We start from the raw sequence: 52,322 nt of genomic DNA on the forward strand, positions 1-52,322 counted from the left end.
AACAACAAATTTTCAAAGGGCTCTGGAAATAATATGCAGAGTGCCAAGCATTAGGACCAAAAGAAGCTTCTATTTCAAATTAAAACATTATAAAATACCATTCCACTGTCATAGACGTTATAATAACGAATTTCTGTATAAAACTTACTGTTGATTATACACCAATCAGCCACAACCCTTGTGCCACCAAAACAGCGCCAACCCACATCTAAGAATAACATTCTGAGATTATATTCTTCTCACCTCAATTATACAGAGTGGTTTTCGGAGTTACTGTAGACTTTGTCAGTTTGTACCAGTCTGGCCATTTTCTGTTGACCTCCTTCATCTACAAGGCATTTCCATTCACAGAACTGCCGCTCACTGAATGTTTTTTGTTTTTGGCACCATTCTGAGTAAATTCTAGAGACTGAGTGTGAAAATCCCAGGAGATCAGTAATTACAGAAATACTCAAACCAGCCTGTCTGATACCAACAATAATGCCAAGGTCAAAATATCATTCTGATGGTTGATGTGAACATCAACTGAACCTCCTGACCCGTATCTGGATGATTTTATACACTGCAGCCACACGATTGGCTGATTAGATAATCAGATGGTGCCAGATGGGCTGGTTTCAGTATTTCTGTAACTGCTGATCTCCTGGGATTTTCACACAACAGTCTCTAGAATTTACTCAGAATGGTGCCAAAAACAAAAAACATCCAGTGAGCAGCAGTTCTGTGATTGGAAATGCCTTGTAGATGAGAGAGATTCTAGAGTTTACTCTGAATTGTGCCAAAAACAAAAAACATCCAGTGAGTGTCAGTTCTGCAGACAGAAACACCTTGTTGATGAGAGAGGTCAACAGAGAATGGCCAGACTGAAAAAGTCTACGGTAACTGAGATAACCGCTCTGTAAAGTTGTTGTGGTGAGAAGAATATCATGTCAGAATGCTATTCTGAGATGTGGATTGGTGGCACAAGGGGGGGTCTACACAATATTAGACAGGTGGCTTTAATATTGTGGTTGATCAGTGTATTAGAGCAAGCTTATCAATACTAATCTCTTAAAATAAATAATGACATTTTGAAATTATTTGGAGGGTGATTCATATTACAGTTTATCATTAGGTAGATAAAAGGTATTTGTACGCATTTTGGGCTACGTATTTATTTAAAAATGGGAAAAAACAAAACAGAATTACATTAGTTGAAACCAGTCACCTTGCCCTCTTAACAATTATATGAAGATCTGGTTTGTTTTCAAGTAAATGTTTAATGTCACTTAAGTAATTTCAGTTCAAAAGTTAAAGATGTTTTAAGTGCTCACTTGATTTCTTGGGAAAATGTCTAAAGTGCTGGGAGGTGACACAAGTGTGCTAGGTAAAAGCTGCTTCTGTAGATTGACTGTCTAATGGTATTTTATAAAGACATGTGACGGCTTAAAAAAAAAAGAACACCAAATCAATGTGCCATTACACTGAAAAACCCAGGTGCAAATAAATCCCAACCATTAAGGGAGGACTTAACTTTAAAATCCCTCCTTTCAGAACAGTAGCATGGAAGAAAAACTTCTCTGTGGTCACATCTTTTGTATTCATGTTAAACCGTTTCTCCACGTCAGTCTCCGTTTAAATCACCACCTTCACAGAGCAATAAAGTAATTTTACAATAAGACAAAACATAACACAAAAGCAGCAGCACCACCTCAACCTGACTTTGGACTACCATATTGGATAAATCAAATGGGTTATCCACTTCCCTACACTGTCCCATAATAATCACTCCATGCTGCATTCGATTCTTACCTCACATGAAGCCCTAAAGACTAAGGCTGTTACAATCACACACATACCAATCCATTGTAATACAAAAAAAAAAAAAAAAAAAAAGTATATAATGACCAGACCCAATGGTCATTTGTAGTTCAGACCTCTATAAAAGCAGGAAATGACAGACATAGCCATAAAGAAAGACCACTATACAAGAGAAAGCAGTAGGGTGTTCCATGTGGCTTTTCTCTGGGAGAAAAACATTTGTAACAGATTGAGTCAAATTTCAAGTGAGCTGAGTGAAAAATGTTTCACACGTTAAAGGAATATTCTGGGTTCAATACAAGTTAAGCTCAATCGATAGCATTTGTGGCATAATGTTGATTACCACAAAAATGTATTTTGACTCATTCTTCCTTTTCTTTGAAATATAAAAGCAAAAATCTGAGTTACAGTGAAGCACGTACAATGGAAGTGAATGGGGGCAATTTTTTGGAGCGTTTAAAGTCAGAAATGTGAAGCTTATAATTTTATAACATATACTAACAAATAATGTTAATGCTCATGTATATTTGACCTGTAAAGTTGTTTAAAATGTCATTTTAGGGTTTACAGCATTACGTCATCGTGGAGTTGTAAAATTGGATAGAAAGCTACTTTTTTACATTAAAATAACATTAACGCATATTGTTTACATCTTGTTGCTACAATTCTGAAACAGTGAGTATTTTAATGTTTACGGATTGGTCCCCATTCACTTCCATTGTAACCCAGTTTTTTTAAAGGAGGGATGAGTCGAAATACATTTTTGTGGTAATTAACATAATGCCACAAAGCTGTCGATTGACCTTAACTTGTATTGAACCCGAAATATTCCTTTAAGCATCCTACACATCTTATGAGGGTGGTGAGAGGATAATTATGGGATTTCCACCTTAAACCACCCAAAAACTACCCCAGTGTCTCCATAACAAATATTTATTGCCTGATAGCTATTTTGTTAGCATTGTGTTTTTAGGGTGGGCCTATTATCCATCTTGAAAGGGCTTAACCTATGGAGCCTGTATTCTTCGTTTCCCCATATGAGTTTCACCCATCCATGCACTGAACATTAAATTTTGTCTTACCACAAAGTTGCATAGGTTGTACAAATAACACAGGGCATTGGTTTTAAAAAATATATCTGTAAGTGATTTAATAAGCTTTCTGTACTCTTATCACTCTCTCTCTCTATATAAAGATAATCAAATGATCTCTCAAAGTTCTCTCTCTTTCTCTCTAAAAAAAAAAAAAAGTTCTTGAGCATCTTTTGGAGAACATTTCCAAACGTCTCTAAACATACAGTGCTAATACAATACTCTGAATTGTCAACATCATATGACCATTAACTTGCCATATTAAACAGCTCTGCCCTTTAGCTCAAGTAATTACACCTAACGAAATACAAAAATCGTCCTACATAGCGCTGTGTGTACAATATGCACACAACATCGGTGTGGACCTCAGCCCGGGGGTTTGGAATGATCAACTATGGAACTAATGATGGCGTATATGGTGTGTGTGTGTGTGAAAAGGCGGTTTATTTCTCATGTGTTACACGTGTTTCTATTTAACAGTCCTTGATCACACTGCTTTTGTATGCATATGTTTAGCTTCATGGGTCCGTTATGATGGGGCTGAGAGAGACTGTTGGTCTAGGCTGTGGTCTGGGATCTCACGCGTGGACTACAGCAGTGGATGAAGGGCCAGGGACAGTCAGTAAATTTGGCTATGCACACATTCATTGTCGGTCCATGGCTTCCCAACGGTAGCGTCATTTCCTTAGGTCTAATACACAAACCTGGAGTGGGGAAGAGCAGAAGATATCATGACAAAAAATTGCACACATCACCTTTAAGTATAAATTCAGCTACTTCAGTCAATGCATTTAGTCAAAATATTCCCATGAATCTGCGCTTAAAGAAATATTCCGGGTTCATTAAAAGTTAAGCTCAATTGACGCCACTTGTGGCATATCTGATTACCATGAAAATTCATTTCAACTTTAAAAATTAAAACTCATTACATTGAGGCACTTACAATGGAAGTGAAAGAGGCCAATATTTGGAAAGTCTAAACAGAAATGTTTATAGAAACCGAAAAGCTTATAATTTGATAAAAGCACTTACACAAGTTTTAACAGAGAATGCATGTATTATCTGAGCTGTAAAGTTGTGTAAATCATTGTTTTTACAGTCATTTTAGGGTTATAGTGTTTACTGTTTTATGTTGTCCTTAGGGCTGCAACTAACGATTATTTTGTTAGAAAGATTATTCGACGATAAATCATTAGCTCTTAATCGATTATTCCACTAGGGCCCTGACTTAAAAGGTTGTATTAAACGTGCTAACTAACAACAAAGAGGTCAAAATCATCTTTTAGAAATAACTCTAAATGACACATTCACTGAATTAGAGGGAAAAATAGAAGTTTAATTCGGTAAAGAAAATCACTGCAAAAAATCCTGTTGTTATCAAGTGTTTTTGTCTTGTTTTCCATTTAGAAATGTCTAAAAATCCTTTAAAAAAAAAAAAAAAGATACATTTACTTGAGAAGTAACATATAAGATATTTAGACTTGCTTTAAGAGAATGTATTTTAAATATACAGTAAGTGTATTTTGTATATAAGTGTATTTTTTTTACTTGGTTATAGTTCTGCGAGTGCAGTAAAGACAAAATATACTTATTCAAGGTCTATTCTCTAAAAGCAGTTCAGACTGCCACTATTAATCAGATTTCTTGCATATCCAGATTGTATCCAGATGAGTTTTGATAGTCGAAACAGCAAAAAAAACACATGAAATCAGATTTTTCAGAATCTGATTCAAACCACATCGGGAGGTGGTTTCAAATGCAATTTTTTCAGATGTGTCTCAGTCCGGATGCTCTGGCCGCTCAATTCGGATTTCAAATAGTCTTTTGCGTCACTCTTAATGCGACACAATAATGACAACAAAAATCGGTGACTGTAGAACAGAACATCACAATATTTCTCCTCCGCGGCGGAGTTTTTCTTGTGCGACAGAGGAGTTCTGCACCGCGACTTGACAGGGCGCTTATTTGGAGAACGAGATGATGCACCTCCATTTTACCCACATCAGTTTTGAAAGCATCGTCACGTGGGTACCATGCATATAGGTTGGTTATGTCGTAATGTGCTAATCTGATTTGATCACTTGCAATTAATAGTGCCCACAGTCTGCTTGAAAAGATCTGATTTGAGAAAAAAAATCAGATTTGCCTGCAGTCTGAACATAGCCGTATATGCTGCTTCTCAGGTGAATGCATCTTTTTTAAAGGATTTTTATATATTTTAAAATATTTGTATTTTTAATATTATATTCAACATTCTCAGATAAAAAAAAATATATTTTTTTCTGCAGTATAGTTCCTAAAGTATATGTACATTGTTTTAAATGAGATTTAGATATTTTTATTGGAAAACAAGCCACATCAAAAACAAACCAAATAGATATTTTGTTGCAGTGTATAATGGGCCGAAGGCTACCCTCTCTCAAATTTGTTCACTTCAATCCATCTTTAACTCTCTCATATTAATAAAGCTGTGTATTGCCAATTTTCTTCACGCTAAGAAATGCACAGTGACATATATTATTATTCAATAAGTCGCGAGCCAATACATTACAATCTAGTGCTCGAGGGATGAGCATCCCCGTGTCAGAGTTCATCAGCCTGATGCAGTTTCAATCTCTCCCCCTTAGATCGGGACATTCAGGCAACCCATAGAAGAGGTGCGGACCACACAGATTGTTTTTTTTTAGTTAATTACATGATCTGCTTTGTGTTATTTGAACTTTAATAAAGCTTTAACACATTAAATATAACTGCATTATGATGTAACACCGGGGTATTTCCTTTAAAGAGCTCCGACTCCACTTATTCCACAACGAGAGTGCTTCTGTATTTACTTATTTGGTATTTTTGGAAAGTTTAGAGTGCATCTGGACTGTGATCTGTGGTGCTCTCACGCGTCATCATTAGAGTTTAATGTGATCTCATGTTACGATAAATGATCAAACGACTATTCAACAACGAACATATTTGCTGACAATTTTTTATTGTTTATTGATAACGTCAACTAATCATTTCAGCTCAGTCGTCATGGCAACGAAGTTGTAAAATTGGATTTAACTTCACACAGAAAAGATTAGCAAGTGATACTTTTGAAAGTATTTTAACATTTACAGATTGGCCCCTGTTCACTTCCATTGTAAGTGCCTCACTGTAACCCAGATTTGTACTTTTTCTAAAGAAAATGAGGGACGAATCGAATTTGTTTTTGTGGTAATTAACACGGTTTCACAAATGCAGTCGATTGAGCTTAACTGTTATTGAACCCAGAATATTCCTTTAAGACAAATATATGTCCTGAGTGGGCTCTAGCCAGTCACTACATTCAAACAGTCTAAGCACGGGAACACCTTCATTGTTTTTCTTTTCCACATCTTTAAAACTCACCGATCCATCTGATGCACTTGCGCCCACTTTGTCCCCAGTAGAGTTCCAGCATACTTCAAAAATGCCGCCTGTCCCTCGGTAGCTGTTGACTAAAGCACCACTCTGTAGGGAAGAAATGGAGACTTATGAAGAACATCAATTATTCTATGCAGCATTTACAGTAATAGAGAGTTATTTCAGTCAGGCTGGTTAATTGAACAAGTTTATTTTGGAATTATTGGCCTATGTCAATAACTGTACCTGCTCGGCCAATTAATTTAAGTCTGGACTTTCAACATTTGCTATTACATTAAAATACCTAATTTCGAATACTATTGAGGGAACTTTGAGTTCATTTTAACAATAAATAATGACAATATGATGGATATTTTATTATTTATTTTTCTTCTATTTATATTTATTTTGTATTATCATCTCTGTTTTATTGCTGTTTTGTATTGTTGTGCACTGGAAGCTCCTGTCACCAAGACAAATTCCTTGTATGTGTAAGCATACCTGGCAATAAAGCTGATTCTGATATTTATAATGATATTTGATATCAAACATGGCATCGGATGATCGAGTTTGATGCATTGACTGCGTATATGAGCTGTAAACTTTTTATCCTGGTACTTTGGAGACCATTTGGATGTATCAGTATAAAATAAACTTACAGTGCATCCAGAAAGTATTCACAGCGCTTCCATTTTTCCACATTTTGTTAAGCTACAGCCTTATTCCAAAATTGATTAAATTCCTTATTTTCCTCAAAATTCTACAAACAATACCCCATAATGACAATGTGAAAGATGTTTGTTAAGGATTCACAGCCTTTGCTCAATACTTTGTTGAAGCACCTTTGGCAGCAATTACAGCCTCAAGTCTTTCTGAGTATGATGCTACAAGCTTGGCACACCTATTTTTGGTAGTTTCTCCCGTTCTTCTTCGCAGGACCTCTCAAGCTCCATCAGCACAGCCATTTTCAGATCTCTCCAGAGATGTTCAATCGGGTTCAAGTCTGAGCTCTGGCTGGGCCACTCAAGGACATTCACAGAGTTGTACCATAGCAACTCCTTTGTTATCTTGGCTGTGTGCTTAGGGTCATTGTCCTGTTGGAAGATGAACCTTTGCCCCAGTCTGAGGTCCAGAGTTCTCTGGAGCAGGTTTTCATCAAGGATGTCTCTGTACATTGCTGCATTCATCTTTCCCTCGATCCTGACTAGTCTCCCAGTTCCTGCCACTGAAAAACATCCCCACAGCATGATGCTGCCACCACCATGCTTCACTGTAGGGATGGTACAAAACCAGGTCCAGGTGATGAGCGGTGCCTGGTTTCCTCCAGACATGATGCTTGCCATTCAGGCCAAAGAGTTCAATCTTTGTTTCATCAGAACAGAGAATTTTGTTTCTCATGGTCTGAGAGTCCTTCAGGTGCCTTTTGGCAATCTCCAGGCAGCATGTCATGTGCCTTTTTCTGAGGAGTGCTTCCGTCTGGCCACTCTACCATACAGGCCTGATTGGTGGAGTGCTGCAGAGATGGTTGTTCTTCTGGAAGGTTCTCCTCTCTCCGCAGAGAAACGCTGGACCTCGGGTTCTTGGTCACCTCCCTAACTAAGGCCCTTCTCCCCCGATCGCTCAGTTTGGCCAGGTGGCCAGCTCTAGGAAGAGTCCTGGTGGTTCCAAACTTCTTCCATTTACGGATGATGGAGGCCACTGTGCTCATTGGGACCTTAAATGCTGCAGAAATGTTTCTGTACCCTTCCCCAGATCTGTGCCTCAATACAATCCTGTCTCGGAGCTCTACAGGCAATTCCTTGGACTTCATGGCTTTGTTTGTGCACTGACATGCACTGTTAACTGTGGGACCTTATATAGACAGGTGTGTGCCTTTCCAAATCATGTCCAATCAACTGAATTTACCACAGGTGGACTCCAATCAAGTTGTAGAAACATCTCAAGGATGATCAGTGGAAACAGGACGCACCTGAGCTCAATTTTGAGTGTCATGGTACTTCTGTACATGTGATTTTTTTTATTTTTTCATTTTAATAAATTTGCAAAGATTTCAAACAAACTCCTTTCACGTTGTCATTATGGGGTATTATTTGTAGAATTTTGAGGAAAATAATGAATTTAATCCATTTTGGAATAAGGCTGTAACATAACAAAATGTGGAGAAAGTGAAGCGCTGTGAATACTTTCCGGATGCAACGTATGTGCTTGAAAAGACTGTAAGATTCAATATTTATGCGAATATGAATGATTTCCATAGGCACTTGTTCAGAGCAGCTGTGTCGCGTGAGGGATGATTTGAATCTGGCAGCATGTAACGTAACTGGCTGTTGCAGAAACACATACAGTATGTGTGACGCTCCTCTGTGGGGCCCAGTTATTGCGGTATGTATGAAAGGGTTAAATTAAAACTTAGTAAATTAGTTAGAGTCTGTGGTACCTGAGTGTTCCATATATGGACACACTTGTCGAAGGAACCGCTGGCCAGGTAGTTTCCATCTGGGCTGAATGCCACACTGTAGACAGGCTCCTGATGTTTGGTCAGTGTGTGGATGCAGGCCCCATGCTCTGCATCCCACAGACGCACCGTTGAATCAAATGATGCACTGTAGGCAGAAAATAGTTAAAAAATAAAACAAATGTTAGCCTTAAAATTAAGTCTTCTTGTCTGTGGTCAGAAAGCAACAAGCGGTTATTCTGTACACAATCTTTAGGAGCTGCTTTGCGTGTGGTCCGCTGTAGGGTTCAGTGAGACAGGAGTGCTCACATGATACAAGAACACCAGAAAATTTGACAAAAATGCCCGTTTATGACATCTCTATATTCACTTAATATTCCCTTATTTGGATAGTAATATGTGATTGGAATTTGAAGTGTAAAATTGCAGTTAGATCAAATAATCATAATCAGATGATTATTTAATCAATCGTGTAAGATGTAGGGTTGGGTAAAAATACTGATTTTTCGATGCATCTTTATTTGAACGAATTCGATAATGAATGATAAAATCCCAATATCAATCTTTAACTCTATGCAGCAACCCTCCACAATAGGAGTAAATCACTCTCAAATGTGACCATATTTAGTGCTATGTAACTAAAAATGTCTGTGATAAGCCACAGGCTGGTAAATGTTCAGATTTCACTCACTAGTGATTGAGTAGGATAGTCAAGAAGTTCAGCACAGAGATCCTTTAACTGCATTTTGAAAGTAAAAGTTTGGTTTGACTCGTTCCTTGTAATGTGTATACAGTGATGAGATCCATGTGATCCATTTGTCATGAAATAATAACTCTAAATATTCTTTCTGTTCATTACAGTCGATTGTGCATCAAAAAGTAAAAGAAACATTAATCAGAAACATTCCAATCAGACATAGCATGGATGAGATAAGAAACCATGCAACTCCTCTTTCATTAACGTGCTCTCAACAAAAACACTTCTGTGAGATGCTCTTTGCAGGACTGCCAGTATTCTTAAAGAGACAGTACAGTTTTTGCACATCTTTTACAAACCAATGTAAATAGTATATAATACTAATTACACATGTAAACAATAAAAATGAAGAATAAATAAATAAATTACACATATACATACATATATATATATATATATATATCTGCTGTAAATACTCTGTATAAATACAATATACTCTGGCTGGACAAATAAATAAATAAATAAGCAGATCCTTAAGAGTCTATGATTGGATCAGTATTGCAGTGATGAATACATTACAGCTGGCAACAATTCTTTTAACCCTAACTGATGCAGTGTGTAGCTTCTCATTTCTTAAACAATCATGTCGGAAAACATATCCCATTGTTGTGGAAAAGTTTATGGCCTGCATCAAGCAAAGAAAACAACTAAGGACATATAAGGCGAAAACAACATCCTTGAGATGCCACAACAAATGTGCACCATAATCAAAGCTAAATGCGGTCCAAAGAAAAATTACAGTATGCAACTTGTTTTTTTAGCCAGATATGCAACTTTTAAGACATTACATTTATTGATGGAATGCATGGATTTGTAAATTATTAAAAAGCTAAAATGTTACCAAAATATTTCAAACTAATGATAAAACAACATTTGTAAAAGTAATATTTTTGTATGTGCTGCATCTAGTTAGGTGTTCTGCATAATTAACAGCATTAGCTGAGAGAGTTGAATTTATTAAGTAAGCAAAATTAACATAATAACTAAAATATACCAATATGAATTGTAATCAGAATCGAATTCAGAACTGAAATTGAAAACAAATTGGGAAATCTGTATCAATACCCAGCCCTAGTAAGACGTTAAAGAATTTTCTGTAGTTTCAGCAATATTGATGTAAATGGTCATAACAAATAAACATCAACACGAATCACTCCGGTCAATTTTTCTAATTTAACTTAAATCAACATGTTATTCAAGAACAAGACAATAAGGAAACATGTAAACATTTTGGACTAACAAGGACTAATCAAGCTTCTGTACTTTTAAATACACCTGTTGGTGAATGGTGAAAGGTGGATGGTTCTGTACCTGGCCAGCATGAGATTGGCATTGGGGTTGTTGGTTCCAGGTCCAGTAGGGCTCCATTTGATGGTGTATATCTCCTTACTGTGGGCTTGCAGGTCATGAACACAAGTGTCCTGTTTCATGCTCCAAAGCTTACATTCAATACAGAACACAAAATTATTTGAATAACAGTTCTACCTGAAGTTGCAAACACATCAGTAAAGAGCTAGAAATTTAGCAATGATGTTTATTTTGTAGGTTTAATGCAGTGTTTGATGTTTGTTTGTAGAGCACCTTTAGCGTCATGTCATCAGAGCAGGATGCCAAGAGATTCCCCGTTGGATCCCATTTGATGGCATTGACTTCATTCTGTTGGTAAAGTGTTTAATTCATAAGTGCTAATCAGCTAATTATGCTTAAAATAGATAGGGATGTCATGACACCAACATTTCAGTGGTCAATACCAAAAACATTAAACAAAAACTAGATCAGAATAGTCATACTTTACGTCAGGGAAAGTTGAGATATCTGATATAAACGGCTTACTGTGTGGCCCTGGAATGTCTTGACTGGCCGGTCCTGGCCCAGTTTACACACGTGAATGCACATGTCCGTGCTGCATGAGGCAAATGTGTTGTTGCTTTGCCAGTCCACGTCAAGAGCAGGAGCTGCAGGTGTCAAATGGAAAGCACTTCATTCTTAAACATTCTTTTGAAACACACATAATTGCTTGTGTATTATAAGAACATTTGAATTCAATGTTATTTCTATTTAAAACAGATACCAAAATGTTCCCATGTTGCTAAGATATATCTTATGTCACAAGTACCCTTAAAAACTCTTCTCAGTGGGGGTTTAAGAAAGTCTTTTTGCTAAAATACCCGTTCTGAAGCTCCTGCTGTTCACATTGTAAAAGATATTGCTGTCAAAATCTGTCATGTGTACCTTTATTAATGTGCCTTAATTTATGTATTCCATAAAATGTTTGAACAATTCCAGCTCTTGCCTCAAAATAAAACTTTTTTGAGTTTTTTGACAGAAGTTTTTAGGGATCCCACACCTTTTGACATACCAATCTTTCGGACCCACTTTATATTAGGTGTCTTTAACTACTATGTACTTAAACATTTGAAAGAATGTACTTATTATGTACATATCTGTTGTTGCATTGTACTTACATGTTCTCCAGTTACACTGTTAACCTTAAAGGGTTAGTTCACCCAAAAATTAAAATTCTCTCATCATTTACTCACTCTCATTCCATCCTAAATGTGTATGACTTCCTTTCTTCTGCAGAACACATTTGTAGAAAAATAGCTCAATAGGTCCTTAAAATGCAATTGGATGGTAATACAACCTTTGAAGCTCCAAAAAGAACAGGCATTAAATTATTAAAAGAGTCATATGGATGATGTTTATGCTGACTGTCTGTTGTTTTTGGAGCTTCAAAAGTTGAAGCTTTGCCATCCACTGGCATTTTAAGGACCTGCTGAGTAAGATATTTTTCTATTTTTCTTTAAATGTGTTCTGATGAATAAAGAAAGGAATTCACATTTGGTATATCATGAGGGTGAGTACGTAAATGATGAGAGAATTTTCATTTTTGGGTGAACTAAACCTTTAACCCCTAAACCTAACTCTACCTCAAACTCAGTAGCAGCTAAATGTATATTTTGGGAGAATTAACACAATTAATACATAATATTACATGATTTTTAATGTTACATAGTAGTTAAAGACACCTAATATAAAGTGGGACCAATATTTCCAGTTGTTTGTGATTACTAGTTGGATTTGCATTCACAAAGAGCAGTTTCTAGTTAATTAATAACTAGAAAAAATATATATATTTATTATAGGAATTTCCGTGAATTTTCTGGACTTTAAGTATTTCCGGGCCTGAAATCCCCTTTTTTATATTCCCTGAAATTTAGGTTTTCCATGACCATTTGGAAAACCTTGATCAAGCCAAGAATGAAAATCCTGCTTGTGGTGATTTTGTTACTCACCTGAATGGAATGGAAATTGCTGTTTGGCCTCTCCTGTGTGAGCGTCCCAAATTATGGTGGTCTGAAAGATATACATTCCCATCAGCATAAAGTACAACATTATCTGAAAGAACAGGACAATGTGAAGATGTTAAAGCTTTTACTCTACCTTATCAACACCGGCACTGAGGATAAAGTTTCCTTTCTTGTTCCACTTTAAAGCAAATATGGGACCCTTGTGCTGCCCCAGAGTACTGGCAAGATTACCTAAGAGTTAAAAGACACTGATTAGATAAACATACATAAAGTCATTTTGTAGCATGACTGATGTTAGTGACACAGTTAATTAAGCTCACCATCTTTAGTCCATATTCTGGCAAAGCCATCGTAGGATCCTGTGGCTAGAAGTGTACCTTCACTCTATCAAAACAAAAGCAGAGAAATCTGTTTTTGATCCAGAAATGAATGCATATTTTATATGTATGTATGATATATATATATATATATATATATATATATATATATATATATATATATATATATATACACATACATACACATACATACACACACAAACTGAACATTTGCCATCACTCAATTACAATCATATATATCTTCAACATCTCTGAAATCATCAGATTACTGTTCTTTGATTACACTCATTTTACATTCAAGAGCCTGCAATCCCAAACATGGTCTTGTGACCAATCCTAGATTGATATAAGAGTCACATAACTAACAACTAGGGATGGGACTATATGGTTGTCTCATGATTCGGATCGATATACGATATTAGGTTTAGGATTCGATATAATCTCGATTTGATATAACAACAACACATAAATAGCAAAATATTACAGGAATATTTTTTCTGAAATTTTTTTTGAGCAAAATACACAATTTCTCATCAAAATAAAGTTATATAATACACAATATAAATGCTAAAAGTTTAAATAATAAGAGTTGCTCATATACCTTTCTTTATAAGAAAAGATCACAAATAAGCTTTAAAAAAAATATTTTTTTTTTTTTTAAAGTGGGCTACATTCAGGATGATCTGGTGCAGAACAAGCAATAGAACTGAACAAAACCGGTCCTGAAAAAAGTATGTGAAAGTGTATATTTATATTTTAATAATTTGTTTGTCATCATTATCACATTTTAACTTTGCAAAAATAAATCAATATTACATTCTATAATTAATATTGTATCATAAAATGGTATATATAATAACAATAGGAGCTATCAATGTTTGAAATAATGTGTACAATTTACAAGTAATAACATTGAGTTTACATTAATTTGTATAAGAAATGCTTAAAAGGTTACTGTCACTTTAAGGGTTCAACAAGCGGCTCAAAGTCAACGAGAATCTTCCGGTTTCTTTAGCGCATCCATGCTGCGTGAGATCAAAATTTATATTTCTTTTTACTTTTTTTATATGACTGTAAAGGACAGAAAGGATATTAAGACAGATTATTCAATGAAAGTGTCAAAATGTCGCCACATCTTTGATGGACACACATTACACGGAGGAAACAATCCATTTTAATCTCAAGCACTTTTCATAAAAACAAGGCTGTTCCATATATTCCAATAGTTAAATGTCTAAAAACTAAATTCAAGCACTTAAAGGACCTTGTGTGAACCCTGTAAACAGTGTAGAAACAAAGTGCAGTAGTGGTCAAATCAAGCGATAGAGAGATTATGATTTCTGATGGGTCATTTCATTTCTGATCACATGGACAGAAAACAATGTTGCAAATTTGGAAATATTGAGGTAAACCACGATATGGTTTTCCATTTTTTTGGTTTGTGATATCTCAAAATACGCATATATCGTCCCATCCCTACTAACAACACGCTGACTGTTGGCCAACATTTGGCCATTTTGAGATTACCGACATTGGCCTATTAAAAGAAGTTGTATAGGTTCAAAATTACACCAACAGCCTTTGTGTAATTAAATTCTTTCTTTCCATTTAAAACAATTTTTTATTAGAGAATTTTTAGTAAATATTGTGTAAATTATGTGTTGATTTCATTTCAGCAATTTTAAAGCAATTTTTAGATGAGTACATCTCATTTGCTGTCCTTAAATTGAGTCATGTAGAGGTAGACAGATATATCGGTTTTGCCGATAGATCTGGGCCAGTAGTAGCTTTTTGAAAATAGCCGACAGTTTCTTTTAAACACCTGAAGGGGATTTTCTGCATCTAAATCGCTCATCATTGACAATATTCATCCATATTTCTATCTTCACTTCAATGCATATTTTTATTAGATAATCAAGTGTCCTAAATTGAAATGAGGGCATGCAAAGAAATATGCGACTATGTGGAAATGTTCCCATTAGCATATTGTCTCCTCAACTTTATAACTTGTGAATAATAATAAAAAAACCTGATTTGGTGAAATATATACATACAAAACCTTTCAACTGGTGAGCATATAGGCTATAAAAAGTTTAATTTGGCAAATACTTACATACAGAGCACTGTAACGGAGCCAACTCTCCGTCAACGTCACTCTTTATGCACTAATGCACGATTATAAATACAAAAAACACATATGAAGTATAGACATTGAACGCTTATTTATATAACCTTTATTGATTTTTGTGTTCATGATGATTTTGACCGACAGTGTCCCTAGAGAAAAGGAAAAAGTCTGTTTTTATATAATACTGGACATTTATGACAAGTGATCTCTGATGATCTACTGTTGATGAATTACTACTCAAAGAGTATTAGCCTATATGACAATGTTTACTTTATGGTGTTTCTATTGTAATACATTGTAGATGTATGTATAACTGCATGTTTTGTTTCGCTTGTGTAAGCTGGAAGAAGAGACATGTCAATAAGAGTCCCTGGTGTAGTTGAAAATCCCACGTTATGCACCAAATCTTTATTTTTGTTCGGGTAATTATTGGGATTTTGGTTGCACAATAAACAGCATCTGGGATTTTATTCATTTTGGACTTTTGTAGCCTCTATATCTGTGCCCATCACAGTAAGGAAAGGCTTAGAACAATTTTAAACATTTTATAAACAGATTTGAATCCTCCGATTAATCGTTATTGACAAAAATACACTATCGGTTGACCTCTAATGTATATATTGACATCAAATCATTCATTCTTCTTTCTCGATATCGGTATTACGCATTGGAAAACCTATATCAATCATCCACTACAAATCGCCAAGGGTTGCTATGGTAAATAACTACTGGTCCTAGCACTCACATTCCAATCCAATGAGGTGACGTCTTTGTTACTGGGAACATCCTGCCCCCCCTCCCGTATGCAGTGACGCAGCACCAGCTGAGTGGACCCTCCAGCACTGCTCTCACTCAAGTTCCAAATCCGTGCAGTCGAGTCTCCCGAACTGAAGTCAACAAAAAAGCATACAGAAGAAACCCATTAGAAACTAACAGAAAAGTTATGATGACCAGCCAGTAATGCAAAGTGACAATTGTTTAAATTCACAGGTTGCACTAAGTAAAATGAAGCATAGTAAGAGATGCTTTGGCTTGACACTGACCCAGACGCCAACAAATCACTGACGGGGTTCCAAGCACAGATGAAGACTTCAGACTCGTGGCCCCGAAGCACCATGGCTTTACTGGCTGGGATCTCCACAGCCCTGTCCACCTCCATCATGTCTGAATGGTGGTCTGTGGGAACAAGGGGTAGTTATTTCAATCCTATTCAATGGCCTTATATGTCCTGAGGCCAACTAATGAAAATTTCACTGTAGAGGTTTTGCCGTGGACAAGGATTTGCATGACCAGTTCAGTTCCTTTGATTAGCATGAAACCCGAAAACTCACTAGCTAACGAGTGCGCGCCATTCTCCTCTCCATTAGCAGTGTTCTCTCCATTCTTGGCAGCACTGGCCACTGAGGCACTGGTGGTAGCGGTAGCTTGCTGCTGAGCCAGCTTATCCTTATACACCTGCTGCCTCGTCTGCACCACGTCTGGCATCACCGCATCAATCAGGGACAGCGACTCAATTGGTCGCCCATCAAACAGGGTACCATCCTGTTGAACACATTTCAACAGGTTCAAAACATTATGAGAGATTGTGACGTCACTAGATGCATATAACTGGCTGATTGAGAGATAAAGTAATCAAGAAACTGACCTCATTGATGCTGACTTCAGCCTCCACATACTGCAGGCCTTTTTGGATGAGGGATGTGAGGGCAGCAGGGGGCACCAAAGCTCCGTTGATGTTGGACTGACTGATGTGGCTCTCTATGCCAAAGGTGAAGGCTGAGTGGGAGAAGCCTGCAGTGGAAAAAGAAGACAATTCTTGTTACTATTTAGTAACAAGTATTTTCTTATGCCTTTCTGCCCCAAATCTATTTTGTGCCACTGAAACAAAGGGAATAGCCATTCAATCAATTAGTCTCCTTAAGATGAATCGCTTTTGTTGTATTATTCATCTTATGTAGTCGCTTTGGATAAACGTGTATACCAAATGAATAAATGTAAAACTGCCCATTAACATGACCATTAATGTGAACTTTTATATAAGGCTTACCCAACCTTCCCTTCAATCTTTTAACAGTACAGTTTATAATCATTTGCTCTTCAGTTTTATAATGTCACAGGGCAAAAAAAATAAAATAAAATAAAATAAAATAAAAAAATAAAAAAAAATCAGCCACTGCATGCATTAGTTATGTTCCAAAACCTAGTGAGCTGCCTTGAGGTCTACTGTCCTACACAGGCAGCATTCTATTTGAAATGCAACCTCATAGGTGGCTGGTACTCAAGACACTTCTATTATTATTAGAACAGTTGAGATATTTAATGATGTTTGAACGTTGCAATTCAGTGTCTTTTTTCAGTTGCTGAAGTATTGAGTCCACTTCATTTCTTGCAAGTCACTGTACACAAATCAAGTCAAATTTTGGTTTTAAAAATGGCAAAAAAGAAACATTTCTCAAGAAACTAAACTGTTTTTATTTTCTTTCTTTTAGAGATGAGGGCTCTTCCATACACTACTTGAAAGAATAAAACAAACTGAATCAAACCAGGACTAAGAGAGAAGCAGTCGATCCAAATGGACAACAACAAGAAAACAAGTACATCAGAGTTTCTAGTTTGAGAAACAGACCCCTCACAGTTCTTGACCTGGCAGTTCCAATTAAAAGTTCATACCAAACACTTGCTTCAACTGCAAAAGTGAAGAGGAGACTCTGGGATGTTGGCCTTTTAGTTAGTCTTTCAAAGAAAATGCCACATTTGACAGTGGCAAATAGGAAGAAATGGGTAAAATAGGCAAAGAAACTAAGACTGGATGGTAAATTGTTAGAAATGAGAATCAAGGAGTCCAAGTTTGAAGTGCTGAGCTGTTGTTAGAAAAGAATGAATGTTGGGGCCATGAAAAGTGTCCTACAGGTCAATGACATCTTTCGAAAGTGCTGGAGAAAGCATGGCATGAAACTTTACTTGAAGATCAAGAATAAACTGACTACTAGAATGCCTGATGTATCATTGCTGAAAGTGGAGGATTCTTGGATGAACAAAAGGAAAACGAAAAAAATATAGCATTAATTTAAACAATTGAAACTGTAAATCATTTTAAAGCATGCTTGGTAAAAAAATAAATTAAAAAAGGCTAATTATTTTTCAAAAACATACAAATTTCATAGTTATTCCAAACCTTTGAACAATAGTGTATAATCAACATTTCTCTCAAAGACTCCCTATTGTAATTAATTATTTAAATGAATTCTGAAATGACCATAACCATTTAGGATCCATTTAATGCTGAATTCAAATTTGGTCAAAAGAAGGTATCTGCCTTATGGAAATGTGTTCATGTTGGGAATGGACCTGTGATGTGTTAAAATACTGTCTAAGTTGGCAGATCCCTAGGTTTTGAAACAGAGCAAATACAAAACAGGATACACAGTATATGTGGCGCTTGCTTATAAAAAATGTTATTGCAGGATGGCAGTCCACAGATGACATTCAAATTGATGGACGATACTCACCTGACTCCTGCAGGTATCTGTACACAAGGAAATTGACTTCATCACTGCTTATGCTCATTTTGGATCCTGGTTGAACCAAGAGGTCAAGGCGAGAGGGAAGCCTGGAAAACAAAGGCACATATGTATTAGGGATATGCAAAAATGTATTTCTACATCTGACTATTCAACTAGTTGGTGATTTGGCTGACTAGTAAACTATCATGATCAATCCTAGTTTTCATTACCATTATTCATAAAAAGGCATCACTGGTCAGTGTATATATAACCTTTATAAACTAGCTACAGTGGATTAAAATTGTTTACAACAGTTCAATCTGTGGTGCCATGGAGAAAACATGCTCTTAAAAATGTGATATTTTGATGGGAAGAATTACATGTGTGTAAAACAACAAGAGGAAACACTTCAGATGTACATGCAAGGCTGTTTACTTGGCCTTTAGCTACTTCACATAAGTCTTCATAAAAAAGTAACGCATCATACGACAATACTCCCTGATGTTTACAATGCGTCAACAGCTCAGAAAGTGCTACGCTTTCCCCATTCATGATCAAATAAACATTGGCTGTAGTTTGATTGAAAAGACTCTTAAGCAGTTTAAGAGCATCTATTAATTCTTATATCCAACACTCATACTTATTGCATTACATAAGAGTGAGTTGCACATCCAAAAGCACAATACTTGAAGCACATTAATGGCAGCTTCTCTTTACATTTACAGACATAAATAGCTCATAAATAAAATATATAGTGTAATATAAAGAGTCACTCACCATAAGACCAAGTGTTGATTAGATGCTCACACACTTGCTGTCCATGGAAGCACAGTTAAATCAGCCTTCAATAAAAAAAATGACAATTGTTATAGTCACATATGAGAACTGTAAGTTAGTCAGTCTTTTTCCTGTAGCCATCTAAATCGAACCAATAGGATAAAGTAATAGTTTCCTCAAAACGTGCAGATTCTGTCATCATTTACTGACCCTTGTGTCGTTCCAATCTAAATGTGAATTACTATTTTTCTGTCAAATACAGAACAAGATTTTGCAAAATGTCCAAGCAGCTCTTTTCCAAAAAAACAAAAAGGTGGGCACAAAGGTCTCTCAAGCTCCAAAAATGACAAAATGTTACTTATTCATATTTAACTTAAAGTGGACATATGCAAAATCCACTTTTTAAACAGTGTGTGTAGACAACCACAAAATATGGTAAAAGACCATCCCTTCATTTCTTTCTTTCCCCCATCAATAAAAAAAACAGTGTCTCAGAACTAGCTGTTCAGGTTTGCAGCCACTTATGACATCAAAAGGGGAAAGGAACCGCCCACGGTTGGAGAAGAGATAAGAGTAGCTTAGATCCGCCCTCATTAGAACCTGAGCGAGCAGCAAACAGTCCGCCATATTCATCTCCTCGCAAGAGCAGCTTGTGCTAATACCATAACAATGAAGCTGTTGCTCTGTTTCGGTTATGATATACACTGATTGGTGTCCTCCACAGTCCCGCTTGAGTGGTCATGAAATGAAGATTTTCCGTGTAATAATACGGTCATTATATTAAAAACGATTATGAAATGATAGTGGTATTTTAGAGCTATAGCTGTTTTTCATGGCACCAGCAGGAAAAGCACAGCCCACTTCCAGAAAGGGGTGTGGGGAGCATCAGCTCCTCTGCATTTAAAGCTACAGATACTAAAACAGCCGTTTGGAACAGGGCTACAAAACAGGGGTATAAAGGCATAGTAGAATAAACAATCTGTGAAGTATTTTGAGCTGAATCTTGACAGACTGTACTTTAGTCTTGGACAATTTTACATTTACACTGTTGTTTTGGAACCCATAATATAATAGTACTCACATTTTATAATTATATATATATATATATATATATATATATATATATATATATATATATATATATATATATATAATTATAATTATAATTAAAATATTTCTGTCCTAAATTCGGCACTTTCACACGTTATTTTAAGGCTCTCTGATTAAACCCATGAGCTCTTAATTCTCATGAAGCCTTGAGATTCTGTTTGTATTTGAAAATGTTTCATCATTCTATCATCTCCACAGGAATAGTAAGCGGGCATGTCCTCCTCTGTCACGGTGTTATTAACACTGCGCACGTGAACCCGCAAGGACCAAGAACATTTGCCATTAAGCAAAAGCACTTGGTGTTCACAATCAAAATCCTTGCTTATATTTTCGTGGCAGTTTGGCACAAACCTCCACAAATGGTGCTGCAGAGTTAGACGTGCCACTGCTAAAATTTCACATGGTTTATTTATATTCTTGACACAACGTAACACTTCCTCATCTACAAATATACAAAGAAAGTTGTAATATCATCAGTAACTTTTACTCATAATTCATCCAGCCGCTTGACTTTCTCACCTTATTGAATGAGATTTCCGAAGTAAACAAATTATATACCTCCTCTCTTTCAGTCATTCAACAAATCCTGATCCTGGCTTGTTTAGTGAAGGGGCGTATTCGTTCAGTGGGTCAAACCAATTATATGTACCATCACAGCCAGCACTCAAATGTTATTGGCTCATGCAGTAGTCAGTCTTTACAGGCATGAAAAGCCACCAAAGCAGTCTCAAGTTTAAAACTAGAGCTCATTGGCTTCAAAACAGAGAGACATTAATAAACAAGAAATGTGAGTCAGTGTATGGAGGTGAAAGATTATGATTCGTTCACTTAAAAGATTTGTTAAAAAAGACAGATTTGTTCGCAAATGAAACGTCACTAAAGCACTCATCGTAGAAAGCGCGTAGCTAACTGGAGCTAGTAAAAGTTATGTGAAGCCAAAACTATTAATGAACCATGTGAAATTCGAGCAGTGGTGAAAGAATAAAGGGGAAACACTGTCTCAGCACCACTGTGGCTTGCTTAACTAATCGGCCGATGCCAATAGATTAAGAATTCCAAATATCGTCTGATTGATCGAACATGGTAATGTATCGGTCGACCATAAATCTCAAATAATCGCAGTCAGACGATTATTTAATAATCGCAACAGGTCTACCCATCCACTTTAGAATATATGGAAAAGATCCACTTGGACATTCTGCTAAATTTATTTTATGTTCCACAGAGGACAAAAATACAGGTTTGGAATGACTGCTCACACCCCACTCATGGAAGATATGTGAATCCGGCATAATAAAATGAAAAAAGCTTGAGATATTAAAAGGCAGATGTGCATTTATGGATCACAATTAGTCACTAGTAATACCCATTTTGTCTCACACCTGTTAAGCCCAAGTACAAACACAATGACTCATTGAACATCTATGCTACAAGCAGATTAGCGAAAGCATTACAGCCCAACCTTTCCGTAAAATTATTCATTATCAATTCTTTTGGCCACAGTCTTTTGGTGAAGAAAACACAACGTCAAATAGACAATCTGTATGGCTCTGTAACCGGTTTCTCAAATGGGTAAACTTTTAAACGGAGTAGATGTTCATTAAATGTTAGTCAATTTAATCAGTTTATGACATCACAGTTCTAAATGCGTTGGTGTGTATTTGAAAATGGCCCCTTGAACACATTGAATATGACTGCCTTTAACGATGACATCATAATGGTTTAATCGTGTGCAGCATCAGGGGCGAAAATTTCATCAAAATGTTGGGGGGGGACAATAAACAACAATTCTCAAGAGGAATTTTTGAAGGGGACACCAAGGCTTTTTTTTTGTTGTTGCCCAGTTTGCATTTGTATTATTTTATTTCTTAAACAATTATTTTAAGAATATATCATTATATTATTTACAATACACATATTTTAATGATATTTTAGGGGGGGACAACCCTCAGATGGGGGGATCCTGACCCCCCCCGCGATTTCTGCCTATGTGCAGCATGTAGAGAAGCGCAAGTGAGCCTGAAACCGCAGTCTCTCTTCCGTTTATTTGGACAGAAATGAAACAGTAACTAAACTGAAGCACTAGGGGTGTTCATATCTATGGAATGATATTACAGACAGTATTCAAAAGGAATTGCAAATTGTATTTGCAATTGCGTTTTCAATTTGTGGACACATAAAATGTGACATAATCCAAACGCAATTGCAAATCGCGCATTACCGTTTGCATTTTCGTTTAAGCGAACGCACAGTGACTGCCAAATTTCAAATGGAAACGCAAAGTCCGTTTGCAACTGTGTTTCCCATATCTTACCAGTTTTGGCCCTGTCATATTTAAATAGCAATTTCAATTACCACGTCTGCTTTTTCACTTTCTCAGCATCGCGTATGTAGCCAGCCAAAACTCAATGGAATACTAATTCCCTTAGTATTTCCATTGATGCCTTACACGGAAACCTGTCAATCAGGGTCAAAGGTGGGATTATGCTATGGGGCGTGTTTGTCTTGGGAAGTGACGTCACGCACAGTTGACGGTCAAGAGGTGATGCCCTGAACAGACGCTGGTTTATCAAATCAAATCACTTTATTGTCACACTACCATGTACACCAGTAGGTGAAATTCTTGTGTGCAGTTCCGAGCAACATAGCAGTCATGACAGTGACGAGACATATACCAATTACAGTAAACAACATACACAAAACAATTTACAAATCAAATGTACACATACTTACACATCACAATAATTATATACAATGTACAGTAAACAATACACACAATAAACAATACAATCAGTAGGAGTATATGAAATATATATATATATATATATATGAAGTAGTATATTGAGGAGAATATGTTGACAGTCCAGTGTGAGATTACAGATGAATAAAGTGCAGTGCTAATTATTGATCGTGATAGACTGTGAGTGACATCACTTCCCAAGACAAACACGCCCCATAGCATAATCCCACCCTTGACCCTGATTGACAGGTTTCCGTGTAAGGCATCAATGGAAATACTAAGGGAATTAGTATTCCATTTGAGTTTTGGCTGGCTACATACGCAACGCTGAGAAAGTGAAAAAGCAGACGTGGTAATTGAAATTGCTATTTAAATATGACAGGGCCAAAACTGGTAAGATATGGGAAACACAGTTGCAAACGGACTTTGCTTTTCCATTTGAAATTTGGCAGTCACTGTGCCTTCGCTTAAACGAAAATGCAAACGGTAATGCGCGATTTGCAATTGCGTTTGGATTATGTCACATTTTAATGCGTCCACAAATTGAAAACGCAAATACAATTTGCAATTCCTTTTGAATAATGTCCGGAATATCATTCCATACATATCATATACTGGATGTTGAGTTGAGATTGAAATGCAATTTACGTCAATGCATTTAGCATGATAAAGCAGGTATGTTGATTTAGTATGATATTGTAATTAGAGAAAATGATTTAGTAATTAGAGAAAATGTTTTTTTTTATTATTTTATTATAGTAATATTGTAGTAACCATGTGTTTATTGGCAGAAACTATGGTTTTACTACAATACTGTAGTAACCATGACTGTATGAACAATGGTTAATTTTGTGGTTATGGCTTTTGGTTTAAAAACATACCATGGTTAAACTATGGTTACTGAAGTAAATCCATTGTGAATTTTTTGGGAAGGTCAAACCTTTTAAAGTGTTTGTTCCCAAAAAGGAGTATTCTTACTTTGGATTTGGCAGTAGTATTTTTTTTATCTGAACTTAGCAAATACCAAACAGTACCGAAAAAGTGACCCTAAAACCGTTACACAAACCGAACCGTATACATTTATACCGTTACACCCCAAATTAACACATTATAAAAGGCACGCAGTCTTGAAAAAGGGAAAGGCTTCATTTTTAGTTATGAATGAGCAGCAGTTGGCAGCTCGCCATAATCATAACATTCACAGATATGGTCATTACATCCCATAACTTCTGCTCATTCATATACCGATTATTGTAATTAACCCTTTCCCTTTGTCAAGTAAACACAAAGAATGTTCATGAACAAAGCAAAGGGAGACAAAGGCGTCGTCTCCGAAAAATATCAGGAATAAAGATAGTGCTTAACAACCTGCAGTTCAGCATTAACTCGTAACTCTTGAGCCGATAGCTCTGATGACAGACAGTTCTCTCAAATACAACTGTCTAGATGACTACACTATCCCCCTTCTTTACATGTACTTTGCAGAAAAGTGCTTTAACGGTAGAACACAACCATACAATCCCCGGTGTAACTCAAAAACACCAAATAAACCGTAATAAATTAATTTGATTTTTTTTTTTTACTGCATACATAACTCGTTTGATCACTAATAATTAAAAGTATAATACCGGAAGTTCCCCCACATTTCTCACAGCTTTTAGCACGCGGCAAATAAAAATGTCAACAAACGTCACCGGAAACAGCAGACTCGTTAAACAATAAGTGCAACAAAAATATTCTAGTTGCAGCGCGTGTCTGCTTCCATAGCAACGCAGCTAGTTAAATGCTAAGTTGAGTTAATAAAGCTAGTTGTTGTCAAAGTCGATCACGCGTGCAAACCGCGCGCCCATCCCCCAACAACACCGCGAGGCCACACGCACTGCTAGCATAACACAACTGTACTCTGCTAAACTAACTGCTTGTAATGCGTAATAGCCAACATCACTCATCTAAATCGACTAAGCAGATTATAATGACTATAACTGGGTCATATGATGTGTCAGGTGGCGAATGAGAGGCTCGTCTTACTCAGGCCGCCGGAGCGCCGCTGCCTCCACTCGGATCAACCTGCTAGCTTCTGCAGCTAATGTCCTGAACAAACGTGCCAAAGTGCCGATACAAGTCCAAAAGAAGTGTATTCCTCGACTTTCCCACTGCACAATGATCTCTGTATCATTGAATAATTACTATTTTTCAGTTATAAACATGAATGAAATAGTGGGAAATAAAAGAAACATTTAGCAGCTTATGGACACCTAAGCGCTTCACAGGAAGCCAACGGCCTCAGACGAGCAGGAGGGCGGAGACTTTCCAGGCGAAAGTGAGATGTCTGTCTGTCTATCTATCTATGGCCATACATCTGATTATAAAATATAGTTGTAACATATAAATTAAGTAGGTTTTAATTCACTGGACTCAATAAGAGAGGGAATCTGAAACCGCAATGTTGCGATTGTTTGCCAAGTATGTCTTACTGTTTTAATGCTTTTGAATATAACATGCAATTACACGATTTATAATATTTAAATACGTAGTATAAGTTACAATTTTCTCAAAAATGATCAAGAAACAGTGTTAACGTTAATTAAAACTGGATTAACGAGGAACAATAACACATTTGAGTGCCCAACCCTCATCACTAGAAGATAACTAGTTTTTGCCTGGCTGGGCACTGCCTTCAATACAGTAAATCCGCCCAAACTACAATCTCCTCAGTCATTCAGACAGACTCATCATTGGTGTGTGTTTTACGCTGCTATTTTCAACCTACCATATGTACTGTAAAAGCATCGCAATTGTGTTTTGACCACCAGCCTCTTCAGCACAACCATTGTGTTCTGTTCGTTTCGGGTGCATTCTCATACTGTTTGGGGTCAAATGTGACCCCAGACAATAATGTGTATTTTTGTACAATACTCATGTAATTTTTTTTATTGAAACAAATGCAATATCACTCACTTTATTAATTTATTAAATATGATGTTGTGCAGTTTTTTTTTTTTTTTTTTTTTTTACCGTATTTGCCTCAAAATGACTAAACTACACCACAAATTTCCATATAAAATAAGATTTTTTTATGTTACATTAAATTCAGTGAAGATCTACATTACTCAATTTCATTCATGGGAAAACAAAATATTGTCATGCTTTAGGGGCAGATTACTGCCATCTGCTGGAAAACATGAAACTACATAAGTTTAGTCTTTTTGAATTATTATTTTTTTTTTTTACATGTTTTGAAGTGTACATTTTTTCATTGATGCCACATTACGATTACTGATCATGGAGTTACAAAGAAAAAGACTTAAGAGAGTAAGATTTTTGGTACCTATCATTATTTCAAACATCCCAATTCAACGCAATAACTCAGTAAATTACAACAACAAAAAAAAAAGTAAAGAAAACCAACAGCAATAAACAGAAATGAACAGGACTGAACAGGGATAATTCCTTTTGTGTACAAAAAATACATTATGCAGTGGCAAACTTGGCATTTTTTCAAGCATGACAGTTCTGCCAATTCTGTGAACTGAACAGCAATAATGAGCAGCAGCAAATAAAAAACAACCAATAAAGGGTAAAGAACAGTGTACAATAGTGAAGAATCATAAACTAGTCTTGTTTATGAGTCCACGCACACATAACAGAAAATGTTTGTGTTCTCCATTGTGGATGTGTTGTGGAATCACCACTTCATTTCTGTGTGTGTTCTGCATTGTGGCTGATTTTATTGGACAATTCCTATAAAAAAATGCTCTGTAATAGGGTCACCTATTCATTCCTGTGTGTGTGTGTGTGAGAGAGAGAGAGAGAGAGAGAGAGAGGAGAGAGAGGGAGAGAGCATGTGTGTTTCGCACTGTGGATGTGTTATAGTATCACCCCTTCATTAACGTGTGTGTGTGTGTGTTCTGGTTGATTTGTTGATTTTATTTGACAATAAAAATTTGTTTTATCGTCTCCCCATTAATTTCCTATGTGGGGTCAAATATCCTATGTGATTTTGTCACACCACCAGATTCCAGCTCAGTTTGTGTGTGTATGTGTGTGTGTGTGTGTGTGTGTGTGTAGATGGCAAATTTCATGCCACTGAGCTGAAGGAAACCATGTTTTGAAAAACAGCACAGTTCAAAAGGGGTCAAAATTGACCCCAACATTATATAAAGGTTAAAAATCTGAAACACCAGTAAATGAAGAACTGTTTCATGGGTTTATATCTCCTCATATATGTTATATCTTCCATAGCCTTAAAACAGATAAGGCACATTTCATCTGACCTAATTTAACTGCAGCTAATGACTGAACGCTTTTGTCTTCTGATGATGACACAACTACAGTATGTAACATATTAAACAGTCATTGCTAGCTCTCTTGTAAATGTAAAAATGTTACAGGATAGGACAGTGCTCTGAGTTCACATATCAAAATAAACACACACACACATTAGTCTACCTATCATTATGAGGACTTTCCATAGACGTAATGATTTTTATACTGTATAAACTACAGATTCTATCCCCTAAACCTAACACAACCCCTAAACCTAACCTCACAAAAAACTTTCTGCATTTTTACATTTTCAATAAAACATATTTTTTTTTTGGTCACACACACACACACATCTCTATCAGCGACTCTATTTCTCCACTTTCTCCGCCATTTTCAACTACACACAATTCGTGCGGAACAGTGATGTCATCAAGTTGACCCAGGTGAAACACAGGTGAAGCGTGTCCATCGACAGATCCATTCAGGTGCATTAGCAGAGGTTGTAAATGTGTCTGTTTGACACTTTGTTTTCTTGACCAAAACTAAAGTTCCAGATGCGTCATTAAACTTGAGGTGAACTGACCACAGTGCCAATTCTTCCTGGACATTGGGTGGCCAACATTACGGTTAAATTTTTTTTTTTTTAACAAGAACCGTTACACTCCTAGTTTACACACTAATGTTTGATTCATAAAAGCATGACAAGCAATATAAGTTTCAGAAACCCTACTAGAAAACATATCCAAGCAGTATAGCAGGTAAACAACTTCACCAAATGGATAAACATCCATCTAGACTGCAACGATGCTGTCCTGAACTGTGTGAGTGTTACTGAACTGAGCATAGTTAGTTTCTCCAGCCAGAACATGAGACAGCCGGCACTTCTTCCCTGTGTGTGCGGACATGACTTAATGACGCAAGGATGAATGTCACAAACCACTGATGTCACGCCAAATCGAACCTAACAGCTTAAAATACAAATCATTTTTATATGTTTACCATAGTGAATTGGGGCTAGTTAAAGACATTGTTTTGAACACTGATTGTTTGTGTACTCAATCAATAATGGACATTTGTAACTCAGGCTGAATTAAACTTACAATGTGATAAGGTCAAGATATAACAAAAATGTGGAAATAATGCCAATGAATAATGCCTATAGTAAGCAGTATACAGTGTATATACAGTATTCAGTAAGCAGTAAGTTAACAGTCCATTCCGAACATAACCCAACAAAAGGATGGTACGGTAGTTTAAAATGTATTTAATTCACAACACAACAAAACTAAATTAAATTAAAAAGATAAAAATAACAAAACAGAAACAATATTCTGATCCATTTAAAACAGATAAGAAGCTAAATCATCTGAAAGTGTGTTAAAATCCATGCGCTACATCAGGACCATTATGGTTTAATGTGGCCCATAAACCATATAATCAATGCACCACTGTAAGGGTTGAAACTGGCCAGCTCATCAAAATGTGAGTTCAGTTTTGACCATGGAAAGGTCATCAGCATTAGGAGTAAAGTGTGAGCCTGGTCTCACAATAACAGATGTACGGTTTCCAGACCGGTGTGTTCCAGAGTAGTGTTGTGAAACTTTGCATATGCTCTATTAACCTGAAATATGAGTAATGGACGGTATGAGGAGATGACAAACATAAATAGCAGAACATTTATAACTTCCAGCACAAAATAAATGTACTATATCTATAACTGGAAGGTCATTAGTGTTAAGACAACAACAACAACAACAACAACAACAGCAAATGGCATCAAACAATAACCAGATTATTTTAAATCCTTATATGTTGCCAGAAGATCTCCATCCATCCATACCTGGTTGGCTCCATGCCACACGATATGTGTGTGTTTGTTTCTTGATAGTATCTAGTTAACAATTGCACGTAGCAGTTTTTCTGTTAGACTACATTCATTGTAAGGACAGACAAAGACACAGTATACTGTATGTGTCATCCGCCTACTTAGATTTAAATCAACATTTCTCAAAAACGCTGTGCATTTGCATAAATATTAAAATCATGATTTTAGATATAAAGAGCCTTATTAGCATGAATGGGCAAAACCTTCACCCATATTGAACCACACAGTGGTAATGGAGATTTTTTGCTGAGTGAGTTTGTTTCACAGGTTTGTAGAAAAACAAAACAAAACTCCAACTCCAACAGAGACACCCTGTGGTGCAAACTGGCACTAAGTGTCTTACCCTGTGTCATAAGTTAATAAATACATTCTTCCTTAGACCAATTACTATATTCAAGATGATAAAAGATGAATAATAATGAATAATAAAATTAATATTATATTGAATGTGCAAAACATTTTAAACTTTAAATCTGATGCAGTTTGAAATGGCTGAACTCTCACATGACGTTCGTTCTTCTGTTGTAAATAAGTGCCGCTTCCGAATTCTAGCGTGAACTCGCCGACAAGCTTATGTCATGTTTCACGTCAGCTGCTCGCAGGAAGTGCTTTAAAGTTTATAACGTTTTAATTATCTATTTATTTTTTTCATTATTTATTAATGATCCATTTATCTTTTATTAATGATCTGATTTATGTCATTAAAAGTTTTGTTGACTGCTCAGCAGGTTCCTGGCTCATGCCGCAAATGCGACTGTAATACAGTACAACGTTATATTAGCCTTCATTGATAAGCATAATTGTAATGGCAACAGAAAGACAATATGTTCTCATTGAACTTATTATTTAAGAAGATATGTGTTACCACACAGTTTAAAAATTAAATAAATATGACTTAATTAAAATATGGTTAACAGAGGAGATTAGAGCGAGAGTGTGCAATGAAAGGTTCCCTCTCTCTTCCTCCTCCTCCTCCTCCTCTTTCTTCCTCCAATGGATGTTTCAAATCGTCTAGCCTTTAGTCTTTTTCAAGGCAGTAACAAATTGCATGGTGCATAATGGCAGTAAGGCTACTATAAAGATGCCTTTCTGTCTTTGTGTGATTCCTGGATGCGGTCGTCATCTCTCCGCTTCCGACGGCCACGGGCGCTGCCTCACGTGTCTGGGCAGCGATCACACCGAGGCAGCATTTGTGGGTGGTTCATGTTCTCATTGCGAGAATATGACCATGGCAACGTTGCGGTCGCGGCTTTCATTCTTCCGTGGGAAAGCCACTCTAGCCACCCCGCGCACTGCACCGTCTACCCACGGGTATGAGGCTGGCACGGCTGGCACTGGAGGAGATTTGGGGAGTTCAATGGGCGCGGTCTCGCTGGGTAATTCCTGAGTTCTTTCAGGTACGAACAGGTAGAGTTCGGAATACGGAACAGCTGGCCATGTGTAATGCTTGCGTACAGCGCATTTCCCCTCCCCTGAGGGGAAAATGTGCGCTTTTACCCCCTGTCGAGTTCACAAAGTCATGGACCCTGGATGTCCTTCCTCCCTAGCCCTGTGTTTCACGAACTGGGTGGAGGAGTTAGCAGCCAGCCCCTCTACGGGCTCTAATATGCCCTGTACTGGGATAGATGCTCCACAGGTGCCGATTACTCTGGTAACCCCTGTGATGTATATTCCGCGGTACGGTCTCCCTGTTGGCGGACCCGCATCTCCCTTGGGCAGAGCTCTCTCTGCCCCCGGTCGCTGTGTTTGTAGAGTTCCCCCCTCTTTCGTGGAGGGACCTACTACCGCGCCTCTTCCATATGCGGTTGCTGAGCCCATGTGTCGCATTGCCACATGTTAACCTCCCCTTTTGGGCAGGATGTGGTCTCCACGCTCCACTCACCAATTCTCATTGGCCTTTTCTCAAAGAATGGGAGATGTTCGGGGCTCTCAAGAGTGACCCCTAGTGCCACTACACTGACACAACGTCTTGTTCCCTCCATCAGGTAACAGAGGTTACGACAGTAACCATGATTAGCCCCCAAAAAACTTTAGGCTACGTGAGAGTCACATATGATTCACATAGTGTACATTCACGTTACATGTATTTATTGCACCACTTTCATTAATCTCTATGATTGAGTATCAATACAACAAATTATGTAATAGGTAATACATTTTGGTGCCTCGACAAGGTTACAAACAACTTCCATGTTTGTCAGTATTTCCACATTATTTTCATGTTGAGAACACCTGGACATACTGGCCAAAATGATCAGCTCTTTTGGACCGGCTCCTGTAACAAAGCACTTAAGCCATTGTAATGAGCGATCTACCTGCTGGCTTGAGAAACAATCATTTCTCCATTGTAAAATAACGAGCGATGTAAGTTAATATGATCGTAAAATCTTAAGATGCAACGTTATCAGGAAACCAAGCCCTGGTCTGGAAAAACAAGCCCAAAATCAGCCACTTGCCACACCAAAATAAGCCATTTTGGGTTGTGTGTGTGTGTGTGTGTGTGTGTGGTAGATTTATCAGCAGAGAAATCATAGGCATACAGTTAATTAACAGTAAAGGATTGTTTTAATACATATATGCTTCTCGGTCAAAACCTGGCAACATCAAATCTGTATTTATGCATCATATCTAACAATAATTCAGTGAATACTTTTTTACCTCTAATAATGCTTTCCTTGTATCTGGATTAGCCATGCATGGATATGTAGTAATTATCCATAATTGTTAAAAAAAAATTCTTCATTCACAGAATGTGACATCCACAACAGGTGATTAGACATAGAAATGTGTTTAGCAGTTTCATTCAGGAACAAAGTACATGTTTCAAAATTGTACTGTGATAAACCCTTTGGCCTTCAGTTTCGATATATAATGAGGTCCAGTAATAATGAAAGTTTGAGAACCACAGCAAGAGATATACAAATCTAACAATAGATATACTGTTTAAAATGTGTATCTGGACACTTTCTGGTACATTTCTTAAATTGAAGTGTGCCTATACCTTTTCGGGACACTGTACATGTACACAACAAATTGACTTGTCTATGTTTAGAAATGTGCACTATGTTATGATGATGAGACAGGTCTTTTTAAAGACCTTTCAAACATTTGGAACACGTGGCCATGCTGCTATAATAATCCAAACCATGGCAGAAAATACCACCAGGAACATTCTTGGAAAAGGCCAAGCAAATTTCTCAGAGGGCTGAATGGGCACATGAACAGAAGAAGCTCTTAAACACACGATTGCCAGCAACGTAAATGCACTCCACACACTGTTAAAACATACAAGTGTCAGTCTGGTTTGATTGAAATATTAGAGATTTTTATGTTTGATGTTATAATGTAATCTAGAAAATAATGTGGATGTAGCACTTTTCCCCCCAAAATAACTTTTTTAGTACATTTGTGTAGTCAGCCTCAGCGCAGTATAGAAATGGAGAAGTCAAAGTCGAAGATAGGATCATTTTGAGAAATTGGCTCTTTGCTGGGGGAAAAAGAGAAAAATGAAAAGATTTCACTCCATTCCTTTTATGACAAAATGGTAAAAGTGTTAAATTGATTCAGAGATAGTCAGAATTGAAAAGAGACCTTCAAAAAGTCCAATTATCATCTGTGCATTCAGACTGTGGCTTCTTGCACTTACAGCAGTTCTTGCTTCCTCTCATCAGTTTGCCATTGTGACAGAGTTATATATCTGTCATCTCACTGATATGTGGGGAATTTTCACCAGCAAAGAAACCTCTGCTGTTCTCCTGTGCTTCCAGGAGCTAAAATAAAGCCATGAATGATCTTGAGATGTTTGCTGTGAGCTACTGTCATTTCCACCAAATATTCTCTTTATCTTCAATTTAATGTATGTCTGATGCTTTCAGAAGCTGTACACAAAAGCACTCAACTGGTTTTGTTGTAGGGCCCAGATTTTACATTGGACATCAATTGGTGAACTACATAGGCCCTACATACTGCATATGTAAAGTTATCAACATGAAAAAGGCTGAATCAGAAAACTGACTATGTTATAATAGCTTCTGCTTCTGCAGAAATGTTATTAGTCTGGGTTGTATTTTCTTTTAACCTGCATAGTTTTGCAGATAGTCATGGTTTTCGAAGATGAGTGCATGTCACGCAACCTGTCCATGTTGGCTTGGCATTTCCCTAATTTGGTTAGTTTTGAGTCATTTGAGTCATAGAGTCATAGAGACTGATTTAATGCACAGACTATGATGTCAACAACAAAAGATGTGGGAAGTATTTTTATTTAGTTATCCTCACTATGCACAATTATATGGTTAGTTGTACTGTAATAATTTACAAAAAAGTTTCCATTGTTAAGGATTTATAAAGGGGTTCATTAATGACCAATTAATCATTTATAAATGCATTATAAATCATTAATATGCAGTAACAACATAAAAAAGACTCTATACTCTCGCATCACTTAGAATTTTAACGTACATGTCATAAATGCATAATAAATAAAAGCATTCATATTTATTTGAATCAAAAACATAAAATGCCGTTATGATTTGTCACTATGCAGCAAAAATAGACGAGTTATAGTGAGATTAAAAGGAGTTATGATGTCATTTAGCAGCAGTTCACTTTGTGTTTTTTTTATTGTTGTTTTGTCTCACTTGCATTGTCAGAATGATCTTGAGATGTTTGCTGTGAGCTACTGTCATTTCCACCAAATATTCTCTTTATCTTCAATTTAATGTATGTCTTTGTAATGTTGATGTCAAAAGAATGGTGCTACTCCCATGAGTGGTGTCCAAAATGACCTATTCCTAGTTACCTAAAGTCTGCTGCAAAAACACTTTTAAGGTCTTCATGCTTATTCATGTTAAAAATGATATTATTCATTTGCTCATGAAACTTAATAGAACCATAAAGTGTTACCACATAGTTTTTTCCCTGCTCTCCTTGACACTGTATCAGAACAGGTGCACCCACTAGTTGAGAACCACTGCAGAAGAGTAGCCACAAATCAAGTATGCAGGCTCAATGACAGAGGTTTGAAGAAAAATGGAGTGTAGTTATTTTTGTTCATCAGTTCTTCACCTCCATACGGGACAGTGGCAAGGTCAGGGTGTCCGGCCAGCTATGAGAGACTCATTCCACACAACATTTGGCAGAAAACTGCTGCCCTCCACAGTTCCACAAACTGGCACACTGCCCACCAAGCCACAAATCTGCCAGCGGCATTATCGAGTATTTTAACAACCCTTACAGGTCTCAGGAGGAGCGATAGAAGGTTGATGGTTATTGACCCAACATGCTTGCTTGAAATTTCATTGCTCTACTTTGACTCAGATCTGTCAATACAGGTAAGTAGAGAACCTTGGCCTTGCAACGGATATAAATGGTAAGCTTTAGATTAAATGTATTGATTAGACCATGCATGCTGTGTTTAAATGCTTTTCCTGTCTTCTGGAAAGTACTCAGACTGAGGATAGCAGAGCACATTAGGTGGAGGGAAAATGCTCTAGTAGTACATTTTCACTCATGTAGCTTTTTCATCAAAGATTTGTTTGATTGAAAATGGACTGCTCTACAAATCCATGTCAAGTTAGACTTTATAATATAATATAATCACTTTAGAAAATTGAATCTTTTAAAGAAACACTGTTCATGTGCACAATTTCTGCCATGATGCTATTAGTAGTAGCAAGGCAATCTTAAAAGTTAGGCTCCATCAACCCTCAACTCTATTTCTGACCTAATGGACAATTTTTCATGGGTAGTTTTATAGGATCTGAGAAAGATTTATAAAAAATGGTAGATTTTAATGGAAAAAGGCCTACTCAAACATCTCAACTGATATTATACAGGCATTTCTAAGTTTACCCATCAGATCCATAAGCTTTCTTACTGCTATCTTTGATTGAAGGCTTATTTAAGAACTGCAAGAATAACTCTTAAAGAGTTAAACCATTTTCTATGTTGATTTATGCATCACGGTAAGTGAGCGAATATTTAATGTAATTTTTACATAGTAAAACAAATGTAATAAGCAATCAATACTTGATTCTGCACCAATACTGTATTAAAAGTATGGCCAGACCAAATGTCATCAGTTAATGGAACATTTATAAGCTCAAATCAATGGGAGAAGACTGCAGCTTTTGTACATTTGCAAATTGAGCATTTCCAGGAGAAGTTTTATGAGGTTTGTAATATTATAGGCTTGGAATATAAATACTAGATTTTTACAGTTTCTTAAGAAAATGTGCATTGCTATGTGGTTGCTAGAGTGTTAGGGGTAGTTAGCGTGCTTATCAAGGAAGCTGCTACTTTGTCAGCAAAATAACAAACACCTGAATGTAACCTTCCTCTTAATACAGTCATAATCCACGCTGCCATGCTTTACCACTCATCTTCATTACACTGAGTGATACAGGGCAGTTGGCAGAGTTCAGGATATAAAGTTGTTGTTGTGTGACATCAGCCAACCATTTTTCTGTTATTAGGTCTTTCTAGAACTCTGTTCAGACTCTTGTCTTCTTCTAGATTTCACTAGCAGGCATCAGAAAATATGTTCTTTGTGAAGGGGGCTAAAACAACAAGAGTCACCCAGGAAAAAAGGTGTGTATACCTGTTCTACTCGTGAGATGGTATAGGTATAACACCAATTGGAGTGCCTGCAACTATATTCACAATTTAGCAGACAGACTTGAGTGCCTTATTGCTTTTATAAATCAACAACTTCATACAAGAAAATGTATGAAGTGCCATCCACCCACATACGTTGGCCCCTATGGCTTCTGCACAGTCATGTACACAGTGAGTGACTTTGCAGAAGCCATAGGGGCCGACATATGTGGGTGGATGGCACTTCATACATTTTCTTAATAAAATTATGTTTCAAAGAACATTTGTGTCCATAATGTGGGTGGATGGCAATGTCGGCCCCTATGGCTTCTGCACAGTCATGTACACAGTGAGTGAACTTGCTTTTTGTGTATTGACCAATCAGAATCCAAGACCTGATTCATCTGTTTTATAAATGTCATTAGCAGTGGCTCAAATCAGAGTTTCTTGAAAGTGCAATAAAGAGCAAAATATATGTACAGTATGTACAGTTCATGTTTTGGGATTCTTTGTTTCCTTTTGGACTTCTTGTCCTAGGATAATTCATAAGAGTCTTTGGGGAAATGAGCTGAAGGACAAGAGAAGAACAGAAACTGCTCTGAAGGCTGGGGAGGACAGGGCTATACTGCTGGGGCTGGGGATGGTGCTCAGCTCTGTTATGATGTACTTTGTCATCTGCATCACCATGGTGCGTGCTTACGCAGACAGGTAGTGTTATAATATGTCTAATTCAATATTAACTGCTTGTATTAATCATCAGTCTCTAAGTGAGACAGTATCTTCCCCACTGGAGATCAATTTGTTATCAGAGTTTTACACAATTTCAAATGTTTTTTGTTTTTCAGTTTATTAATTTCAATCACCTATTAGATATCATTTGTTTGAACTATGATGAGTGATTTTGTTTGATGGGGCGGCTGTGGCTCAGATGGTAGAGCAGGTCGGCCACCAATTGCAGGGTTGGTGGTTCAAATCCCAGCCCACATGGCTCCACATGCTGAAGTGTCCTTGGGCAAGACACTGAACCCCAAGTTGCTCTCAATGGCAGGCTAGCGCGTTGCATGGCAGCTCTGCTGCCATTGGTGTGTGAATGTGAGTGTGGATGGGTGACTGGGACACAGTGTAAAGTGCTTTGGTAACCTCTAAGGTTAATAAAAAAGTGCTATATAAGTGCAGACCATTTACCATGATGAGGTCACATACCCACAGTTCCATTTTATTTAGAAAATTTGCTAGTTTTCAGTTTCAGAGCATCATTGTTTACAAAGTGTGCGGTAATGGAGAGCGTTTTTGAAATGTTTTGTTTTTGGTGAGGGAAAATACCATTCTTGTGTGCCGTTCAAATTAAAATGTATTAGTGTGGATGTGGCCTTACACTCGTTTCCACCTGGTATTATGATGCGTCTAGGGTTATCCGATCACATGTGGTCAGGTGAGTCACCGCTGTTTACAGCTGATCACTAAATGTGTCTCCTGTGACCATTTGTGTTTGGATTTGGGGGGACTCTGTTTCATGATGACATACATAAATCACTATGTCAGTGTGTTACTGCATGATATTAAAGTGCAACAAAGTCAAAGAAAGTGCGAAAAAACAGTGCACTGTTTCCCCATATGCGGTTAAAATTTAATCGAAGCACAAAAGCAACATGTCAAGCAGAATTATCGGTTATTTTAGTGGATTACCTGTATTAAAGGAGCTTTGAGTGTTTGTGCTTATCATCTGTGTTGATATCAGACACACTATAGAAGATCCGTGAAGCTCTCGTGAGTCTGTATGTATCCACTTTTTCAAATTTCCTCTTAAAGCTCGTAACCAGCAAAGTTTTAACACTTGTTTTAGTGCAACGGTTTATTGACAGGTGAGGGGTGGATCTTCACTGCTGCCGGGATGCATAAAGGATGGATTAGCATTTACATATTAAATGCGATGTTGACCACATTCATATGTTGTTTTTGTGATCCAATAACAAAACGTTTTAGACCTTGTTTAGACTGTATTTAGGGCTGACCATGTGATTGGATCACCCAAAATGCATCTTAATGCCAGGTGGAAACAGGGTCTATGACTTAAAACTTTGTCTCTCCACCTAAAAGTGTATACCGGTATACTTAATTTGCTTCTCTTTCTTTTTCTTAAAGCGTATTGACAGATGAGACCACCTGCACTTTTCTAAACTCCACACTCACAAAGGATATCAATTGTTCATACAGCTGCGGCTCAGACTGCTGGAAAATCTCTAAGTACCCCTGTCTGCAGGTCTATGTCAGCCTGAATGCAACTGGACGCATTGGACTACTATCTCACAATGAGGAGATGCTGGATGTCAGCACTGAGGTGAAGCCCCCACTGAGGAGTAATCCAAGTCTCAATGGAGATCATTAACTTTGGGATATAAATCCTACCATAGGAAACATAAAAACAAAAACATAATAACTTAGCTTTTCCTAGACAGCAGTGAGACTAAGACACCATTTCCACCAGGTTTTAAGATGTGGTCAGCCCAAAAAACAGGTCTAAATGGGGTTTAAAACGTTTTGTGATTGGACTACAAAAACCACATCTGAATGTGGTCAAAAATGCATGTCACCACATCACATTTGAGGTGTAAATGCTAATATGTACTGTATGCATCCTGGCAGCAGCGAAGCGCCACCCCTCACCTGTCAATAAACCGAAAATTAAAAGAAACGGATGCATACAATCACAACAGTTTCACGGATATTCTTTAGTGTGTCTGATATTAACACAGATGACAATCACAAACACTCGAAGCTCCTTTAATACAGGTAATACACTAAAATAATGCATAATTCTGCTTGACATGTTGCGTTTATGCTAAGATTAAATTTCAACCGCTTCTGGAGAAAACACTACACCAATTTTTTCAAGATTTCTTTGTCTTTTCTGACTTTGTTACGCTTTATTATCATGCAGTAACACACTGACATAGTGATTGATGTATGCCATCATGAAACTATACATTTCTGTACTCTTACAGAATGATGACAACAAACATTTTTTGTTTTCTGTTTTAGTAGAAATGTCTAAGACAAAGTTGATACTAATATTAAATATTAACTGAGACCTCCAATGTTTCCTGAGCTTTGAAAGAGCAACCCCTTAACAATAAAAATGCACCCAAGATATCAAAATGCATCCAATGATAGCAAAATAGTATAGCATTGATTTGATAAATTATGGCTCAAAGCTTCAGTGTCACAGTGGACAAAAAAGAAAAGAAAAATAAAAAAGATTCATTTTGTTTTTCCGCAGTGTTTTTATGTGCCAAAATGCCAGAAGGACCACACAGCCCTGCGTGTTCTGATCCAGAATATTTCTGAACATCTAAAGATGCACCAGCAGGTCACGTGTTACCATGACTCCAGTGAGCATCAGGGCAGCATCCTTCTGAACCGCTTGTATGGAAGCACTTCAGTATTCCACTCTCTCTTCTGGCCCTCCAGCATGCTGTCTGGAGGAACCCTAATCATCCTTATGGTCAAGCTCACTCGATACCTCTCCATACTGTGTGAACAAATTGGCAAAGTCCCAAAGTGAAAGGGGCTCTGTGATTGACAGACTTAATCAAGTGGATTGAGAAACTTTTATTTCTCTGAGTGATTTTTCAGCCTACTACTGTTTGAGGATTTACTGGAAACTGGTATGTTAGTTTTCCAGACTGTGCTGTTGTAGTCACAACTAAGATTTCTCTGAAGTGATGCTCCATTCTAGAAGTTTGTGCTGTTTGGGGAAGGCCATTATCAAAGCTTTAATTGGCAATTGTTAAAGACCCCATGGAATGGCTTGATGAGCACAGTTTCCTTTCCTGTGTTGACATAGTTCCTATTGAAACAGGATGTTTGGGCAAGAAACATCAAAGGCCTTGTTCCTTCTTTTTTTTTTTTTTTTAAATAGCCAATAGGCTTCGTTACATCACAATCATATTAAGATTCATATCACTGATGATCTAATGTACAATTATTATGTTTTATTTGTTTGGAGAGGCTTTTGGACACAAATATAACTTATTTTTGGACTGCTATGGCTTTTGTGTGCTTTGTCGTATCAACACATTTTACTCAGTTATAGGTGACATGATTGGCAACAAAACAAAAGCAGTTTGTCAGAGCTACCTTATTCCAATTATTAGAATTATATAATGTCAAATTATAAAATTATAAAAAAAAGTTATTTTTTGGCTCATGATTTTTTGTGGGGATCAGATGACTTCATCTGAAAATATTTGGTAATTTTTCAGCATTATGGAGCGCTAAACCAGTCCTATTTGGATTCAAAATGCTTCAACAACAGGTGGAAGTCATCCAAATATGGGAAGAGAGGATTGTTCACTCTAACTACATATGGCCACCAGGAGATGGCACCAAGTACATGACACAGACTCCATGATGGCTCAAATGACAAAGAATGGAACTGAATGAGATCTCATTACTCATGCCTGCATACTTTGGAGAGAGAGCATAACGTTAGTCATTGTTATATTTGCATGTGTTTTTATGTACAATTATTATGTTTTGTTTGTTTGGAGAGGCTTTTGGACACAAGGATAAATAGTTTTTGTAATGCTATAACTTATAATTGCTTTGTCATATCAGCACAAACATTTTACTCAGCTACAGGTAACATGATTGAAAACAAAACAAAAGCAGGTTTTCTAAGCCACCTTATTTAATATTTTTGAATTATATATTATATATATTGCCAAATTATAAAAAAAAAGAAAATATTTGGCACATGATTGTTTTTAGTAGTTTCATAGGCTCATAATTTATCATAATCTATATCATTATTATTTTTTTAAGTTTTCTTAAAAGTGATACCAAACAATTGACCTTCTTTGTGTGTGTGTGTCTATGTGTGTGTGTGTGGAGATTTATAATCCTTTAATTTTGGGCATGCCACTTAAATAGGGAATCTTTAAAAACATTATACAGAGCTTAAAGGGTTCATTTTGATTTGGGGTCTTTAATATATAAAAGTATTTATTCATGTACATTTAAATTATTTGTGTGCAACATTGAACCTCTGTGGCTGATATAGTTTCTAATGTGATCTGTCTGAAACCTTTGGCAATATCATCATAATTTGTCAAGCAGAAATATATTTGAAAATACTGTTTGAAAACTCAGTTATGGAGTGGCAGTCTCAATTTTCTTGTATTATATCTGATTGCAATAATAATGCTTTTCATTTTTAACAATATTTGAAGTATTTTTTATTAAAACATTTTATTAAAATGTGTTATGCAAGATTTCTTAAATTCAACATTATGCAACCTCTTTTACTTCAGTTACTTCTTGTGAAACTTATAATATTCAATGTGAAAATAATTTAGTGTGGACTTCATTTTATCCACCGGAATTTATTTTATTGTGAAAAGTCATATGAGTAGCATAATAAAAGCGGTTCCCCTTCTGTCGCTCTCTCCACGTTGTGTCGGAGAAGCGACACTAGGGGTCTCTCTTGAGCGCCGATATCCACCTCTGATCTATGAAAAAAGGCCAATGAGAGTTGGCAGCCAGTATTTGCATGTCCCGCCCCCGGACATACGGGTATTTAAGCGGCGCAAATACGGGAGTTCATTCAGAAAATTTCTTCGGCGCCGATGGTCTGTCTGCAGTTTGCTGCGAGTTACACAGCACTAACCTTCCTGTTTCCTCTGACAATCTGCATGCTGTTGGATCTTGACGGCACACAACAGCGGCTTTCTCCTTCGCATTGCACGGCGTGCATTGTTGCCCCTGAGCGCTTCGACAGCGCAGACACACACACACATACTGTGTATTAAAAGAGTTATTTCCCTTAAAAGAGTGAATTTCTCTAAAAGAGCAAAACACAGCGGCGTTGAACGTCCTTTTCAGGATGCGTCTTTTTCAAGATGCCCTTCCGCCCTTGTGTTGTTCCTGGATGCGGTAGAGTGCTCTCCGCTTCAGACGGCCACAGGCGCTGTCTCGTGTGTTTGGGCCGCGATCACACCGAGGCGGCGTTTGTGGATGGCTCATGTTCTCACTGCGAGAACATGACCATGACCACGTTGCGGTCGCGGCTTGCTTTCAACAGAGAGCAAGCCACCCCAGCTGCACCCCGCATTGCTCCTTCTTCCCACGGGATTGAGGATGATGCGGTTGGCGCTGGGGGCGATTTGGGGGCGGCAGCGTGTGCAGTTTCGCCGGGTAGCCCCCCGCGAACCTCCCATTCCCCGACACGCTCGCTGGTCCCCGTCTACGCTCGCGGCGATAGCGGCTCGCCTCACGGCCCGGCTGTCTATCCTCCCGAGCCCGAAGCAGATGAGCTCGCCGCTGCATCGGAGAGTGTGATGTCTGATGCCGAGGACTCCCCTGGACTGCCGCCTTCGGGCCAGCAGGCCCAGGCTGAGGCCGATGCTCAGATGTCTGACATGATTTCCCGGGCCGCCGTGAGCGTGGGGTTGGATTGGAACCCTCCATCCTCCCCACAGCCTTCACGGTTGGATGACTGGTTCCTGGGGGCAGCACGCCGTTCCGTTTTTCCCGGATGTGCATGACGAGCTGACGTCTACGTGGAGAGCCCCACTCTCCGCTCGTCTAGGTGCCACCCGCTCCACTCTCACCACCCTCGACGGCGGAGAGCGCCACGGATATGGGGCGATTCCCCAGGTCGATAGGGCAGTTGCGTACCATCTATGCCCCGGTAGCCCTACCTCCTGGCGTAGCCGCCCCGTACTCCCATCCAAGCCCTGTAGGACAACATCCTCGCTCAACGCGAAGGCCTACAGTGCGGCTGGACACGCTGCCTCCGCCCTGCATGCGATGGTCCTCCTGCAAGTCCACCAGGCCAAAGCACTCAGAAACATGCATGGGGGTGGACCTGATCCTGATGTGCTGCAGGAACTGCGCTCAGCGACCGACCTCGCCCTGAGAGCGACAAAGGCCACAGCGCAGGCACTCGGACAGGCGATGGCCACCCTAGTGGTCCAGGAACGCCATCTCTGGCTCAATCTGGTTGAGATACGTGAGGCCGACAAGAACCGCTTCCTAGACTTACCTGTCTCCCAGATTGGCCTTTCGGCGACACCGTCGAGGACTTCGCCCAACAGTTCTCTGTGGTGAAGAAGCAGACAGAGGCCATCTCTCACATCATGCCCCGCCGCACACCTGCCGCTACGGGCCCTGCCCCGTCTGCCCGCCGAGGGCATCCCCCTGCGAAGAAACCAGCTCCTGCTCCGCCTCAACCCGGGCCCAGCTCTCAGCCCCAGCGTCGAGCACCCCGCAGGCGGCGCACGCCCCCTGTCTCACGAACCCCCTCTAGGACCCGGAAGGCTCCCAAGCGTTCCTGAGACAGCCGACCCAGAGCCCAAGACGTTAGCTCCGGAGGTGGTAAGACCGCTCCGTCCCCCGGTGGAGGGCCGGGAGGAGAATCCTTTGTTTTTTCATTTGCCACACCCCCTGACGGGGGCTGTGGCACCCACATTCTCAATAAAATAGCTATTTCCTTTGCCTCTGGGCCACCTGGCCCGCAAATGCCGTTCTCACGGCAATCTGCTTTCAGATTACGACAGTCCCGGTACACCGGACGTGGCGATCCCGCCTTCTGCCTGCCTACGACTGCCCCCCAGCCGGCCGGTTCAGACGAGTCCAGAGGACGCCAGCAGACCTCCTCCTCAGTCACGAACCCGCCCCCTGCCGGGTGCGCGGAGCAAGGTAAGTGCTTTGAGTCTATTCTCAGCACCCCAGCCTCAGGCCGCAACGAAGCCGCCCGACGCTGCATTACCTGTTCCGCCCCGCTGCGAGGCCACACCGGGTACGTCCAAAATACTCGTCCCTTTGGTGCCCCTAGCGCAGAGCTGGGAAGCGTGGTTTTCGCTTCCCAGCACATCACGCTGGCTGCACCGGACCATTCGACTCGGTTACGCAATTCAGTTTGCCCGGCTCCCGCCCCCCTTCAGGGGCGTCTGCTTTTCCGCAGTACACGGTGAGCATGCCAGTTCCCTGCGCACGGAAATCGCGACCCTTTTAGCCAAGGGCGCGGTAGAGCCCGTCCCTCCAACCGAAATGAGGAAGGGTTTCTACAGCCCTTACTTCATTGTACCCAAGAAAGGCGGCGGCTTACGACCAATCCTGGACCTGCGAGTTTTCAATCGGGCCTTGTTAAAACTCCCATTCAAAATGCTCACGCAGAGAACTATTCTGGCTGGCGTTCAGCATCTAGATTGGTTCGCAGCGGTAGACCTGAAGGACGCGTACTTCCACGTCTCAAGTCTGCCACGACACCGACCCTTCTTACGGTTCGCGTTCGACGGCCAGGCGTTTCAGTACAAAGTCCTCCCCTTCGGCCTGTCTCTGTTCCCTCGCGTCTTCACGAAGGTCGCAGAGGCGGCCCTTTGGCACGCTACGAGTAGCCGGCATCCGCATTCTCAACTACCTCGATGACTGGCTTATCCTAGCACACTCTTGAGAGTTACTATGCACACACAGAGACCAGGTGCTCCGGCACCTCAGCTGCTTGGGGCTTCAGGTCAACTGGGAAAAGAGCAAGCTCACTCCTGTTCAGAGCATCTCTTTTCTCGGGTTGGAGTTAGACTCAGTCTCAATGACAGCATGTCTCACGAGCGAGCGTGCTCAGTCAGTGCTGGATTGCCTCGCTTCCTTCAAGCCAGGCACAGTGGTCCCTCTAAAACTTTTCCAGAGGCTCCTGGGGCATATGGCGTCCTCCGCGGATGTCGCGCCGCTGGGGTTGATGCATATGAGACCACTCCAGCACTGGCTCCAGACTCGAGTCCCGAGACAAGCATGGCACCACGGCACGCATCGGGTAAGGATCACCCCGCCTGCCTCAAAACACTCCAACCCTGGACAGACCTCTGCTTTTTACGGGCAGGAGTGCCCCTGCAGCAGGTGTCCCGACGCGTTCTGGTCACAACCGACGCCTCCCGGTCCGGGTGGGGTGCCGTGTGCAGCGGGCACGCAGCAGCGGGCCGTTGGAAAGGGGCCCCGCTGCGTTGGCACATCAACTGCCTGGAGTTGCTGACCGTCCTTCTCGCCCTCAGGAAGTTTCTCCCGTTAGTTCGGGACAAACACGTCCTCGTGAGATCGGACAGCACCACGGTGGTGGCGTACATAAATCGCCAAGGCGGCGTACGCTCCCGCCACATGTCACAACTCGCCCGCCGTCTCCTCCTATGGAGCCAGCAGCGACTCAGGTCGCTGCGTGCCTCTCACATCCCCGGCAAGCTCAACGTCATAGCGGATGCGCTATCACGACAACGCCTGCCCGGCAGGGAGTGGAGGCTTCACCCCCAGTCGGTCCAGCTGATTTGGGAACGGTTTGGCAAGGCCCAGGTAGACCTGTTTGCCTCACAGAAACCTCCCAATGCCCGCTCTGGTATGCCCTAACAGAGGCTCCCCTTGGGACAGACGTGCTGGCACACAGCTGGCCCTCGGGGCTGCGCAAGTACGCATTTCCCCCAGTGAGCCTTCTTGCACCGGTGCTGTGCAAGGTCAGGGAGGACGAGGAGCGAGTCACGTTAGTGGCCCCCTACTGGCCCACTCGGACTTGGTTCTCGGAACTCAGACTTCTCGCGACAGCTCCTCCCTGGCGAATTCCCCTGAGAAAGGACCTCCTCTCTCAGGGACGGGGCACGCTCTGGCACCCGCGCCCAGACATCTGGAACCTCCACGTCTGGTCCCTGGACGGGATGCGGAAGAGCTAGCCAGCTTACCGGCGACCGTTGTGAATACAATTCACCAAGCCAGAGCCCCCTCTACCAGGCACCTTTATGCCCTAAAGTGGCGCTTGTTCCTACAGGAGAGGCTGGACTGGAGGCTGTCCCTGTCCACCCTCAAGGTGTATGTTGCCGCCATTGCCGCCCACCACGATCCTGTAGACGGCAAGTCTTTGGGTAAGCACGACCTGATCCTCAGGTTCCTGAGAGGCGCCCGGAGGTTGAATCCCTCCCGGCCAGGCCTAGTTCCCTCCTGGGATCTCTCGGTAGTCTTGGCAGGACTCCAGAGACCCCCCTTTGAGCTGCTTGAATCAATTGGACTCAGGGCCCTCTCTCTTAAGACGGCCCTGCTGATCGCGCTCGCCTCTATCAAGAGGGTCGGGGACCTGCAAGCGTTCTCTGTCAGCGACACTTGCCTGGAGTTCGGTCCGGCAGATACGTCTGTGATCCTAAGACCGTGACCGGGCTATGTGCCCAAGGTTCCTACCACACCATTCCGAGATCAGGTAGTGAACCTGCAAGCGCTGCCCCGGGAGGAGGCAGACCCAACCCTTTCGTTGCTATGTCCAGTGCGCGCCCTGCGCATTTACCTGGACCGCACACAGAGCACCAGATGCTCTGAGCAGCTCTTTGTCTGCTTTGGGGGACGGCAGAAAGGGAATGCTGTCTCCAAACAGAGGCTCGCCCACTGGGTTGTCGACGCCATCACACTGGCTTATCACACCCAGGCCGTGCCCCTACCCTTGTGGGTCCGAGCTCACTCAACAAGGGGTGTTGCGTCCTCGTGGGCACTGGCCAAGGGCACCTCCCTAGCAGGCATCTGTAGAGCCGTGGGTTGGGCAACACCCAACACCTTCGCGAGGTTTTACAACCTCTGCGTTGAGTCGGTTGCATCTCGTGTTTTGTCAGGTCCGAGCCCGTAGAACTCGGTAACACGTAGACCGACCGGCCGGGTGGATCGCTTGCGCCCAGCGCCCTTTTCCTGACGTCAAGATTAAGTAGTGCGCCTTTTTTCCCAGGGCGCCCCACTCCGAGTCGGGACCCTGGTCAATTCCTCCCCAGACCTCCGGGTCCGCGGTTCAGCGGAGGAACTCGCCGACCCAAGCCACTGCGGGTACCCTGATGGCTACCCTGTACTGGTATAGGTGCTCCACAGGTAAGGCCTCCTGCTCGGACTCCCCCTGTGTGTATTTCCAAGGTTCTGTCCCCTTACGAGCGGACCCCGTGTCTCCCTTAGGCAGTTACAGCTGCCCGGTCCCCGTGCTGTAGCAACTCCCCCCTTTCGAGGCTGGATCTACCACCGCACCATACTTTCCACACGAGCCCTAAGACAGCCGTGTGACGTGTCTACCACTTTTCCTCCCCAAGAAAAAGGGCAGGTGTGGTCTCCGCAGGGTCTGGGTAAGACCCCCTTCCCTATATGCGTGTAAGGGCCCCGGCCGTGATTGCTCTATGCGAGAAACATAGAGAAAAAAGAGGCCCAGCCAGGCTGGCCCGTTCCCATGTTGGCAAACATCGCCTTGTTCCCCTCTCAGTGTAACTAGAAGGATCCCGATGTTCGTATGGGGCATTGGGGAAGGGTACGTGCAGCCGGGTACAGACGATGCGCGGCACTGGAAGAATCTCTGCCCGCCTCTGTATCGGCAGTTCACGTACACGGTTCAGCACATGGCAAGATCGGAATGGGTCCCCTAGTGTCGCTTCTCCGACACAACGTGGAGAGAGCGACAGAAGGGGAACGTTTGGTTACGTATGTAACCTCCGTTCCTCGAGGGAGGGAACGACACGTTGTGTCTTTCCTCCGCCATGTCGCTGAACCGAGCCACTGTTGTGGCCGGACCATTTCCGGCTCCTCAGAAAAATCCTGAATGAACTTCCGTATTTGCGCCGCTTAAATACCCGTATGTCCGGGGGCGGGACATGCAAATACTGGCTGCCAACTCTCATTGGCCTTTTTTCATAGATCAGAGGTGGATATCGGCGCTCAAGAGAGACCCCTAGTGTCGCTTCTCCGACACAACGTGTCGTTCCCTCCCTCGGGGAACGGAGGTTACATACGTAACCAAACGTTTTATTTGTAGAGTGCACTGTTACAGCTTGATGAAATTAATGTTAACCCATTGGATAACTGTATAATCTGTGTCGATGTGTTAAGCTTTGAGAATAATGAACAACACAACATATTAAAATATCGCAACATATCAAAATCTATGGCAGCATTTAACAAACTTAAGGCAGCAATGGTAAATATTAAAAGGTATTGAATAAAGTAATTATCACCAAAAACTGGCTGTGAGGAGGAGGGCAGGCCGAGCCGTTAGGATGGATGCCTGGCGTTGATTTACCGCAATCAGCCGGGAGAGGGATAAAGAGGAGCCAGAGATGCCAGTTTGAGAGAGAGGGTGGTGCACACAGCCACAAAATGTGTGCATTCCCCTATTGGACTGAAAAGTCATCAGAATGAGAGCACATGGAGCTGTGTTTGAGTTATGGGTTTGTTATGTTGAAAAGCAGTTTTATGTTGTGTTGAATTAAAAGTCTTTTGCTTGTAAACCCGGTTCCCGTTTACTCCTTTACGATGAGCAAGAGCTCTGTCTGCCACACTGGCACATTACAGTAAAGGAACATTGTACCATTTTTTAACTAACTGTATCATGTGGCTGCATTAGACCTCCAGGCCAGCATCTTAAGAGCCGATAGAGTCCCCGCTCCATCAGTTTACTGTGCTTGCCTAGAAACTCCTCTCTAATGTTCTCATTACAAATGAAACCCAGATGCTGGTTGAACTTCACCAGCCCCACCAGTAGGATTCCACCAGAAAACACAAGGCTGGGCCACAGCAGGTAATACAAGGCCATCTGCACTAAGTATTTCCTCTTTAAGAGTGCATCATCTGGGTATTTAAGAATTAAATAGCATTTTGTGCTATTCCATTGCATACGGAGCAAAGCATCTTGGATTTCAATGGATTCAACCTTTAGTTCCGACTTGTTTCGTTGGTTTTTGGGAGTGTAGAAGCACTAAGGGTAGGATGATGACAGGGATATAGAATAAGCATTTTGCTGAATTTTGCAAAATAGTCAATTTTCAGACCCTTAAAGTAACAATTCCCCAAAATGAAAATCCTGTCATTAGTTAACATGGCGCCGCAGATGGCCACCTCGGTGTGGAGCTCTTCAATTCTTTTGTTGTTTTTGTTAGTTTGTCCTGTGTTTAGCAATCTTTTACCAATCACTTTTACCAGGGACGAACTGCTGAACATTCGGCAGCACATACCAGATCATCTTTTCCCGGTTTTTCAATATTCGGACGTTTTGCTGGACATTTTAGTTGGAGGCGCTGCTGTGTTGTTTAGATGCGTTACGAGACGCAGGCGAGGGAGACGAGCTGGCGGCTGGTTAAACTCCGTGGCGGCGTTCGCACAGCGCTGCCGAGCATTCATCTCGAAAATCTCCGCTCTCTTCCCAACAAAACGGACGAACTACATCTCCTCACACATACTAATAAGGACTTTTCAAACTCTGCTGCACTGTGGTTCACTGAAACCTGGCTGAGTGAAGCCATTCCGGACAGCGCATTACATCTGCCGGGCTTCCAGCTGTTCAGAGCGGATCGCATCGCGGAGTTAACGGGGAAAACGAGAGGCGGTGGAACATGCTTTTACATCAAAGAAAGTTGGTGTACAGATGTAACAACACTAAAGAGGATGTGCTGTCTGTAACGATAGGCATTCTATTGAGTAACCACAAGGTGGCAGTATAGCCTTGCCTGTTGAGTGATGCTACAGGTAGTGAACAACAAGGAAGGCACCAGAAAAATTAATAAAGAGAGCCTGCTAACACACAGAGCTAGCAGCACAAATGTTCATGAGTGACTTTATTGAATAATATAAAGCAGAACGTAACATGGTACCAGAAGTGGGGTAAAGAAAAGAACTGATGCAAGATGGACGCAGTAAAACCGCCAACTCCGCTGAAAATGACGGGGAATGTGGATGCGAGCTGGCGAACCTTCAAGCAACAATTTCAGCTCTACATTGCCGCGGTAGGAGTTGATCGTCGGGAGGAAGAAAGAAAAATAGCCCTTTTGCTAACCATTGCAGGAGCGGAAGCTATTGAGGTATTCAACACCTTTGTATTTAATGAACCAGGCGATAAAGACAAGTTTGAAGAGGTCCTAAAAAAATTTGATGAACACTGTCTTTCGAAGAAAAATGAAACTTACGAGAGATACGTATTTCGTTCTCGTCTCCAACAGCCTGGTGAGTCGTTTGATAATTATCTCACCGATCTCAAAATAAAAGCTCAGTCCTGCAACTTTGATGATCTGAAAAACTCAATGATAAGGGATCAGGTTGTATTTGGTACAAATGAGAAGAAGCTAAGAGAAAAGCTGTTGAGGGAAGCGGATCTCACGCTTGAAAGTGCAATAAAAATATGTCAAGCTAATGAGCTGGCAAAGCAACATGCTCTTACTTTTCAAGCGGCCCCACATAACCAAGAAAGCGAATCCGTGAACTTAGTGAAAATGAAAGGAAAATCACGGTTCAAGTTCAAACAAAAAGAAAAAAACAGAGACGATGATCAAACACAGTTTGACTGTAAGAAGTGTGGTGAAATGCACGGACCAAGACAATGCCCTGCATTTGGGAAAACATGTGCAAAGTGTAAAAAGCAAAATCACTATGCAAGAATGTGTCATACCAAAAAAAAAATACACACAGTGCAGGAAGACACAGATGACAGTGATGATTTGAGCGATACATTTTTCATCAAAATGGTGTCATGTGTTAAAAAAAAAAACTACGTGCAGCCCCAAAATGCAAGTGACACAGAGCATTCAATACGTGCAGTAAAAGATGACAAATGGACTGCACCTCTGTTAGTCAATGGGACACTAGTAACCTTCAAAATTGACACCGGGGCCAAAGCCAACTTGATCAATGAAAATGATCTGAAAGCTCTTGCAGAGAAACCTAAAAGAGTCGCTGACAAGGAAATGGCATTAAAAGCATACAACAATCAGCCAATACAAACTAGGGGTGGTTGTAGGCTCAAAGTGACTGCAAAAGGCAGACAACACAACTTGATGTTTACAATAGTGCCAAGTGGACACGAGTCGATCCTTGGAGATAAAGCATCTGAAGATCTTGGACCAGTCAAGAGGATCTACCAGATCAATGATGACAACATAAAAATAGACCATCAGACTAAAAGGCTGTCACAAAGCGAAGGTAGTAAAAGTATTGTGAACAAATACTTGTCTGTCTTTAAAGGACATGGTACACTACCTTACACGTACAAAATACAGCTCAAAGAAGATGCTAAACCTGTGGTGCATGCCCCAAGGAGAGTGCCAGCCCCTCTTAAAGCAGAACTTAAAAAGGAACTGAACAGAATGACACAGATGGGAGACATCGAACGAGTAGAGGAGCCCACAGACTGGGTTAATTCCATCACATGTGTTAAAAAAAGAAACTCCAATGAGTTACGTGTCTGCCTAGATCCTAAAGACTTGAATGAAAATATTAAAAGAGAACATTATCAAATCCCCAAGCGAGAAGAAATCCTGAGTGACATGGCCGGTGCAAAGTACTTCAGCAAATTAGATGCCTCGCATGGATTTTGGCAGCTGAAACTGGACCCAGAAAGCAGCAGGTACACCACCTTTAACACACCGTTTGGGCGTTACTGCTTTCTGAGGCTTCCATTTGGCAACAAGTCGGCGCCAGAGATTTTTCACAGAGTTATGGAGTCAATAATAGAGGGTCTGGAAGGAACACGAGTGTACATTGATGACTTAGTTGTCTGGGGAAACACAAAACAACAACATGATGAGAGACTAGAGAAGCTGTTACAGAGAGTGAAAAAGTACGGACTAAAACTAAAAAGAGAGAAATGTCTTGTTGGAGTGACAGAAATGACATTCTTGGGAGACAAGCTCACAACAAACGGCGTGCTCCCAGACAACACAAAAGTGCAAGCCATACTGAATATGCCGGCTCCAACTGATGAAAAAGGAGTTTTGCGAGCAATGGGGATGGTTAATTTTCTGGGTAAGTTCATTCCCAACCTCTCCTCAAAAACTAAATGCCTCAGAGAACTGTTGCATCACAACATTGCATTTGAGTGGACAACAAAACATGAAAAAGAATGGAAAGAACTGAAGAGAACTGTGACTGCTGAACCAGTTTTAACCTACTTTGATCCAACAAAACCAATTAAAATCTGCACTGATGCATCAAAAGACGGACTAGGAGCCGTATTGCTACAAATGAACGAAGAAAAATGGCAACCTGTAGCATATGCATCGAGATCAATGACTGAGACTGAAAAACGCTATGCTCAGATTGAGAAGGAGACGTTGGGCCTAGTGTTTGGGGGTGGGAAATTTCACACTTATGTGTATGGACTGCCCATATTCACAGCAGAAACTGATCATAAACCGCTCATATCAATCCGTAAAAA

At 40.0% G+C, this 52,322-nt stretch overlaps 2 protein-coding genes across 2 annotated transcripts; one reads left to right on the forward strand and one right to left on the reverse strand.

The window, feature by feature from the left end:
• Window positions 1-387: 387 nt before the first annotated feature.
• LOC127649424 (F-box-like/WD repeat-containing protein TBL1XR1) lies at window positions 388-25,664 on the reverse strand. Its single transcript, XM_052134502.1, has 16 exons — window positions 25,417-25,664; window positions 19,539-19,603; window positions 18,768-18,868; window positions 16,904-17,049; window positions 16,590-16,800; window positions 16,302-16,434; window positions 16,004-16,145; window positions 13,113-13,176; window positions 12,926-13,023; window positions 12,778-12,838; window positions 11,315-11,436; window positions 11,063-11,137; window positions 10,793-10,920; window positions 8,707-8,872; window positions 6,276-6,377; window positions 388-3,595 (listed from the first exon to the last, which is right to left on the reverse strand). Exons 3-16 carry the CDS (start codon window positions 18,823-18,825, stop codon window positions 3,569-3,571), a joined length of 1,533 nt encoding a protein of 510 aa, XP_051990462.1. The 5' UTR covers window positions 18,826-18,868; window positions 19,539-19,603; window positions 25,417-25,664; the 3' UTR covers window positions 388-3,568.
• Window positions 25,665-36,077: 10,413 nt separating this feature from the next.
• kcnmb2 (potassium large conductance calcium-activated channel, subfamily M, beta member 2) lies at window positions 36,078-39,695 on the forward strand. The gene is made up of 4 exons (XM_052133221.1): window positions 36,078-36,127; window positions 36,671-36,841; window positions 38,276-38,471; window positions 39,411-39,695. The coding sequence occupies exons 1-4, from the start codon at window positions 36,078-36,080 to the stop codon at window positions 39,693-39,695; spliced, it is 702 nt and encodes a 233-aa protein (XP_051989181.1).
• The last annotated feature ends 12,627 nt before the right edge of the window (window positions 39,696-52,322 follow it).

This window comes from Xyrauchen texanus, chromosome 9 (genome assembly GCF_025860055.1).
Source record: "Xyrauchen texanus isolate HMW12.3.18 chromosome 9, RBS_HiC_50CHRs, whole genome shotgun sequence".
NCBI lineage: Eukaryota > Metazoa > Chordata > Actinopteri > Cypriniformes > Catostomidae > Xyrauchen > Xyrauchen texanus.

Excerpts from the sequence above, each read along its gene's own strand:
- LOC127649424 (XM_052134502.1), bottom strand. The coding sequence starts at position 18,825 with ATGAGCATAAGCAGTGATGAAGTCAATTTCCTTGTGTACAGATACCTG. Across the intron at positions 12,839-12,925 it reads TCAGTGCCGGTGTTGATAAG|ACCACCATAATTTGGGACGC; the intron begins GTAGAGTAAAAG and ends TATATCTTTCAG. Across the intron at positions 11,437-12,777 it reads GCAATTTCCATTCCATTCAG|CTCCTGCTCTTGACGTGGAC; the intron begins GTGAGTAACAAA and ends TGACACCTGCAG.
- kcnmb2 (XM_052133221.1), top strand. The coding sequence starts at position 36,078 with ATGTTCTTTGTGAAGGGGGCTAAAACAACAAGAGTCACCCAGGAAAAA. Across the intron at positions 36,128-36,670 it reads AGAGTCACCCAGGAAAAAAG|GATAATTCATAAGAGTCTTT; the intron begins GTGTGTATACCT and ends TTCTTGTCCTAG. Across the intron at positions 36,842-38,275 it reads GTGCGTGCTTACGCAGACAG|CGTATTGACAGATGAGACCA; the intron begins GTAGTGTTATAA and ends TTTTTCTTAAAG.